At 37.3% G+C, this 72,089-nt stretch overlaps 3 protein-coding genes across 4 annotated transcripts; 2 read left to right on the top strand and 1 right to left on the bottom strand.

Moving 5' to 3' along the window:
* Positions 1-14,415: 14,415 nt before the first annotated feature.
* LOC131148691 (uncharacterized) lies at positions 14,416-16,245 on the top strand. Its single transcript, XM_058098575.1, has 5 exons — positions 14,416-14,683; positions 14,800-15,014; positions 15,154-15,324; positions 15,450-15,688; positions 15,813-16,245. Exons 1-5 carry the CDS (start codon positions 14,614-14,616, stop codon positions 16,060-16,062), a joined length of 945 nt encoding a protein of 314 aa, XP_057954558.1. The 5' UTR covers positions 14,416-14,613; the 3' UTR covers positions 16,063-16,245.
* Positions 16,246-41,553: 25,308 nt separating this feature from the next.
* On the top strand, positions 41,554-43,617 carry LOC131148690 (uncharacterized). The gene is made up of 5 exons (XM_058098574.1): positions 41,554-42,075; positions 42,223-42,437; positions 42,581-42,751; positions 42,833-43,071; positions 43,198-43,617. The coding sequence occupies exons 1-5, from the start codon at positions 42,006-42,008 to the stop codon at positions 43,445-43,447; spliced, it is 945 nt and encodes a 314-aa protein (XP_057954557.1). The 5' UTR covers positions 41,554-42,005; the 3' UTR covers positions 43,448-43,617.
* A 1,258-nt stretch (positions 43,618-44,875) lies between these two features.
* On the bottom strand, positions 44,876-54,930 carry LOC131148688 (lanC-like protein GCL2). Of its 2 annotated transcripts, XM_058098573.1 has the most exons (7): positions 54,797-54,921; positions 54,535-54,731; positions 54,134-54,312; positions 46,643-46,754; positions 46,432-46,548; positions 46,035-46,349; positions 44,876-45,371 (listed from the first exon to the last, which is right to left on the bottom strand). In XM_058098573.1, exons 2-7 carry the CDS (start codon positions 54,709-54,711, stop codon positions 45,033-45,035), a joined length of 1,239 nt encoding a protein of 412 aa, XP_057954556.1. In that variant the 5' UTR covers positions 54,712-54,731; positions 54,797-54,921; the 3' UTR covers positions 44,876-45,032. The 2 variants fall into 2 exon arrangements, with proteins under 2 accessions (XP_057954556.1, XP_057954555.1); XM_058098572.1 differs by having other exon boundaries at positions 54,535-54,930.
* Between the last annotated feature and the right edge of the window lie 17,159 nt (positions 54,931-72,089).

The following is a 72,089-nucleotide window of genomic DNA, read 5'->3' as shown; positions in this document are numbered from 1 at the left end:
CCCAAACCCTTTAGGGACGCGTCGCTATAAATCACAAAATCCCCATCCCCCGAAGGAATGGTCAATACTGGAGCAGTAACCAGCCAGTGCTTCAACTCGAGAAAACACTGCTCGCAATCACGAGTCCAGTCAAACTTCACTCCCTTCTTAGTCAATTGTGTCGGAGGTCTAGACAATTTAGAGAATCCCTTCACGAACCGACGATAGTAACCCGCTAGTCCTAGAAAACTCCGAACCTCCTGTACACTCTTCGGTCTAGCCTAGTCGACCACAACTTCAATTTTACTAGGATCAATAGAGATACCGCCCTCAGACACCACATGGCCTAAGAACACAACCTAATTCAACTAGAACTCACACTTCTTCAGCTTAGCATATAACTTCTTCTCCCGCAGAATCTGTAGCACCAACCTCAAATGGTCCACATGTTCTTCCGACCTCCTAGAGTATACCAGAATGTCATCAATGAACACCACTACGAATTGATCTAGGTACTTATGGAAAACCCTGTTCATCAGATCCATGAACACCGCCAGAGCATTCTTCAACCCAAAAGGCATAGCCAAGAACTTGTAGTGGCCATATCTCGTTCGAAAAGTAGTCTTCGCTACATCCTCCGCTCTAACCCTCACCTGATGATATCCTAACCGTAAGCAATCTTCGAAAAGACCTGTGTTCCCTAAAATTGGTCAAAAAGATCATCTATATGAGGCAAAGGGTAACGGTTCTTCATCGTCGCTTTGTTGATCTCACGGTAATCAATGCACATACTCATCGACTCATCCTTCTTCTTCACAAATAATACTGGAGCTCCCCAAGGTGAAACACTATGTCGAATGAATCCCCTATCCAATAATTCCTGCAACTGCTCCTTCAACTCCCAAAGTTCTGATGGAGCCATCCGATACGGAGCTTTAGAGATCGATGTCTTACCAGGAAGCAACTCAATCGTAAAATCCACCTCACGATCCGGAGGTAAACCGGGTAAGTCGTCTGGAAACACATCCGAAAATTCATTGACCACCCGAATGTCCTCGAGTCTCAACTCATCCCGCGACGGTTCCTTCACACAAGCTAGGTACCCCTGACAACCATCCAAGAGTAACCTCCAAGCCTGTAAAGCTGATAGAATTTGTGGTGTAGGACGCACACACGATCCAGAGAACTCAAACTCCTGCTTCCCAGGAGGTCTGAACACTACCACCTTCTTACGACAATCAATCACCGCATAGCTGGAAAACAACCAATCCATTCCCAGTATGACATCAAAACCTGACATGTCGTATACTATAAGATTCACCGGTAACAGTCTCTCCTAAATCACAACCAGGTAGTTTCCTAACATCTTACTACAAATTGTTATACTCCCAGTCGGCATAGTTACAGCCAAACATTCCTCCAAAAGTTGGGTTTTAACCCCACATAATTTCACAAATCTAGCAGATATGAATGAATGGGTTGCCCTTAAATCAAATAACACAACAACTTTATTTGAAATAAATAGCATGGTACCTGTCACCACGTTCCCAATGTATTCTGCATCTTCTGGAGTAAGTGAATATACTCTCGCCAGAGCCATGGTTGCCTGGTAATTCACCCGAGGCACCTGGCTACTTCCACTGCTTTAACTCGGTGCAAGCATAATCCTCCTCGGTTCTTGATAGCTCTTCGCCATGTGACCTGACTTGCCACAATTGAAGCAAACACCCCAGAATGGCTGACACTCACCCTCATTCCATTTACGGCACTTAGCACACAGTGTTGAGTATGGATCCCCCTGAAAGTTCAGCCGCTCGGTGTTTTGCCGATAACCAGAGCTGTAGTTCTTCTTCTTCTTCCACGGACCCTGCCGAGGACCACTCTGAGGATCATAAGGTACTAGCCTTTTCCCCTGAATCTGCACTACCTCATCTCCCCGAAGGTCGGTCTCAACTATGGTGGCTTTATCCATTAGGACAGAGAACTCACAGATTTACAGCATCCCCATAAGACGGCGGATGTCTTTCCTCAGACCCCTCTCGAACCTTCGAGCCTTCTCATGCTCATTCGGAACCAAGTACGGTGCAAATCGATAAAACTCGATATATCTGGAAGCATACCTCTGCACCGTCAAAGTTCCCTGTGTCAGGCCTGAAAACTCATCGACCTTCGCATCCCGAGTGGAGATCGAAAAGTATCTCTCGAAAAATACCTCCTTGAAATGGCCCCACGTCATAGTAGATGGACCAGCTCTTTGCCTCTCAAGCAGGCTCACTGCCATCCACCATCGCCCTGCCTCCCTAGTCAACTGGAAGGTGGCGTACAATACCTTCTGCTTCTCAGTGCAGTGGAGGACTTCCAAAATCCTCTCAGTCTTCTCAATCCAGTCTTTCGCCACTATTGGATCAGGTCCTCCCGTAAATGTCAGAGGGTGCATGCGTGCGAACCTCTCGATGGTACACCTCGCATTAGTAGGAGAACTCTCACATCTCCAAACACTTTATCCTATATCTTGAATCACCTGTCTCGCCAAAACAAGAGAGACAGAAGGAGACTCATCGCTTGCAGTCTCCTCGGAGCCACTCTCCAAGTTATTATCCTTGGGCTCCATTCTGAAAATAGAATAGGAATCGGTTAGAATTCCTATATCATACACAGTTAACACAATCATAGACCTGCTCATGTCAACTATTACTCTCATAGGTCTAAGCCTGCCCCATCACACCAACACAAATCCATCAATGGTCTGCCCTGCCTTTACTAGAATCGTCATCCCAAGAAAAACACGAAATACCGCCGACAAATCCCGGTCTAGTAACAAAACAACCCTCGACCAACACTACCCATTTCCTACATCCTATACTCTGGTATATACACATTAATACTCCTAACCAAGTCTACAAGACCTAACAACTTGGTTAACTCTGATACCAAGCTGTCACGCCCCGAACCCGCAGGTGGGTCCCAGGTGTGAATTTAAGTAATCTAACCTGTCTCTATATCAATTTAAACATACATGATACAATACATAAAGGGGTTCGACCCCATGGGGTAAATGGATGCCCACATACATACACACAATCATCCATACACATCCATAATACGTAGCGGAATACAGTCTTTTATACAATAACAGTATCATACAAGAGTTTACACAAGCTAGGATATACATTCCCATAATACAAATATACCTTAGGTGTCAACAAAAACCATCCTGACAACCTGGATACCAAAACCCATACCTAAAAGGTACTAGCAGTAGCTACGACACCCCTTGCTTCCCGATGCTAGGATGCTACTTACCACTACCTGAAGGCCTTGAAAATATTGTACGTACATTCAGGGTGAGACACCTCTCATTAAGGAAGAAAACAATTTATATTAGTGTGTGCAATACTAGTGTCATTTTAGATACTTCATAACACTATACATACGATACAGTTTGAAACAATTCGTACAGTTTCATACAATTCCATGCAGTTCCAGTATTTTCAGGAAATCATTCCAGTTCATACGACACCCAACATACATACATACATACGGTCAGCGTCATCACACTAGTTCGCAACTACACCAGGTCACCTTGTCTCACAGCGATTACATTGCTACATACGTAACTACGCTGCGACGATCAAGGCCCAATGGTGAATCCATTGCATCATACGCAACTACACAAGGTCACCTAGTCTAATAGCGATTACATTGTCATATGCAACTACGAAGATCTACGACTTAGGCCCAATAGTGAATCCATTGCTAGATATGCAACTACACAAGGTCACCTAGTATCACCACGATTACATTGTCATATACATAACTACGCTACGACGATCAAGGCCCAATGGTGAATCTATTGCATCATATGCAACTACACAAGGTCACCTGGTCTCACAGTGATTACATTGTCATATGCAACTACGAAGATCTATGACTCAGGCCCAATAGTGAAGCCATTGCTATATACGCAACTACACAAGGTCACCTAATCTCACCACGATTACATTGCCATATACACAACTACGCTGCGACGACCTAGGCCCACTGTGAATCCATTGCAACATACGATGTAGCATATAGCTCACACCACTTCGGTGACCAACCGGAATTAGACTGGTGATATTTCACACCCTCGGATATAGAACTGGTCACGCTTAGCGTACGGTAATTAGTCGCCCCTAACCGATTTCACAAAACTTGGAATCATTTTGGAACTCACGTCCTTATACATTTCAACGTATGGTAATTAGCCGCCACATAGCTGTTTTATAAATATCTGGAACAATTACATACAACCATACATACCACACTTATTTGGTTTACGGCAAATCATATCATTTACAATTTCAACTATACAATTTATACAAATATGGATTTCAGTCACCTCAATAATACAGTTTTAACACAATCAATAGATTTCCAAACAAAATAGAGATGGTACCCAAAATTCCCAATTTTCCTGAAAACTGTAACCCAAAAATCCCGCATTTTTACCCAATAGATTTCCCCAAATAAGTAGCCAAAACATACATATGATCGTAGCCTACAGGCTTACCGATCCTGATTTCAAAAATGGACTGACATAAACAGATTCCCCTTACCTTAACCCGAAATCCAAATACAAACTCTATGGTCCTCAAAACTATGAACCGAGACTTTGAAATCTATAAATCACAGTACAAAACATACTTACAATCTGTACTACTACACATATACTGAATCAGAAATGAAAACCAAGCCTTACCTTGATTTTGGCCCGAAACCCAAAATCGCTCCAAACAAGATTCCGATCCGCTAGAAACGTAGAGAATCCTTCACTGATCCTCATAATAACTTTGGATTTGTGAATCTGCCAAAAAATGATGAAGGAATCGAAGAGAGAGAGAAAGAGAGCTTCGAATCTTAGAGAGAGAATTTTCCAAACTTAGCCAAGAAGCAATCCCCAAAAGATCTTTTCTAAGCCTTTGACCCGGAGGATTTCATTAACGAGTTGGTGTTCTCATCGACGAGGTCTTCAGGGATTTCATCGACGAGGTAGCAATTTCATCGACGAACCCTGATATTTAAATTTCCCTAAACCCCTCGGCTTTTTCTCGTCAACGAGGCTCTGAATTTCGTTGACGAGAAGAACAAAGGCTTCGTCGAGGAAATCCAGCTTCGTCGACGAACTTGCTCCTTTACCAAAAATTTCCCTCTCTTTATATATATTAACCCATTATCATAGTTCAGGTTCTTATAGAAATTTGGATTTTTTGTTTTTGCTAATCAACTTCCTAATTTTCCCAAATAAAGGGGTATATCTAGACACCCCATGATTTTCAACCGTTGGGACCTATTAAGAATTATTGGAAAAATTTAATGACATTTTAAACATTTTAACCCTATTTAAAAGTATTGACTAAGGGTAAACCCTAAGGTCTTTCTACGGTTACTTTTAGTTCGTAATTGGTTTGAGCTTACATAATAAATCATGCATATGTTGTGTGTACTTATTACAAACCAAATATCCTAATTACAATTACAGACCAATTTTACCACTGAATATATATTACAACTGAAAAACATGAATTGGTCTTGAAGCCTTAAGCTTTCATGTGCCATCAATGTATCTGCTAATATAGACCTGCACATGAACTAGATATTCATTAAATACATGAGTATTTGTCATTATCAAAACTGGGCGTGACCTATAAGGTAAACAGTGGATGATATTCTTATTTTTGCAAATGGTGGGAAAAGGTCTATTAGAAATTTGGTTTACACTCTAGAGATGTATTCTATTGGTCGGATGAAAAAGTTAGCAAGACAAAGTCTGTATTATTCTTTTCGAAATACATTATTCCTGCTCGGAAACATGGGTTATTGAGAATCACAGGTTTCATGGAAGGTAAATTCCCAATTACATATTTGGTTGCTCCTTTAGTTTCTTAAAAATTGTCTTCCAGGATCTTGGAGCCTCTTATGAAGAAGATGAGGAAGAAAATTGTAGGGTGAAAATTTAAGTTGCTCTCGCAAGGTGGAAGATTGATTTTATTAAAACATGTGTTGTCTAGCATGCCGATACATTTGATGTTAGTTATCAATTTTTCACAGGTCACATTTTCTCACATCAACTCTCTTCTTGCTAACTTTTTATGGGGAGAGGTGAAAGGTAAAAAGAAAATTCATTGGTGCTTTATGGTAGAAAATTTGTAAACCCACTCTGGAAGGGGGTATGGGCTTAAGAGATCTTAAAGAAGTCCAAAAATTGCTTCTTATGAAATTTGCCTTCAAAGTGCTTGCTTCTAACAATCTATGGTCAGGTTTTTTTAGGGCTAAATATTGTAGAAATGATCATTTATTAATAAGGAAGAGGAGACCAAATGATTCTCATTTCTAGAAATCAGTGATGGCCACCATTCTGAAAGTTATGGATAATGTTAAAATTTTGGTGAGAGGTGGGAATTCTTCTTTTTGGTTTGATAAATGGCTTACATAAGGCCCATTAGCGGTGTGCATTAAGGATATTTCGAACAAAAAGTTGTGTATTAAGGATTGATGGTTGAATAACAACTGGAACTCTGATTTATTAATGGAATTGGTTGGGGTCGATAGAAAAATGGAAATCTTGCATAATGTGCCAGCTGGTAAAAGAGGTCAAGATATATTCATCTCGAAGCTTGCCCTTGACGGCAATTTCTCTACAAAAATGGCATGGGAAGCAGTGAGGAGTAGGAGTGATAATTTTGAGTGGAACGACTGGTTTTGGCATTCTCTATTACCTATAAGAATTTCAATGTGTTTATGGAAAGTTTGGTTTAGATGCTTGGCAATAGATGAAAGAATTCAGGCCAAAGGAATATCGATGGTTTTGGCTTGTGATTGCTACATGCAAAGAAGTCAAAAAAACATTGATCACATTCTTTCTTTAGGCAGAGTGGCTTTAGAGGTTTGGCATTGGGCTAGTGTGGTGTTGGGGATTCCTTTCCAACGATTTCTTCCCTAGAAAAACAAAATTGCAAACTAGTTCCATTATGCTCGAAAATCATCTATTAAAGGTATTTTAATCGGTTTAATTCCGTGTTTGATTATATGGTGTCTCTGGAATAGAAGATGCAAAGCGAGAATGGAAGGAGTTTACCAAAGTACGGATCAGATGTGGAGAAGTGTTCAATAGTGGGTTAGTTCTTTAGCTGAGAGCTCTAAATCTTTTCAAAAATTGAAGATATCGGACATTACGATTTTGAAAGAGTTTCAAATTTAACATCAGAGAGTTTGCGCAAGGCCTAGAAAAATTATCTCGTGAGTCAAACCCCCAACAAGGTGGATAAAATGTAATTGTGATGGGAGTTGTAGGGGCAATTTGGGTACTTCAGAAGGTGGAGGAATCATTCGAGACTGCCATGGCATGGTGAAAGCAACTTTTTCAAGCTATTTTAGCAATGGTACGAACAATAGTGCGGAATTAAAAGTAATCCTGGAAAGAATTCGTTTATGCAAACGACTTCATTATTTTAATGTGATTATTGAAAGTGACTTGAGAAGTGTTGTTGATTGGTTTCGGAAAGGTAGATGCACTTTATGGTATCTTTGGGATTTTAGAGAGGGCCTCATGGCGGAACTAGGAGTGAACTTTATGGTGATCCATCAATATAAGGAAGGCAATAGTGCAACTAATTTTCTCTTTAGAGAAGGAGAAATGGAGAATAATGTCATATGCGAAGAACAACATCTTTTACTATGTTCTCTGAACGGTATCCTTTGGATGGATAGGTTGGGTCTCACTTCCCCCCGTCATTAGTTCATTCTCTCGATTTTTATTTAGTTGGCTTAGATTTTTTTATTTTAGTTTATTTTATTATGTTTTTTTTTTTTTGTTTTGCTTGGCCTGTTTAGATTTGTTTCTTATTTAGCTTTGTTTGGATTTGTAGTCCTATTTTGGTTGGTTGGTTGTTGTTGTTTTTAGGAGGCCTTTAATGTCTATTTTATCTGTAATCTCCTATTGCTTGTCTTATAACCACGGTATTCCTTCGCCAAAAGTAAGGGTATATAAATAAATAATTGGAGGTGTTGCCCTCCTTTAGTTATATATATATGCGCGTCTTGTAACCACGGTATTCTTTCACCAAAAGTAAGGGTATATCAATAAATAATTGGAGGTGCCGCCCTCCTTTAGTTATATATAATGATGCGCATGATTTAATTTCTACATATCATTATCTGCGCAATTGATATATGATTAGAAAGACCCTAGGTTGCATAATACTATTCTCGTCTAGTTTAACCTAGGAGAAATTTTTAAATACCCAATTCCCCCCCCCCCACTCTTGGGAATACACCAAAGTCAACAAAGTTTAATAATGTCATATACTCGTTCTCATGCTACACAATTTTGACTAATAAATCATAATATAATAAACTACCCGGGGAACATATAATTGTTGAAAACAAGGGTAGGGTTTAATTTAACTCAAACTATATATTTTATTGGAAAAAAGAGATGATCAACCCATTCACTTTAATTTTCCCCAAATACATATAATAATCAAAACTATTATTTTCATATGTCTAATTCGTTAAGAAAAACATATATAGCATTCTTGTAATCATATACTTCAATTTAGTCTGTCCATATGTCAAAAATAATTGACATAATCTGATCCCCTTACCTCTTCCTGAGAAATTGCCAACAACTTTGGAAAACGCAACCCTAGCTTTTTAACCAGCTGAGGATGAGGACCAACAAGCTGAGAGGAGAGAGAGAAGACCGGAGAGTACTTCTGAAGAGATCCCAGGGCTAGAGAGAGAGTGAGTGTGAAACCCTATTTTTTACAGAGAGAGAGAGAGTAATGAAAATTATAACATTTCTAAGCTTACTTATCACTTAAGTAAGCTCAACCCAAGGAAAACCATCGATGGTTTTCCTAAAACAGTCAATGGTTTGGTTACTTACCAAACCTATTTTCCTTTTTTTCATTTGTAAAAACTCTCGGTAGTTGAAACCGTCGACTGTTTTCCTGAGCTCCCTGAAACTGTCGATGGTTTGGCACTGTGCCAACCTCTTTCCTTCTTTTATTTTTCTTTCTATTTTTCTTTCCTTTTATTTTTATTTTTTTGGTTTGGGTTTCTATATACAAGATCTCATGCTCTATTTATTTTTAGAGATTTTGATTCATCTTCAATTGCTTCTTTCCAAAACATAGCATCTAGTGGAGTTACATCTTGTTGATATGTAAGTGGATCATATTCACCTAGAAAATTTGTCACAAATTTAGAATCAAAAGTTGTTGCCTTTCTTTTCCTAGGTCTAGGATTTTTACATTGTTGACAACAATTTCTTTTTCATAAGATCTTTTATCTATTGTTTTATCTACTATATCTTCTTTATGTTTTAATGGAAAAATATTTTCAAAAATTATGCATCTTGTGCTTTTATTATTGTATTCGGTTCAAGCACATTGTTATTAGATCTAGTATAAAGAATCTATATTGTAGAGACCCGAAGAATTAAGCAATTAAATAATAAGGGGAAGGAGAAAAGGAAATTGTAAATTTGGAATTCAGCAAGGTCTCGTCGAAGAATGCAGCGCGTTCGTCGATGAACATGCTTGATGGGATCGTCGACGTGGACACGTGTCTCGTTGACGAGAAGTTATCGAGGGGCTATTTTCAGTTCTGAATTTCGTTGATGAGGAATAAGTGTTCATCGACGAACTTCCTTTATGGCCTCATCGACGAGGTGACGTGTCTCATCGATGAGTGCAGGTGTATAAATAGCCTGAACTTGATTTTCACCGTAGAATTCACGCGAAGAAATTCTCTCTCTCTCTCTCTCTCTCTCTCTCTCTCTCTCTCTCTCTCTCTCTTCTTCGGTTCTCCTTCCTTTTCTCTAAGATTTTGGGTCCATTCTTTTCCGAATCGACGATTTGAAATCGTCACACTATTCCTGGGAAATTTTTCTTCAAGTTTGCAGGACTAGATCATTGGTGGGGCTAACTTGGACTCCATTCCAGATTCAAGGTTAGACTTTTTATTGAATATTTGGCATTCCTACAATTGTAGAAAAGGTAGCATTTGAAGAAATACTAAAGTTTTGTTTGGGGCAATGTTGTTTTCAGGGTGTTAAGTGAGGAACCCTGCGAGTGCAGGACTAGTGGTTTTAGGGGCTTTCTAGTAGTCAGGTAAGGAAGTAAACTAAAGCAATAATTTTTCATCAAAATTATTATTAATTAATAGCAGATTAATTTATTCAGTTTTTGTAGTATGAATTTTATTTCACATATATTATATTATGTTAAGTTAGATTTACAGAAAAGACATGTTTATAGTTATTTTCAAGAATAACATGGATAATATGGGAAATTATGGTTTCATAATATACGATAAATAGTACATATGCTTAGTTCAGTATCTATGATATGTTTGGTGCAAGGTAGTGATTGATAGTCGGCGCAAGGCAGCAGTTATATATGTTATTCGGTATAAGGCTGCAGTTATATATGTTCTCTAGCACAAGGCCGTGATTATTTATGTTATGATAGAATTCAGAAAATGCTATCAATCTATTTATGTTAAAATAGTATATGATCATGTACTATATGTTATTAGAACTCGGATGATAGTTTAGGTCAGTTTTCAGGAGCACGGTACCGTAGCTATACAGTTCAATTCAGTTCAGACTTGTGCTAACTATCCCTTCCAGTAGAGGGAGTGGGAGATGGATAGTCGATGTGGCTTTCAGTGTAGAGTCGTTGTAGACATCCACCTAGCAGTCCGGACCAGGGTGTGGTGGGCCCATCGTATTTACAAACATTTTTGACTCAGCAATGGTAGGCCAATCATTATCGGGTCCTGCCTTCGGGTTGCACAACCCATCACGGGGGTTAATACATGACATCAACTTGCTAGTCATCTTGGGTATATTTCAGTACTACTATTTATAGCAGATGATTTTATAAACATTGAGATACAGTATGATTTAGTATAACTATGAAATTGTATGTTTATTCAATTATGATATTATCAGTGTTTTTAGGCAAGTAATATGTACTGTATATCTATTATGGCACGCAAATATTCATGTTATCACAGAACTGTATTTAGTTTATTTTTTTTACTGAGAGGTGTCTCACCCTAACTTTAAACCATTTTAGGGAACCTAGAAAGACAGGCGGACCGAGCTCCGCGCGGTTGAGGTAGTTGTTCTACCCTACTAGAAGGGTGAGTTTTGAACTAGGGTCAGTAGGTTTTTTATGTAAGATCCTAGTTTTATCATTTGGGTGTTTTAAGGATTATATATATACATCTATTGAAATACGGTAGAATGTAAGTAACTCTGGTATTGTATTTTATAGTTAGGTGGATGAAATTTATAGTTACTACTACTTAGGTCTCCACTGTGTATGACAAGTGTGTCTTCGTTACCCACATGTTAGGGTTGACTTCGCTATATCATTAGTTTTTAGTATCAGAGTATTTAATGTGAGTAATTATGTAGTAAATTAAGCATGTCGTTACATATATGCAACACTATTTTGAGCATATCCTATAAATACATTAATGTCACTAGTTTAGGACCAATTTTCCTTTTTTTGCAAACCTACTTTAGCTAAACACCCCCACACTTTCAAATATATTAGATTGGGTTTATAGTCATTCCATAATTCATAAGGTGTTTTGTCAATTTTTTAGGTGGTATTCTATTGAGTATGTGATTAGTAGATAGAATCATCTTCCCGACATATTAGAAGGCAAACTTAAACTTACTAACACTACATTCATCATATATTTCAATGTTCTATTTTTATTTTAGCTATACCATTATGTTCAGGTGTATAAGGAGCTGTTACTTCATGTATTATTCCATTTTGTTCACAAAATTCACTTAAAAATATTGATTCATATTCTCCTCCTCAATTAGTTCCTAGTTTTTTTTTATATATTTTATTTTCCTATCTTCTTTTTTTTTTCCACTTATGTTTTGAACTTAATAAAAACATTTTTAGCTCCACCTTTTGATTTTAATAAATAAACTATTGTATATCTTGAAAAGTCATCAACAAAGGTTATGTAATATTTTTTTCCACCTTTACTCATCTGACTTTTAAAATTTCCTAAATCAATATGGATGAATTCTAATAATTGTGTACTTCTAATTGTCACATATTTAAATGGTTTTCTAGTAAATTTAGCTTCTAATGTACACAATTTTCTCATTTTTCTTTGTTAGAGTTAGCAAAGCTTGCTCTTATACCTAGATTCCTCATTCTTTTAACAAATATGTCCTAACATATCAGGCCAAAGATCCAAATAGTCTACTAAATAAGTAGTATAACTAATATTTTCGATTCATACCATTAATCAATCAACACAAACAGTCCATTATTACAATAACCCTTACCCATGAAGACATCGTTACGCATCAAGATCAATTTGTTTGACTCAAAAACTAGTTTGGTACCAACCTTATTAAGGATGAATTCAAAAAATAAGTTTCTCCTAATATCTTGTACATGATGTACATCAGTTAATCTTAAGATTTTTCCGAAGGTGAGCTTAAGGTTCACAATACACTTTCCTAGCACAAGTGAGGATTGGGCACTACCAATAAATACTATTCCCCATCAACTTTTTCATATATGTTGAAAAGATTACAATCACTACATATATGTTTGGTGGCACCGGTATCCACTACCCAATCATGGAGATTTTTCACAAGATTCACCTCAAATACCATTGTAGCGATCATCTCATCTTCTACTATATTAGCTTAGGGTTTACCACCCTTCTAGCGAAACCTACACTAAGGTGCAATGTTTACCATAAACATAACAATTACCTCGTGTCTTCTTAATGTTGGAAGAGTTTTATGTTAGTTGATGGCTAGAATGGTTGCAATTTTGATCATCTCCTCGATTATTGATTCGATTCTACAGTCAATTGTTAATTTGATTGTTTCCTTTGGCGTTAAACCTTCTATTGTTGTAGCTCCCCTAGTTTGTTTCCCAGTTCTAAAATTCTCCTTATATCTCATCTCGTCATTTTCCATCAAGTTTGCCTTTCCCATTACTTCATTATTCCGAACTGCCTTTTTTTAATTAGCTTCTTCTATTCTCAAGTAGCTAAGTTCATATCCTTCCTCTTATCCCATAAAATTGTTCACTTAATGGACCTGCCATTAACTTTCCAATGACTAGTTAAAGTTTGTGTATTATCATGCAACCCGGTAGTAAGGAAAGTATTTGGCCAGTGACACTAATGCTGCCATCTTGTCACAATAAATAAAGAAATATATAAACACACTAAGTATTAATTAAGCAAACCCAAAATTATTTTCAATCATCAAAATTATTTTCAGTCTGTTCCTGGAGAGGAAGGAACAGATTCTTGTTCAAGCATGGATGCATAAATCCTGCTCTGACTGCAAAGCAAGCTATAATTGACACAAAAAACAAGCTAGTCTCAAGCTTCAACAGTAAGCTATGCTAGATTTCTATTGTACTCCTTCCCTTCATTTCAATTTGTACACTTTTCCTACTTCTTAATTAAATTGCATCTAAAATCTTCCTAAAAAAGAAAAAAATCTTTCTTATTCAATCAATACCCTTCAAATTGTATATGTTTTTAAATAAAAATCAACTCATTAAAATAAGGATAAATATTAATAAGAGCCTGTTTAGTTGTAAAAAACAATTCTTATTTCTATTTTTATTTTTTCAAATAATTACAAAAAAAAAAAGTCATCTAATTCTTTAGTTTTACAACATTTATATAAAAAATAATATATAATAATAAATGTCAACATTATTTGCTTGTGAAAATGGTTTTACTTTTTTTTTTTTTTTTAATTTTTGAAATAACTACAAAATTACTATCTTATTTTCCAAATTTTCTGCTTTATATAGGTAAGTTTGGCAATATCTTTTTTTAATGTTTTGGAAGTATAAAATTGGATCCCGAATTTGAATGTGTATTTAAACAAAATGTAATATAAAATTGTGTGAAATTTCTTCCAAATCCAAGCCTTGAACTCCAAACTCCCAAAATTAATCTCATAAAACTTTTGCACACTAAAAAACAAGTTATTTTTTTTTTTTATTGTTTTGAAACTTAGAAAAAAAAAATGAAACACTAGTTTACACAATTTAAGTAAATTCTTTTTTTTTTCTACATCTTTAATCTGAATTTTTACAAACTAAAAAGTTAATTAAAAATTTTATAATTCTTTAGAAAAAACAAAAACAAAAACAAAAACTACCTTTCGCATCCCAAATTTCTTTCTTTGAGGTTCAATATTTTTAATTGTAAATTTGAATTGATAATCCAATTTTATATTTGAAGTCTTTAAAATATCCCCACACTATTGATCAAACTCGGATTTGATCTGCAGCTTGATCCAAATTTTACAACGCCGGTGCCATTCCGCTTCGATTATATAATGTGTACATGCACAGCCAAAAAAGACCATTTGACCAGCACCACAGCACTCCGCTGCTGCACTACTTTTCTACTTCATCAATAAGTCACTATTATTATTGACTTGGTGGGAAGGGGCCTGTGATCCCTCTCTATGTACATGTAACTTGACCCACAGCGCTCTGCACCATTTGTTACTTCTCTCTCTCTCTCTCTCTCTCTCTCTCTCTCATTTTGGTAATAATGGAGGAGATCCAGCACACTCATGTGGAAGTAAGAGGGCTAAAGCTTCATGTGGCCGAGATCGGAACGGGTAGGATTCACCACCTGCTCTCCCTACAATATACTTGTTCTAGAGCTATCTATTTTGCCTCTTTTTCCTTTTTCTCTTTCATGATTCTTAATTCTAAGGGTGGGCGGGTGGTGCAGGTGCCAAGGTAGTGGTGTTCTTGCATGGATTCCCAGAGATTTGGTACTCGTGGAGGCACCAAATGGTTGCCGTTGCTAAAGCCGGCTATCGCGCAATCGCCATCGACTTCAGGGGATACGGTCTCTCCGATCAGCCCGCCCAACCCGAGAAATCTAATTTCAACGATCTGGTTCTCGATCTTATTGCCCTCTTTGATTCCTATGACATCCCCAAGGTTAATTATTTTTACTCTTGTTCTTGATTCAACTCACTTTTTTACGTTTTTTTTTTAATTCCCATTCCTGATCCCTCCCTGCGAAATATATGTATGATTCAAGCTATATTAGGTTGAAAGTGGAATATTGTGGATACAGGCTTTTCTGGTTGGGAAGGACTTCGGAGCTGTACCAGCGTTTCAGGTAGCTGTGGAACACCCAGACAGGGTGTGTGGCGTGGTAACTCTAGGCATCCCTTTCATGCTACCAGGTTCCTCTGTCATCCAAGGCCATCTCTTTCCCAAAGGCTTCTACATGTTGAGGTGGCTGGTACGCATATGTATCATACCCATTCCCACCTTCCTTAATTTTCTCTTCATCCTCCATTGTCTTCTTCAATCTTCTCCCTCATAATATAATGTAGCAATGAATGGGCAAAACTAAACTAAAAACAGGAGCCAGGACGCGCTGAAGCTGATTTTGGCCGCTTCGATGTGAAGACGGTGGTAAGACGAATTTACACTCTCTTCTCCGGCAGCGAACTTCCGGTGGCCAGCAGCGATGATCAGGAAATATTGGACCTGGCGAACCCGTCCACTCCTCTGCCCCCATGGTTCACCGAGAAAGACCTTGATGTTTATGCTACGTTATACGAGAAGTCCCGATTTCGGACTGCACTGCAAGTTCCCTACAGGTAATTACCCCAAAACTTCCCAAAGCAGCGAGAACAAAACCCTCTCCCTCTCCCATTTCAAAATTTATGATGTAAATTTGCATCATTAGAACCCAATTTCATTGGTCATATGCTTGGATGGCAGGACTCTGCATGCAGATTGTGGTATAACTGACCCTAAAATTACAGCTCCGGCACTGCTAATAATGGGAGAGAAGGACTATGCCCTAAAATTGCCAGGGATGGAGGAGTACGTGCGAAGTGGGAAAGTAAAGGACTTCGTGCCCAATCTGGAAGTCATTTTCCTGGAAGAAGGAAGCCATTTTGTGCAGGAACAACTTCCAGAGCAGGTGAACAACCTACTCATCTCCTTCCTCAACAAACATAGTGTCTAATGGGGAGAGGATTACGGCAGCACCACTTATGGGATGCCATACAAATTAAGTGAATCCGCCCTAAGAATAAAGTGTAATCTATCGTAAACTCTCAAACATTGCTGATGATCAGTTCTGTATAAGACCTCTGCATTTCTGCCTGGTTCGGAAATTTTATATTCATGAAGTTAAATTTTCAATCAATACTGTATTTGTGTTCCACGGTTTTATCAATCTATAGAGTAAATGTCCAAGGCTAATTCTGTGACATCCCAATCAATTAACCTGAAATATACGTACTTAAAAACTTGCTTGATACGCTTGTGTATTTCATCAACCACCCAAGGTATAATTGAGACAGGAGCATCTGTTAGAGATGGAGCCAGAAGCACAGCTGGAGACGCGTTGAGCTGAGTCAGAAAACGTGTGAATTTATTCTCCATTTATCTCTTGATTATAAACTTCCAATTTGTCATTAATTTATATTGATTCGCATTTAATTATAATGTAAAATCCAAGCCTATATAAAGAGGTTGTGGAAAGTGATAAAACAACAATAGCACAACACAGTGCAGGGAGAGCTAAGAGGAAAAGGGAGGAAGAGAGAGAGAGAGAGAGAGAGAGAGAGAGAGAGAGAGAGAGAGAGAGAGAGAATTGTAACATTTTTTCGGCGAGTTATTGAATAGTTGGTGTGTGCTCCGTGGACGTAGGTCGTTCTTGACCGAACCATGTAAATTTCTTGGTGTCACTTTCTTCTGGATGCTCACACGGTCCTAACAAATGGTATCAGAGCCCGGTTGGAGCAGAAAATCCAGATCAGAAGTGATCCTGAAATTCAAAGCTCTATCTAATAGATCGAAAGTCTGTTTTGAGGCCACCATCGTATTCACCTCGCCGAGATGAAGAGAAGCATGTCCGCTAGAGCTCAAACGAAGTTCAGACAAGCCCGCACGCGCCCCCACGCGTCTTGCCACAGCAAGACGCCTCTCCACGCGCCGGCAACGCGTAGCACGCGTCTTCCTTGCCCGACCGCCTCGACCCGACCTAGTTATCTACTCGACCCGAAAACTCTTATCCCCGGGTGAACCCGAGATCCGATCCACGAACCAGATCCGACCTACGCCTCAGAATCGGCCACGTCGGGCAGAGCCGCCACGTCAGCAGGCCACTGCCACGTTAGCAAGTGGACCCCACTACCACGTCAGCAGGTGGACCCACCACCACGTCAGCAGCACGTCGCAGTGCCACGTCAACAGATGCCACGTTAGCACCACGTCATCAGTTTGACAAGGTTTGACTAAAAACTTTGATTGAGCTTTTTGGGGTCGTTTTGGGTATGTTTTTCGAGCGACTCGAACCATTTCTAGGGTTTTCAATCATTCCGAATCCATCTGTGCTATCCATTAATTCCATCTCTAGATTAGCAAATCGAGATGTCGAATGAAAAGAGCTCAAAAATCGAAATGTTCAACAGGAACAATTTCAGTTTCTGGAAAATGCAGATAGAAGACTATTTGTTTGGGAAGAAATTGCACTTATCGTTGAAGGGTAAGCCAACATCCATGAACGAGGACGAGTGGGAGTTGCTTGATCGAAAAGCCCTCGGAGCCATTAGAATGACGTTGTCGAAATCTGTAGCGTTCAATATCAAACATATAACGTCCACCAAGTCTCTGATGGATGCTCTCTCAAATATGTACGAGCAGTCTTCAGTCGCAAACAATGTACATCTCATGAAAAGACTATTTACAATGAACATGTCTGCAGGTGAGAGTTTCAGTAGGCATCTGAATAACTTCAATGAGTTGTCTGATCAACTCGCCTCAGTCGGGATAACGTTTGATGATGAGATTCGGACTCTACTGATTCTCATTCAGCTGCCTGAAAATTGGAATGGTGTCGTCACTGCCATCAGTAGCTTCGCAGGAAAATCGAAACTTGTATACGATGAGGTCGTCAGCATGATTTTGACGAAGGAAATAAGAATGTAGCCGAACCATAGCTCCAATTCGAGTTCAGCCTTGAACATAGAGAATCGAGGCAGAGGAAACAGGCATGGACAATCAAACAACCGCGGCAGATCTAGGCCCAGGCGGTCTCAATCCGGAAATCCCAGAGGTACTCAGGACACAAGTTCCCAGAGCACTAAAGTTATTGAGTGCTAGAACTGTGGAAAGACTGGTCATTACAGGAACCAGTGTAGGAGTCAAAAGAAAGAATTCGAGATGAGGGCAAAGACAGAAGCAAATATTGCTTTCGAGAATGATGAGATGTTAATCTGCTCTTTGGAGAGCAAGCAGGGGTCTTGGGTTATAGACTCTGGAGCCTCATTTCATGTCACATGCTGCAGAGATTGCCTGGAGGGATATACATCAGGTAATTTCGGTAAAGTTTATCTGGGCAATTATCAACCTTGCGACTTAACTGGCAAGGGAGTTGTGAAGATCAATATAAACGGGTCATTATGGAAGCTAAAGGATGTCAGGTATATTCCAGACCCGAGGAAGAATTTGATCTCAGTCGGTCAATTGGAAGATGAAGGCTATAACACATCTTTCATGGGTGATAAATGGAAGATTTCGAAGGGTGCATTGACAATTGCTCGAGGTAAGAAAAGTGGTACTCTTTATATAACTCCTGATACATGTTTGTCTATTACAGTTGCTATAGAAAATGATGATAGCAACTTATGGCATCAACGACTCGGACACCTGAGTGAGAAGGGACTCAAGGTAATGCACTCAATGGGTAAGTTAAGTGATTTACAGTCGGTGCAGATTGACACATGTGAGGATTGCATATTTGGGAAACAAAAGAGAGTTAGTTTCTAGACAAATATCAGTACCCCAAAGAAAAAAAGACTTGAGCTAGTCCATTCAAATGTATGGGGACCAACAACCATTTCGTCTATAGGAGGAAAGCATTACTTCGTCACGTTTATTGATGATCATTCATGTAAGGTATGAGTTTACTTCCTGAAGTATAAATCTGATATTTTTAAAGCTTTTAGAATTTGGCAAGCGATGGTAGAAAATGAAACTGGTTTGAAAATCAAAAAACTGAGAACAGATAACGGTGGAGAGTATGTTGACACCGAGTTCAAGAAATTCTGCTATGAGCATGGTATCAGAATGGAAAGAACTGTGTTAGGTACGCCTCAACACAACGGCGTAGCAGAGCAGATGAACAGAACGTTGATAGAGAAAGCCAGAAGCATGCGTATGTAGTCAGGCCTGCCAAAAATGTTTTGGGTAGAACTAGTCAACACAGCAGCTTATTTGATCAATAGAAGTCCTTCAGTACCATTGGACTACAATCTACCTGAAGAAGTTTGGAGTAACAAAGAGGTAAGACTTTCATATTTGAAAGTTTTTGGTTGTGTCGTATATGTACATGAACATGTCAGGACTAAGCTGGATCCGAAATCTCAAAAATGCACTTTCATCGGTTATGGTGGAGATGAATTTGGATATCGCATTGGGATGATGAAAACAAAAAGGTGATTAGAAGTAGAGATGTGATTTTTGATGAAAAGATGATGTACAAGGATAGACACAAAATTGAGTCTACAGAGTCTGAAACAACCTTTGTAGATGTGGATGACGTTTTAGAAGGTGTAAGGACACATCAGCAGAATACCGAGAATCCTCAGGTGGAGGAACCAGTGGAGTAGATTGTCGCACCACCATCTCCTACTCCAGCTCCAGAGTTTAGGAGATCTACTTGGTCTTATATACCAGACAGAAGGTATATTGATTACTTACTTCCTATAGATGGAGGAGAGCCCGAATGCAATGATGAAGCATGTCAAGTGGCAGATACGAGTAAGTGGGAGCTTGTGATGAAGGATGAGATGAAGTCCCTCACCTCCAACAGAATGTGGAAGTTGCCCAAATGCCTTCATAACAAGTGGGTGAACAAAATCGAAGAGGAGCATGACGGCTCCAGAAGGTACAAGTCTCAGTTGATAGTCAAAGGCTTTAAGTAGAAGAAAGGGATTGACTACACTGGCTTTTTTACACCAGTTGTGAAGATGACAGTCATCAGATTAGTCTGCAGAAATCAAGCAGACAGGAAGGTGGCGACTACAGAGAAGCTGAAGTTGTGTTCAACTTCAATTGGTCTTCATGCTTGAAGACACATGTTATGAGCACATCATTTATTCATGATACTATGGTTGAGGAGGTGTCTCTGTCTTCAAGTGGGAGATTATTAGAGATGGAGCCAGAAACACAGTTGGAGACGCATTGAGCTGAGTCAGAAAACGTGTGAATTTATTCTCCATTTATCTCTTGATTATAAACTTCCAATATGTGATTAATTTGTATTAATTCGCATTTAATTATAATGTAAAATCCAAGCCTATATAAAGAGGCTGTGGAAAGTGATAAAACAACAATAGCACAACAGCACAGCATAGTGCAGAGAGAGCACATAGAGTGCAGAGAGAGCTGAGGGGAAGAAGGGAGGAAGAGAGAGAGAGAGAGAGAGAGAGAGAAAATTGTAACATTTTTTCGGAGAGTTATTGAATATGGTGTGTGCTCCGTGGACGTAGGTCGTTCTTGACCGAACCACGTAAATTTCTTGGTGTCACTTTCTTCTAGATGCTCATAGGGTCCTAACAGCATCACAGTCACAGATCTGTTGAACTCAACTCAAGTTGACAATGGAGAACACCCTAAACTAAAGTGAGAACGAATATGATACTAACAAATATTGTAGTGAGCTAGGTATAGAAGATACAAATCAAAGTTACTGTGTAAGATTCTATAAAGATGATCAGAGTGTTGGGTTATCCCACATAGGTTGTGGAAGGGCTTGGTGGTCAATTATTAAGTGTGAGTGAAAGTTTTGCTCATTAAGCTAACTTTTGGGGTTGATAAGATCCTAAACCACCCATCACTGGTATAAGAGTTTTGGTTCAACATTCTCCCTTATATGCCTTATCGGGAGAGACCTCGATGCTTTGTCGGGAGAGATTCCGATGTTTGAGGGGGAGATTGTTGGGTTATCCTACATCAGTTGTAGAAGGAGTTGGTGGTCAGTTATTAAATGTGAGGGAAAGTCTCACCCCTTGAGCTTGCTTTTGGGGTTGAGAAGGCCTTAGACCACCCATCACTTTGTAGGGAGAAATAACAATACTCAAACTCCCTCTTTGTGCGAATCTGCAAGAAACTATAAAATAGAACATTATATATATGTGGAAAATATATATCCAAACCCCACAAATACAAGACACGCTATTTTTATATGGAAAACCTTCTCGGTGTGAGAAGGAAAAACCACGGGACCGTAGTCCACAAACAATTCCACTATCAACAATTACGGGAATACCTGAGTCTTCTCTAGTTTTGACTAGCGGCATACAATCAGTAATTATTTTCAAGAAATAGAATTCCTTGGCATAAATCAACTTCTGTTCACGGGCTGAAAAAATAACAAAGAATGCTCTGAATCCAATCTCCACCGTTCACAATGAAGATTCATATGTCATGAACATCCTGATAAAATTTCAGCTCAATGAAACTACAAATGCTCTTTGATCGTAGCAGTTGATCAAGACTAGACAACTCTCTCTTTTTGTGATGGCATGAAATTGAGGCTACTTTTCACGAGTTGAAAGCTGACACTGAATTCTCAAAATTTGATCTCCACCGTTCATAATGAAGATTAACGTGTCATGAACATATCTATAAATTTCAGCTCAATCGGACCACAATAGCTCGTTTATCAAAGCAATTGATCAAGACTAAACATATCTCTCTTTGTGTGGCGGCCACGTCTCTCTCTTCTTTTTCTTTCTTATTTTTTGACAGTTCTCCACACTTTTGCTGTAGCAAAGGATAGGGTTTAACCCTATTATCCTAAATGGGTCTCTCCACACATGGGCCCGTATTGGGCAAGTTTGCGTCATCCTCACTTAGGAGGAAAACCCAACCCAACAAATCTCCCTTTTTTTTTTATCTAGGTGGAGGGATTCGCGATCCCGGCGATCGAGTGACAAATCTCAAGCTTCTCCCTTGTTAGAGCCTTCGTTAATATATATCAGAGTCATTATCATCAGTGTGAATTTTCTCAAGTGCTATCAACTTGTCATTAAGAGTATCTCTTATCCAATGGTACCTTACATCAATGTGTTTCGATCTCGAATGAAATGAAGAATTCTTAGTAAGGTGAATAGCACTCTGATTATCACAAAACAACACAAATTGTTGTTACACAAAACCAAGCTCTTGTAAAAATGTTTTCATCCGTAGCAACTCTTTACCATCTTTTGTTGCTGCAATCAACTCTACTTTGGTTATAGAAGTGTAATACATTTTTGCAACCTTGACTGCCAAGAAACAACCCCTCTTGAGAAAGTGATCAAATAACCTGAAGTAGACTTGTGGGTATCCATATCTCCAGCCATATCAGAATTTTTATAGCCAACCAACATTGGTTTGCCACTCCCAAAGCTAAGACTCAACTTGGAAGTGCCTCGCAGATATCTCATAATCCACTTTACCACATTCCAATGTTCCCTTCCCTGATTTGAGAGAAACCGACTAATTAACAATACCAACTACATACGCTATGTTTTGCCTCGTACAAACCATTACATGCATCAAGCTTCCTACTGCTGAGGCATATGGAATTCTTTTCATAATGTTGACCTTATAGGTCACGCCCGGTTTTGATAATGACAAATATTCATTGTATTTAATGCATGTTTGACGTTATGTGCAGGAACTCGAATTAGAAGATCATAATGATTGCACAAAAAAGAGATTGAAGTTGAAGACCCAATATATATATATATATATATATATATATATATATTGTATTTTACTTCATTTTTCATTCAAAGGGTTTGTAATAGTAATTAGGTTTTATGGCTTGTAATAATTGCATGCATCACCTGCATGATTTAATACGTAAGCTCAAAATGAAAATGACCTTAGACAGACCTTAGGGAACACCCTTCGATCGACCGACACCAGATTTTTTCGGTGCCCTAAAAAGGACCTAGAAATGACCCTAGGACACTCACTCATGCATACACATGTTTGATTATTTGGAATAAGGTGTTTATTGCATGAAACATGCTCGAAATGTACAAAATGTGAACCTTTGGTCGACCGGCACCTCACGTGTATTTTTCCCTCGGTCGACCAAACTTGGTCCAGGTCAACAAGTTGACCACAGCCCAGTCAACCAACCTATGTAGTTCATTTTGGCACCAGTCGACTGAACCCGGTCTGGGTCAGCCGGTTCAACAGCCCGGTCGACCGTGCCATGAAAGGTCATTTGGCCCTAGTCGATCGAACCTCTTAGGAGTCAACTTTTTGACCATGTGGTTGACCGAGCCTAAAATATACTTCAACGATTTGGTCGACCGAGGGTCCTCGGGAGATGTCCCAACGCTATGGTCGATCGAACTATCCAATTCAAATATTCTTGGTTGACCAAATTGCGCTAATTTGGAAAAATCGCCTCGGACATACTTGTCCGGTCGATTGAACCTGTAGTTCATTTTTGGCTCGGTCGACCGAATCCGTCCTAATCGACCAGTGCTCGCGGGTTGGTCCGAATTTTTACCATGGTTAACTATTTTAAACGAGGTTAATTAGGGTTAAAATGATTTTTAAAAAAATTAATAATACCCTACATGTCCTAACGACTAAAATTCTTCCAACTTTTATAAATAGCCCATCATTTGCAAAGATTAAGGGGGATTAGCCATTTTGATTAGGAGAGATTCTTTGAAATTCCTAAAATCTATAATCCTCATTTCTAAGCCCCAACTACTCATACTTACATTCTCTTATTGCCAAAAGTATTTTGTAAGTTGATTGAGTGATTATTCTTAAAGGTTTGTTCTCCTTATTTGTTTGATTGAAACAATTTTCTTGAGAGCTAAACTTAAGCGTCCTTAGGGGGCTGTGCTAATAAGTCTATCCTAAGAAGACTTACATTTAGCTTCTGAGTATTGCATTCATGTTGCAATATCTTAGAAATCTTGTATTTGTTTTTGGGTTGCAAAAACATTTTCAAAAACATTCTCAAATATCTTGTGTAATTTATATTGACATATTTTGAAAAGATATTTGTGTTTGTGATAGTGATCTTTGTTGTAATATTCATTGACTTACATATCTTTTTGTTGAATACAAAGATTAAATATCCTTTGCAAACCAAACATATACAGTACTTGAGCATCATACGATTGAGAAAATCTGCTGATTGAAATATATATATGTTGTTTAGCTGATATCTTTATTTGAGCACTTAGATTGAATACATCTTGTGATACAAAGACCATATAGATTTGCACTCTCACACACTCATTACATAGATAGTAAATATATTTGAGAGTTGAAATATTAGACCACACTGAGCTTACATATTAAATCACTTGTGGTGTATGTGACTGAGCGTATATAGGTACGCATCTGTTTTACTTGAAAGCATAATCACTATAACATTTTATTGATTGAGCAAAATTGTTGTATTCCAGGTATAGGCCTGAAGAGGGAGACTATCTCTGTGAAATAGTCCTAGATTAGCTTAGACCCGGTTAGGAAAGTTAGGTGCGCCATCCTATTAAGGCGTGTTGGTTAAAGTCAACCCCTTGAATTGACCTAGTTGTAAAGGTTGAGGTTAGCCCTATGGTAATTGACCTGGTTGTAATTGGTGCCGCTCCATCCGTTAAATGAGCTATTAGTGGAATCCTCCGGCTTGCGAGCTAAAGGCGGGGACGTAGGCACAATTGGCCAAACCCTGATAACATATCGTGATTTTATTTATATTTCCGCACTTTATGTTTACCGCATGTATATATTTTGGTGTGAATGATGCGCATAATTTAAATTTTCATATATTATATTAATCAGCGCATTAGAGATTGCTTAGAAAGACCCTAGGTTGTAATATCTTGCTAACATCTAGTTTTATCTAGGAGAAAAGTTTAAAAATTCCAATTCACCCTCCTTCTTGGGAATACACCAATTTTAACATCTTCCTTCTCTTCATCTGTTGAAGGGCTTTGCTTTGTGCTCAACTTAAAGTGTGTAGCAAGAGGAGAGTTAACCACTTTAGTCTTGCTTATGTTGAACCTCTTGAGCACTTTCTCAATGTATTGCACTTGTGATATAAACAAGCTTCTTCTCTTTTTTGCATCTATGAATGCAAACCCCAAGAATCTGCTTTGCTAGCCCCAAGTCCTTATTGCAAATGTCTGACTTCACTGCCTCTTCAACTTGTCCATTCTAGAAGAATTCATGCCAACGATCAACATATCATCAACGTAAAGCAATAGAATAATAAAATCGCCATCAGAAAAGTTTTGCACCAAAAAAAAAAAAAAATGGTCAGAAGTAGTCTTCCTGTAGCCTTGCTCATCCATAACAGACTCAAACTTCTTATACCATTGTTTGAGTATCTGCTTCAAACCATAAAGACTTTTCTTAAGCCAACACACATAGTCCTCTTTTCCTTTCACCCTGAAACCCTCTCGTTGTTCCATATATATCTCCTCCCCTAAATCATTATGTAGGAAGACAATTTTCATATATATATATATATATCCATCTGTTCAATCTCTAAGTCTAGGCTAGCGGTTAAAGCAAGAACCACACGAATGGATGACATCTTCACAAAAAGGGAAAAAATCTCATCGAAGTCAATACTTTTTCTCTATATGAATCCCTTGACAACCAGTCTAGTTTTGTATCGTGGTTGTGAAGTGTGTTCTTGTCGTTTCACCTTGTAAATCCACCTGTTTGTCAAAGCTCTCTTGCCCTTGGGAAAATTCATCAACTCAAAAGTGTGATTTTCGTGCAATGACCACATCTCATCCTACATAACATCAACCCACTTTGACTTATGTTCATCTTCCATGGCTTCTACATAACACTTGGGCTCTCCCCCGTTAGTTAGTAACACGAACTCAACTACAAAATACCGAGTGGAAGGATGTCGGTCTTTGGTAGACCTCTCGAGTGGAACATCTGATGGTATTGGCACCTGATCATAAGTCTCATCCTGTAAGGGAACATCAGTATCACTTGGACCTTGCTTGTCATTGTGAGCATCATGTTCAACTTGTGCTGGCAACTCTGTTAAAGGAGCCAGATCCAAGTCAATGAAACCATCACTGTATTAAGGCACTACTTTTTCAGTCTTCTCAATATCATGTATGATTTGATCTTCCATAAACACAACATCTCGGCTTCTCACAAGTTTCTTCTCAACTAGATCATACAACCTGTAGCCAAACTTATCTAGGCCATAGCCTAGGAAGATACATTGTCGAGTCTTCACATCTAGCTTATAACTCTCATCTTTGGGAATATGCACAAATGTATTACATCCAAAAACACGCAAATGATCATAATAAATATCTTTGCCAGTCCAAACCATGTTTGGTACATCAAACTGAAGAGGAACACATGGTGTGAGATAAGAACATGTACTGATGTACTCAAAGCCTCCCCCCAAAAGGAGTTTGGCAATTATTATTATGAAAGCAAACACCTTACTTTTTCAACTAGTGCTATGTTCATCCTTTCAGTTAAACCATTCAACTTAGGAGTCTTCAGAGGTGTCCTTTGATGCCAAATACCTTGTTGCTTGCAATATTCATCAAAAGGACCCAAATACTCTCCCCTATTATATGTTCTGATGCACGTTTGTCTCTTAATTGAAGCCTAAAACTGCTTAAACACATCCAATACCTGATCTTTTATTTTCAAGGTATATACCCATAACTTTCTTGAATGATCATCTATGAAGGTCACAAAGTAAAGGCAGCCACCAAGTGTTCTAGTCTTTATAGGCTCACGCACATCTGAATGTACAAGATCAAGTATACCTAACTTTCTTGTGGAAGGGGAACTCTTGAAGGAGACCCTATTTTGCTTCCTTGCCACACAATGTGTGCACTTTTTCAAAGGTGCACTATTCATCCCAAATAAAAGATTCTTCTTGGACAATATTGCCAAGCCTTTCTCACTCATGTGGGCGAGTCTCTTATGCCATAACTCTATTGAAATCTCATCATCCATTGCATTAATAATGTTTTGGGAGAGTTTTTCCTGCACCATGTACAAAGTTGAAAACTTATGTACTCGAGCAACAACCATAGCACCTATAGTGAGCTTCCACTAACTATTGCAAAAGGTGTTGCAGTACCCATCATCATCAAGTTTACCTACATAAATTAAGTTCAAACGGATGTCAGGAATATGCTTCACATTTCTAAGAACTAACTTCATGCCATTACTCATCTCCAAGCACACATCTCCAATACCAACAATTTTGGCCAAGCCACCATTGCCCATCTTCACTGTCCCAAAGTCACCTGCTTTATAGTACGTAAAGAAATCACGTAAAAATGTAACATGAGTTGAGGCACCACTATCAATCACTCAGTTGGTCTCATGGCATGCAAAATTAATGGCATCATCATTATAAACAGCGAAGAAGCCTCCGGAAGTAGTGATGGTAACTCGATCATCATTCTTGCCATCACCATTCTTCGTATCCTTCCCTTTCTCTTTGTTCTCTTTCTTCAACTATCTGCAATATTTCCTTATGTGGGCCGCAATGAAGACACTTAACATTAGAAAACATGTTAGACTTGTTTTTTCTTTTATCTCTATTCTTCGTAGCTTTGCTCTTACTCCTCGCCTTTTTTTCTGTTACCAAAACTTTTTACTATGAAGAGGATCCCTGTGATTTTATTCTTATCTCTTCATTCAATACACTGCTTTTAGTCATATCCATATTGATTACACCATTTGGAGCTGATTTAAATAATGACATTCTAAATGTCTCCCAAGAGTTCGACAATGTACCAAGTAAACACAAACCCAGAACCTCATCATCAAACTTAATACCCATCATAGCTAGTTGATTAACAATTCCTTTGAAAGTGTTCAAGTGATCTCTTAAGGGAGTTCCATCTTGGTATCTCAAATACATCAACTCCTTCGTCAGAAACATTTTATTATTTTCAATCTTGTGAGCATACAACGCCTCAAGTTTTTGCCAAAGTGTGCATGCATGTGTCACAATATCAATATGATTCAAAACATTATCATCTACCCACAGCCTAAGATATCGCCACAAACTTTTCTGTGCAACAAAGTCCATTTTTCATCAAATTTATTTTCTGGCTTCTCAGAACAAACACAGGTAAATGAAATTGTTTCACATAAAGTAGGTCTTCCATTTTTCCTTTCCATGTATGATAATTTGAACCATTCAAAGACACCATTCTACTTAGATCAGCCTTCATAATTCAACACAAGATATTTAACAGAATAATAACCACTTAAGAGCGCTCGATCAAACCTTACTCTGATACCGCTTTGTAGGGAGAAACAAAAATACTCAAACTCCCTCTTTGTGTGAATCTGTAGAAAACTATAAAAAAGAGCAATATATATGTAGAAAATATATATATATATATATATATATATATGTATATCCAAACACCACAAGCACAAGACACTATTTTTACGTGGAAAAAGTTCTCGGTGTGAGAAGGAAAAACCATGGGACCGTAGTCCACTCAAACAATTCCATTATCAACAATTACAGAAATACATGAGTCTTCTCTAGTTTCAACTAGAGGCATACAATCAGCAACTATCTTCAAGAAATAGAATTCCTTGGCATAAATCAAACTTCTACAAGAATTTAAAAAACATCACACCAAAACAGAGGCTGCTATTCACGGGCTGAAAAAATAACAAAAGAATGTTAAAAATCCAATCTCCACCGTTCACAATGAAGATTCACGTGTCATGAACATCCCTATAAAATTTCAGCTCAATCGAACCACAAATGCTTATTGATCGGTGTAGTTGATCAAGACTGGATTGCTCTCTCTCTCTCTCTCTCTCTCTCTCTCTCTCTCTCTCTCTCTCTCTCTCTCTCTCTCTCTCTGTGGTGATAAAAAATCGAGGCTACTGTTCATGGGCTGAAAACTGACACCAAATGCTCAGAATCCGATCTCCACCATTCACAATGAAGATTCACGTGTCATGAACATCTCTGTAAATTTTAAACTCAATCGGACCACAAATGCTCATTGATCATTATAGTTGATCAAGACTGGACAACTTTCTCTCTATGTGGCAGCCACCACTCTCTCTTCTTTTTCTTTCTTAATTTTAGATTGTTCTCCACACTTTGTAACAGCAAAAGATAGGGTTTAACTCTACTCTCCCAAATGGATCTCTCCACATATAGGCTCATATTGGGCAAGTTTGGGCCATCTTCACTTAGGAGGAAAACCCAACCAACACAGAGAAGTGGAAAAAGGTGCAAGAGAAAAAGAAGGAAAAGATAAAATTCTTGCTTTTGTTTCCGCACATTTTTCTGCTACTTTTTTGGAGTGATGGATTTTGAAATCAATCCTTACCAAAACAAATGGAAGTGAAAAAGAAAATATCTCCTTTCGTCTTTTGTTTTTTTTTCAACCTTCCTTTTATTTTTACCCAACCGAGTGTGTCAAAGAGGTTTGGCCCACTCCATCATGAGGTTGACCCTGCTGGGCCTGAATACTTCCTGCTGGGGCTCATCATTCTGTTAAAGAGGGATGCTAGCATCATGTGAGAAGGCATTCGGCCATGCCTTTACAGCATGATGGACACTCTAGTACCCGAATTTATATTTGGTTCATAGGAATGTTTGATACCAAAGAATATTACAAAACAAAAGTTGGGCAATTTTTATTTCATTCCAGTATTCCACTTTTTACTTAATTTATTTCAGGAATTCAAACCTTACATAAAAAACAAAAATAAGACTTATTCTGTCTCAATGTTTCAAACCTTACATAAAAGAGAAACATAACAAAGATTAAAAAATATGGCCTCATTTGGCTTGTCATATACCTGCAATATTTCCTCCCTTTCAAAACTAAAGTATTTACTGATTATGCTCCCTTCCAATGCTGCTTCTTCTTCATTGAGGAAGAAAAAAAAAGCGGAAATATCAGCTTCTCTATACAAATAGAAAGTATATTCACCTACAACCTTTTCCCCTCTAGAACTGACTTTTGTGGCATTATGGGGAAGTATCCAAATGACTCATGACATATGATTAATTTGTTAAGCCATAGTCAGTGACCATCAAAATCAATGAAGGCTAAAAGAACCAAATGACCTCTGATTCCTCCGAAGAATTTATGAGTCGGCAAAGATTGAAGGGAATAAAGCCATGCTGGCAGCCCCAAAATATCAAGGGATTCCAATCGACTGAAAAAACATTTTTGCAATAAAGTTGGTGACCATAATAATTTTACCTCAGCTGCTTTGACTAGTGTAAGTACTACTCCCATGACGCCAATGCACAAGAACGTCCCTTTTATCATCTTCACTCGTGGGGAAATTTCCACTAGGGAATCGGTTTGCTATCATGCATCTAAGACTGCCCTTGACGTCCTCAACCACATGTGGCTTCAATTCCATGTCCCTCAAAACATGCATGATACCAGCCAGTCCATGGACAGCACCCCACTACTTCTCACCATACCGTTCAAACATCAATGGGCATCTTCCCTTGTTCCCAGCTTTTGACCATTCTTGATAATTTCACGTGGATCCTATGACCAAGGTGCACCTCCTAGTGCCTCAACTACCTCCAAATAGCCCCCATAACCAAAGTGCACCTCTTTGAACCTTAACTATCTTCATGTGGACTCCAACCATGTTAAACTTAGTGAGCCAATCAGTAATGCTGGGGTGTTAAGCTTAGTAAAAAGAAAAACAGTGATTCAAGAACAAAGCATGGAAGAAGAAGATCTGCTGCCTGTGATATATTTTTTATAACCACTTGTAGCTTTAATAAAATATCTGTAACAGTTTTTTTTTTTAACAAGAAATTGTTTTATTTGTTTTTCTCTTTTCGTTAGCCAGCACTTGTATATAAAGCTGGCTGGGCATATGTAAAATTAATTACAGATTGTAACTTCATCTTGATAATCTAAAAAAAGATGTTCAGGTTCTTGATAGATGTTTAGTTTCTTTATATGGTATTAGAGCACTGCTAGCTGAAAAGCTCTTCCATTTCTTGATTTTTCTTCTTCCTCCTTATTTCCAATTGTTTTCTTCAATTGAATTCTCGAAGGTCATTCATGGCATCTCCTGAATCGAGTAATCCAAATGTTGAAACCAATTATTCAAATCTTACAAATCCATAATTTCTCAATTCGAATGAAAATCCAAGCAACATCTTGGTTACACAACCATTGCTTGGAATGAAGAATTATCATTCTTGGTCCAGGGCTATGATCTTAGCTCTCACTCCTAAGAAGAAGATAGGCTTCATTAATGGAAAAATTGTTGAGCCAGATTCAGAATCTCCCTTCTATGAAGATTGGTTAAGCTATAACATGATGGTGATTTCATGGATGATAAATTCCATGCACGTTGATGTATCTAGCAGCATGATGTATTGTCAAACTGCCAGAGAAATGTGGCTTGAATTGCAGAAACTTTTCTCACAAGGTAGTGGTCCCAAACTCTACAATCTTCAGAAAAAGATCTCTAATATATCACAAAACCAGATGACGATTACAGAATACTTCACAAGATTCAAGAAATTATGGGATCAATTGCTGAATCAGGAGCCATTACCACAGTGTACTTGTGGAGCAATCAAAACCTTAAATGCTTCTCATGACAAGACTTATGCTATGAGATTTTTGATGGGTTTGAATGAGAATTTTGAGACTATAAGAACTCAAATTCTGATGCAGGAGCCTTTTCCTTCAATTAGCAAGATTTATGCTCTGGTTCTTCAAGAAGAGTCTCACAAGAATGTAAAACATGGAGGATATTACATTGCCAAGTCAGATTCAGTAGCAATGTATGCCAATTCAAAGGGAAGTAATTCTGGAAATTCTTGGAATAAAGGAAATAACAAAAGGGAGAGATTGTTATGCACTCACTGCAACATGCTTGGACATACAATTGATAAATGTTACAAGTTACATGGTTATCCACCGGGATATAAATCAAAAGGAAGACCAAGTGTTAATCAAGTTACTTGCAGCCCAGGAGCAGCAACTGAAAATGTGTCAATTCAATGTCCTATTTCTAAAGTACAATGTGAGCAATTGCTAACTTTTCTTAATACTGGAAATAATTCTGGTAAGAATTATCATGCAGCCAATATAAGTACTGGTAATGGACTGCAAAATTTGGTTTCTGGAGCTGTTGATGTGTGTTCATCTGCTAATGATCTTTCTGTTGCTGGTGTGACAGCTAATAAACCACATTCTCAAGCTAATAATTACCTTGAAACTATGTCAAGTGTTGTTTCTAATCCCATCTTAAATCCAAATTTAACACATTCCATTTTTTTAGCCAAACTAGTTAATCCAACTTGTTTCAAGACCACTGATTGGGTCATAGACACAGGAGCTACTGATCATATGGTACATTTTGTGTCTTGTTTCACCACTGTAATAGCCACAATAAATACTCATGTAAATTTGCCAAATGGTGAATTAGCTTTAGTCACACATATTGGAAATGTCAAAATCAATGAAAATCTCATCTTATATGATGTTCTTTGTGTTCCATCTTTTAATTTCAATCTTATATCAGTTAGCAAACTTACCAAATCTGATTCTTGTTGCCTTATGTTCTTTGGTAATTTGTGTTTCATCCAGGACCTTGCTCATTGGAACACACTTGGTTAGGGTAAAGAGTGCAATGGCCTATACCTGCTGGAAGATAGCAATTTTGTTTCTTCTTTTATTTCATCAGTTTCCTCTGTTAATAAAACTCAGCCACATATATGGCATTTGAGGTTGGGACATCCTTCCAATACCAAGTTGTCTTTACTCAAGTCAAATAATGTATAGATTTGTGATTCAAGTGAAGATTTTTTTTGTGATGTTTGTCCTCTTGCCAAACAAAAATGATTGCCTTTCAATAAAAAGTTTACATACTTCCCAGAATTGTTTTGACTTGATTCATTGTGATTTGTGGGGTCCATTTTCTGTATCTACTATTGATTCTTGCAAATATTTCCTCACTATAGTGGATGATTATTCTAGATGTACATGGGTTTACTTATTAAAACACAAATCACAAACTCAATCCATATTAGAACAATTTTGTACCATGGTTGAAACTCAATTTTCTAGAAGAGTGAAGATAATTCGAACTGATAATGGAACTGAATTTATTATGAGTGATTTTTTTTTGCTAAAAGAGGCATTTTGCATCATTTAAGCTGTGTTGAGACTCCTCAACAAAATGCAATTGTAGAAAGGAAACATCAACATATCTTAAATGTAGCTAGGTCACTTATGTTCCATTCACATTTACCTTTACATCTTTGGGGGCATTGTGTTTTAACTGTTGTATATCTGATCAATAGGATTCCCAGTACACCTTTATCACATAAAACTCCTTATGAGGTTCTTTATGGCAGTCCTCCTTCTTATGATCATCTAAGAATTTTTGGTTGTCTTTGTTATGCTTCTACATTAGCACATAACAGATCTAAATTTGCAGCAAGAGCAAGGAGATGTATCTTTCTAGGCTATCCTTTTGGCATAAAAGGTTACAAAGTCTTAGACTTGTCCACAAATTCAATTTTCATATCCAGAGATGTGTTTTTCATGAAAACATATTTCCTTACATTGAAGGTAAAGCTTCAATTTCAGATCCTTTTGATTCAGTTACTAAAATTAATAATCTTGCATCTTCCAGCTCAGGAAATGAATTTTTTGTCACTCCTATTCCTATCCAAGATGAGTCTATTAATTGTTCAAATTCTACTCCTAATTCTGCATCAGTTCAGGATTCTGAAGTATCTACTGCAGTTCCTTCTTTGCATATGCCTACAGTTTCTATTCCTATCACTTCAATACCTGTTTCTACACCAGCTCATGAATCACCATCAGCACCTATGAGAAGATCATCTCGACAATCTATTAAACCAACATATTTACAGGATTATGCTTGTGCTGCAACTCATGTTTCTGGAGCAGCTTATGATGTGGCTGATGGACTCACTTATTCCCATTTAGAATCTTCCTATCATTCATATCTACTGGCAGTTAATTCTTTACCTCAAGAGCCACAATTTTTCTTTCAAGCTGTTAAAAATCCTTTATGGAGATTAGTAATGGACAAAGAAATTCAAGCTCTTGAACAGAATCAAACTTGGGAACTTACCACATTACCTCCTGGAAAAACTCCTATTGGGTGTAAGTGGGTATCTAAGATTAAATTGAATTCTGATGGGATAGTGGAAAGGTACAAGGCTAGACTTGTGGCTAAAGGGTATACACAACAGGAAGGCATTGATTTTTTTGAAACATTTTCTCTAGTTGCTAAGACAGTAACTATTCGAGTACTTCTTGCTTTAGCAGCTGCCAGGTGTTGGCCTCTTCGCCAATTAGATATTAACAATGCTTTTTTACATGGGGATTTACATGAAGAGGTATATATGTCATTGCCTCCTGGTTTTCACAGTAAGGGGGGGCCTTCAATTGCTGCTTCTTCTTCACAATCATCTAATACTGTTGTCTGCAGGTTGCTTAAATCTCTTTATGGTATGAGACAAGCTTCAAGACAATGGTATACGAAACTGTCATCTGTTATTCAGCAACTTGGTTTTATTCAATCGACTGCTGATAATTCTCTTTTTGTTCATGCCAAAGGTTCCTCATTCACAGCTTTATTGGTTTATGTGGATGACGTGATCATAACAGGAAATGATCCCATTTGTGTAGCAAATTTAAAGACAGTTATGGATGCTAAATTTGGAATTAAAGATCTTGGATCACTTAAGTTCTTCTTAGGACTTGAAATTGCTAGAGGAAGAAAGGGAATAAGCTTAAATCAAAGAAAGTTTGCTTTAGAAATTTTAAAGGAGACAGGAATGATGGGTTGTAAACCTGCTAAGTCTCCAATGGAACAACAATTAAAATTGTCAAAGGACAATGGTGAACTTCTATCAGATTCAAGCAAGTATAGAAGGCTTATAGGAAAATTGATGTATTTAACACTTAGCAGACCAGATATTACATATGCTGTGAACAGGATGAGTCAGTTTTTGGCCAAACCAAGAGTTCCTCATATGCAAGCTGCAACAAGAATTCTGCAATACATCAAGGGGACACCTAGGCAAGGAATTTTATTTCCTAGTAGTTCAGATTTATAATTGAAGGCATATTGTGATGCTGATTGGGTTGGATGCCCAGATACAAGGAAGTCTCTTACTGGATATTGTGTTTTTCTTGGAAATGCTTTGATTTCTTGGAGATCAAAGAAGCAATCAGTGGTATCAAGATCTTTAGCTAAGACTGAATATAGATCAATGGCAAGCACTACTTGTGAAATTACTTGGATTTTATTTTTACTAAGAGATTTACAAGTTAAGCATGAAAAATCAGTTTTACTTTACTGTGACAACCAGGCAGCTTTGCATATAGCTGCAAATCCAGTATTCCATGAACGATCAAAACATATAGAAGATTGTCATATTGTTAGAAACAGAGTTCTAGATGGTATGATCAAAACTTTTCATGTTGCATCTAAAAATCAGTTGGCTGACATTTTTACTAAGGCACTTGGTGTAGACAATCATATTAGAATGATCAAGAAGTTGGGTTTAATTAATATCTTTGCTCATTGTAAACACCCCATTTTTACCCAGACCCAATATATGTATTACTATTATTATTATTATTGTTATTTTATTATTATTATTATTATTATTATTATTATTTTATTTATTCTTATTATTATTATTATTATTATTATTATTAATTTTCACTAATCTTATTATTATTATTATTATTATTATTATTATTATTATTATTATTATTATTATTATTATTTTTCATTAGTATTATTAATATTACTTTTATTTTTATTTTTTACGTCTATTTTATTGTTATTATTATTTATTATTTTCATTATTATTTTTATTATTTTTATTATCATTATTATTAGTATTTTTATTACTATTATTACTATTATCTTATTTTTTATTTTTATTATTATTATTATTATTTTTTTTTTTCATTAGTATTATTATTATTACTTTTATTTTTATTTCTATTGTTTATTATTATTATTATTATTATTTATTATTTTCATTATTATTGACATTATTTTTAATTATTATTATTATTAGTATTTTTACCTTTATTATTACTATTATTATTATTATTTTATTTATTTATCTTTGTTATTATTATTTTTACCTTATTATTATTATTATTATTATTATTATTATTATTATTATTATTATTATTATTTCCTTATAACCATAATAGTAGTATATATTATTTCCAAAAAAAGAAAAATACCAAAAACCAAAAAAGGAAATGTTTTTAGGGTTTTTTTTCAAAAATTATTTTTATAAGAGGGGGCGCTGCACACGGGCGCAGGGCAGAGGCAGAGACCAAAAAAAAAAACCCGAACCATCTTCTTCTTCCTCCGTCATCTCTCTGTCTCTCTTGTCACTCACCATCCAACCTAGCCCAGCCTCTGCAGAATTTATCTATAGCCACAACTCCGGCAGCCCTCTCCATCATCACAACCATCACGGCCATCCCCTCCACTCCATCGAGCACAACCCGAGCCACCTCTGAACCAGCAGATCCGACCTCTGCTCCACAATACAGCTGCAGCCCGTAGCACCCGTAGCCGGAAGCCCCGACCTCACACCAAACCGGCACTGCACCAGCGACGGGACTTCACAATGCCGTCGCCCTCCGCCACACACAGCAACTCGCAGACAGCACTCCTCTGCTCCAGCAAACTCCGGCCACTCATAGTCGCTGCCGCTTTCCCACGAGCCTCCGGCAACCATCGCTGTCTCCGGCACCCTCTCAGTTCTGCCGCGCCCCCCACTGTAAGCTATCCTATACACACACACCACACGCACACGCACACGCACACGGAACTCATGCATGCTGTTTCTCACACACACAATGCATATATATATATATTTATATATTTATTAGTGTTAATATATATATATATAGGTATATATTGGTTTTGTTGGGAGTTTTAATACTTAAAGTTTAAATGTTTATATATTTGCATCTATATGTATATACTATATTGACCATATTAGTATTATTATTTGTATATTATTGATAGTAAAATCATTATTATTTATATATTATGTTATTATGTTGTTTTGTATGTTATTATTAATAATGTTGTTAGATTGTTCGTATATTACCATTAATAATATTATTGTATGATTTGTATAATATTTCTAATATTGTTATCACATCATAGGTGTATTGTTATTATTAGTATTATATGATTTATATATCATTATTAGTAATATTATTACTTAGTTGGTTTATTAATATTAGCATTGTTATTATATTAATTATATTAGTATTAGTATTACGTAAGTTTGTATATTATTATTAATTACATGATCGCGTTATTCTTATGTTACTGGTTTGTATATTACTATTAGTAAAATTACGGTATAGTTTGGATGTTATTATTATATTAATTATTATATTGATTTTATTAGTATTAATATTCTATTGTTTGCATATGGTTGGTATTATTATTATGTGGATTGTTTTATTATTGTTATATGCTATTATTGGGTTTATTATGTAGATTGTTTCATTATTATGTTTAGGTTTATATAGTTGATTTGCATATTTTATATTTTGGTTACGGTTGGCATGTTGATATATCTAGTAATATTGTGTTTAGTATTTTAGTGTATTTAGCATGTTAGTTTTAAGGTATGTTCAATATTATAATGGATATTACATATTATATATTTATTACTATCATATTTGTAGTATTTTAATGTACACAATATCATTTATCTTGGTAACCTTAGTATTTTGAGATTATGTTATTATTGTATATTAGGGTACATTTAAAATTGCTGCCTTACTACTATATATTCTTAATATTGTATTCTCGTATTTTGATTTATTGTATCTTGATGTACTTTTAGGGTTGAAATTGCTTCCATATAAATTATGTACTTAGGGTTTTTGGTCATTATTGTACTCTCCTTGTATTTAATATTTGTATAGTTAAGGTTGCGTGTTAATTTTGGTTGCCATATTAAATAGGTAATTATTAATTTTAGAATTAACTTGTTTCCATAAATTCAATTATTTTCTTGCCCGTTTTAGTAGTTTACATATTTTAAATTCGATTTGTTTTCCTTAATTAATTGTTAGCATATGTATGTCTTGTGCATATCTTTGACAGCGTGTTAATATTAAGATAAATGTCATATTATTTAAATATGTATATTGTTAGTTAATGATATTTAGTATTGTTACTGTTAATATTATTATTGTTACCATTATTGTCATTTATTATTATTATTATTATTATTATTATCATATCTATTACTACTATTAATATTAGTATTGTTATTAGTATTAGTATTATTTATTAACGTTATCATTCTTATCATTATTAATAATATTATCACTATTTTTAGTATTTTCTTTATTCAATCTTATACGTACTATGGTATATATTTTGATAAAATATTTTCTTGATTTTTAAATCCCTATGATTTTATTGCGAGAGTATGAGCCTTCGGGCATCACGTACCCTAAGCTCTGAGGGAATATATATATATATATATTATCTTTATTTATTTATTATTTATTTATTTATTTTTTTTACATGTACTTATAAATTCATAAAAAGGAGTAATTTAAAGAATTATTAGATTAACTTAGGGATAATTTTAAATTAATTAGGTACCGTTCGTAAGAACGGGCGCGTAGGGGGTGCTCGTACCTTCCCCTCGCGTAACCGAACTCCCGAGCCTAACTCTGGTAATGTAGACCGATTCTATTCCTAACGGGGTAGTAATCATGTGTTCTAACCGCACTAAAGGTTAGTGGCGACTCCGACATTCCATGTTTTTCTATGAAAATATTAAATAGATTTTAATTTCGCCGCCCGGGACACACGCGCTCCCGGGACGTCGCGACACTCATCAAGTTGAATATCCGGATTGTACTCTGAAAGATCAAGCAGTAAGAGCTTTGCTCTTAAGGGAGGGTGTTAAACTTAGTGAGCCAATCAGTAATGCTGGGATGTTAAGCTCAATAAAAAGAAAAACAGTGATTCAAGAACAGAGCATGGAAGAAGAAGATCTGCTGTCTGTGATATATTTTTTATAACCATTGGTAGCTTTAATAAAATATCTATAACAATTTTTTTTTTTAACAATAAATTGTTTAATTTGTTTTTCTCTTTTCGTTAGCCGGCACTTGTATATAAAGTTGGCTGGGCATGTGTAAAATTAATTACATATTGTAACTTCATCTTGATAATTTGAAAGATGATGTTCAGGTTCTTGATAGATGTTCAGTTTCTTTATAAACCAGGATGCATATCTTTGAGCCTTAACTACCTCCACATGGCTCCCACGCCCAAGGTGCACCTCTTGGAGCCTTTACCACCTCCACATGGGCCCCATGACTGAGGTGCTCCTCTTGGAGCCTTAGTTACCTCCACATGGGCCTCACGATCGAGGTGTACCTCTTGGAGCCTTTACCACCTTCATGTGGACCCCACCATCGAGGTTCCACTCTCCCGGGGAGGGGGGCCCCATTAAAGGGGAGGTAAGTTAACTTAGAAAGGGAGATTCATTCTTTCCCAGTCCTTCTTACTCTCAGATATGCACTTGAAGTGACATAATTAGTAACTAATTTGGGCATTGCAGGGATCCCCCAGAGGCCACCGAGACCTCCTAAGAGCCCACTTCTGATTTTACATATTTGAAGTGAGACGAATACTTCATCAACTCTTAACTTAATCGACCTCTAAAGCTACTTCCTACCACCAAGAAGCAATAATTGACATCAAAATTTACAAGGACTCCTATCATATAAGTAGGGAAAATGTCACTACACTTGTTTGGGGTCTCAATCTTGCCTACTATTTCTTGTCTCTTGAACCCATTTATCTTGCATCCATCATATTAGTAGTCTAGGATTTATGTTTTAGTGTGAGTGGCATTTGGTTTATAAGTAGAGTATGACTTTTTTCTTTGTGTTAGAGACAGAATGGCCTAAAAACTGAAAGATCAATGTTCATTAATATTGGAGAACTTTTTCAATATGTATTGTGTTCATTTATGCATAGCCTAAAGCTTACTTGTCTTGCTCACTAAACACATTACACCCTCAAATATATAATAAAATCAACCAAATCATTTTTCCCTCTACCATATAATTCACTTTTTTAATTCATGCATAGTGCTTGTAGCTTCTTTCCTACTCTCTGCTTATAAAATTGTTCCTGTAATGGACTGCCATTAATTTTCGAATGACTAGTTAAAGTTTGTGTATTATAATGCAACCCGGTATTAAGGAAAGTATTTGGCCAGTGACACTAATGCTGCCATCTTGTCACAATAAATAAAGAAGTATATAAACACACTAAGTATTAATTAAGCAAACCCAAAATTATTTTCAGTCTGTTCCAGGAGAGGAAGGAACAGATTCTTGTTCAAGCATGGATGCATAAATCCTGCTCTGACTGCAAAGCAAGCTATAATTGACACAAAAAACAAGCTAGTCTCAAGCTTCAACAGTAAGCTATGCTAGATTTCTATTGTACTCCTTCCCTTCATTTCAATTTGTACACTTTTCCTACTTCTTAATTAAATTGCATCTAAAATCTTCCTAAAAAAGAAAAAAATCTTTCTTATTCAATCAATACCCTTCAAATTGTATATGTTTTTAAATAAAAATCAACTCATTAAAATAAGGATAAATATTAATAAGAGCCTGTTTAGTTGTAAAAAACAATTCTTATTTCTATTTTTATTTTTTCAAATAATTACAAAAAAAAAAAAGAGTCATCTAATTCCTTAGTTTTACAACATTTATATAAAAAATAATATATAATAATAAATGTCAACATTATTTGCTTGTGAAAATGGTTTTACTTTTTTTTTTTTTTTTTTTTAATTTTTGAAATAACTACAAAATTACTATCTTATTTTCCAAATTTTCTGCTTTATATAGGTAAGTTTGACAATATCTTTTTATTATTTTCTAGATTTCTAACTTTTTATCGTGCATTTGGAAGTATGAAATTGGATCTCGAATTAGAATGTATATCTAAACAAAATATAATATAAAATTATATGGAATTTCTCCCAAATCCACCAAAATTTATCTCATAAAACGTTTGGAAATTAAAAGACAAGTTGTTTCTTTTTTAATTGTTTTGAAACTTAGAAATTAAAAGAAAAATGAAAGGCTAGTTTACACAATTAAATAAATTCTTTATTTTCACATCTTTAATCTTAATTTTTAAAAACTAAAAAATTAATTAAAAAATTTATAATTCTTTAAAAAATAAAAAAAACAAAAACTATGGTTGGCATCCCAAATTTCTTATTTTGAGGTTAAATATTTTTAATTGTAAATTAGAATTGATAAACCAATTTTATTTTTTAAATCTTAAAATATCTCGACGCTATATGTGAGGCAGTGCGTGTGATGGAAACAAGGCAACCACTACAGCGTAGTTGACTGAACTTTGGAGCAGTTGTAACTTGCAACACAGCAGCTTTCTTAAAAAAATTTTGCTCCCCTTCTCTTCATCAAACTCGGATTTGATCTGTAGCTTGGATTTTGCAACGCCTCCGCCTCGATTATATAATTTGCACAAGCACAGCCAACGAAAACCACTTGACCACTGCCACAGCACTCTACTGCTGTACTACTTTTCTGCTGCATCAATAATGTTATAGAATAGTATAGGAATAAATAAAATTATTATTATTATTTAGCGGCAATCCCAGCACGCCCCTTATTATTATTATTGACTTAGTGGGAAGGGGCCTGTGATCCCTCTCTATGTACATGTAACTTGACCCACAGCGCTCTGCACCATTTGTTACTTCTCTGAGCTCTCTCTCTCTCCCCATCTCTCTCACACACACACAATTTGGTAATAATGGAGGAGATCCAGCACACTCGAGTGGAAGTAAGAGGGCTAAAGCTTCATGTGGCTGAGATCGGAACGGGTAGGATTCACCACCGGTTCTCCCCCCAACATACTTGTTCTAGCTAGCTATCTATTTTGCCTCTTTTTCCTTTTTCCTTTTTCTCTTTCATGATTCTTAATTCTAAGGGTGGGGAGTGTGTGTGCGCGTGGTGGGCGGGTGGTGCAGGTGCCAAGGTAGTGGTGTTCTTGCATGGATTCCCGGAGATTTGGTACTCGTGGAGGCACCAAATGGTTGCCGTTGCTAAAGCCGGCTATCGCGCAATCGCCATCGACTTCAGGGGATACGGTCTCTCCGATCAGCCCGCCCAACCCGAGGAAGCTAATTTCAACGATCTGGTTCTCGATCTTATTGCCCTCTTTGATTCCTATGACATCCCCAAGGTTAATTTTTTTTACTCTCTGTTCTTGATTCAGCTCACTTTTTTAACTCATAAAAAAAATTCCCATCCCCGACCCCTCCCCTGCGAAATATATGTATGATTCAAGCTATATATTAGGTTGAAAGTGGACTATTGTGGATACAGGCTTTTCTGGTTGGGAAGGACTTCGGAGCTGTACCAGCGTTTCAGGTAGCTGTGGAACACCCAGGCAGGGTGTGTGGCGTGGTAACTCTAGGCGTCCCTTTCATGCTACCAGGTTCCTCTGTCATCCAAGGCCATCTCTTTCCCAAAGGCTTCTACATGTTGAGGTGGCTGGTACGCATATGTATCATACCCATTCTTACCTGCCTTAATTGTCTCTTCATCCTCCATTGTCTGAAGTGAAACTAAAAACAGGAGCCAGGACGCGCTGAAGCTGATTTCGGCCGCTTCGAAGTGAAGACGGTGGTAAGACGAATTTACACTCTCTTCTCCGGCAGCGAACTTCCGGTGGCCAGCAGCGATGATCAGGAAATATTGGACCTGGCTGACCCGTCCACTCCTCTGCCCCCATGGTTCACCGAGAAAGACCTTGATGTTTATGCTACCTTATACGAGAAGTCCCGATTTCGGACTGCACTGCAAGTTCCCTACAGGTAATTACCCCAAAACTTCCCAATGCAGCGAGAACAAAACCCTCTCCCTCTCTCTCATTTCAAAATTTATGATAAAAATTTGCGTCATTAGAACCCAACTTCATTGGGCGTATGCTTGGATGGCAGGACTCTGAATGCAGATTGTGGTATAACTGACCCTAAAACTACAGCTCCGGCACTGCTAATAATGGGAGAGAAGGACTATGTCATAAAATTCCCAGGGATGGAGGAGTACGTGCGAAGTGGGAAAGTGAAGGAGTTCGTGCCCAATCTGGAAGTCATTTTCTTGGAAGAAGGAAGCCATTTTGTGCAGGAACAACTGCCAGAGCAGGTGAACAACCTTCTCATCTCCTTCCTCGACAAACATAATGTCTAATGGGGAGAGGAGTAGGGTTGCACCACTTATGGGATGCCATACAAATTAAGTGAATCCGCTCTAGGAATAAAGTGTAACCTATGGCAAGCTCTCAAATATTGCTGTATAAGACCTCTGCATCTCTACCTGGTTTGGAAATTTTATATTCATGAAGTTAAATTTTCAATCAATACTGCATTTGTGTTCCACGGTTTTATCAATCCATAGACTCAAGGTCCAATGCTAATTCTGTGACATCCCAATCAATTAACCTGAAAATGTATATATATATATATATATATATATATATATATATCTATATACTTAAAAACTTGCTTGATACGCCTGTCTAAGTTTTAAGAGCTATATGAATATTTCATCAACCACCAAGGTATAATTGAGACAGAAGCATCAGAGTCACAGATCTGTTGAACTCAACTCAACTTCACAATAGAGAACACTCTAAACTAGAGTGAGAACGAATATGATATCAACAAATATGGAATATGATATTAACAAATATCGTAGTGAGCTGTGTACAGAAGACACAAATCAAAGTTACTGTGTAAGATTGAGTAAAGGTGATCAGAGAAGTGAAAAAAAGTGCAAGAGAAAAAGAAGCAAAAGACAGAATTCTTGCTTTTGTTTCCGCACATTTTTCTCCTACTTTTTTGGAGTGGTGGATTTTGAAATCAATCCTTACCAAAATTAACGGAAGTAAAAAAGAAACAAATCTTCCTTTTCTCTTTGTTTTTAACCTTCCTTCTATTTTAACCCAACAGAGTGTCAAAGAGGTTTGGCCTACTCCATCATGAGGTTGACCCTGCTGGGCCTGAATACTTCCTGTTGGGGCTCAAATTTATAGTAGGTTCATCAGGCAGCTAGTATGTGAATCCCCCCAGACGTACAGCCCATCATTCTGTTAAAGAGGGGTGCTAGCATCATGTGAGAAGGCATTGGGCCATGCCTTCACAGCATGATGGACACTGCCCGAATTTATATTTGGTTCATGGGAAAAGAATGAACAATTTAATGTTTGATACCAAAGAATATAACAAAACAGATGTTGGGCAATTTTTATTTCATTCCAGTATTCCACTTTTTACTTAATTCTATTTGAGGAACTCAAACCTTACATAAAAGCAAAATAAAAATTATTCTGGCTCAAAGTTTCAAACCTTACATAAAAGCCAAACATAATATAAATTCTAAAATGAACATGCAGAAATTAACTAAGCAATTTCATTCCATTTCTTTCCGTCCATACACAACAAACATTGCATCACAATGTTCCTATTCTTCGATTCCTCCATGGTGTGAATATATAATTGTGCAGCACCTTCCAACATAAGGTCATTCTAAGCCTCGTCTTTACAGCTAGAATTTCTTGTGGTACGCCTTTCCCAGTTTGTAGGATTTAAAAAACAAACAAACAAACAACAACAACAATAATGATGAAAGTCCTCTACATTTTGATGCAGTTGCGCAAATCCCCTTCTATGAATATGTACAAAATTGATAACTGATAAAAAGTTCAAGCAACTGCAACATTTACTAGTCATTTTCATGTACATAATTTAATGTCCCTTTTCCATTACATATAATCTCAGAGTTCATAAGCTGGGAACCTAGCCTCCATGGGATTGACCATGTCTAAAAATAGATAAGCCATACCTCCAATGCCTTCAAAGATGGAGTAGGGAGTATCACCTCCATGCATCTCCCCCTTTGATATAAGCTCATGAGCCCTCTCAATTAAAAAGCATGCAAAAGCTTTAGCCCTGTATAAGAATTCCACATTCCGTGTCAGTCGGTAAAGCGAAAGGAATACGTAAGCATTTCCGCTGATGCCATGGCAAATCCCAACTCGCTTGAGCAATCCACGGTTCCAAACTGTCCGTGCTGCATCTACAGCTGCTTCCAGAAACTCTCTCTCTCCAAAAACCTGAGCATTTAATATTATCTTATGTCAAAGTCAATTAACAGCCACAAACTCGCAAACTAAAGAAACAAGGTGGCCTTTTTTTGTGGGAGAGATCAGGTACAAGAACAAAACAAACAAAAAAAAGGCTCATTTGGCTTGTTACATAACTAAAATATTTCCTCCCTTTCAAAACTAAAGTATGTACCGATTATGCTCCCTTCAAATGTCACTAAGTAGCAGATTAAAGAAAACCGAAAGGAAGAATGACTTTTCTTCTTCTTCTTCTTCTTCGTCATTGAGGAAGAAAAAACGGAAATATCAGCTTCGCTATACAAATAGAAAGTATATTCACCTACAACCTTTTCCCCTCTAGAACTGACTTTTGGGGCTTTGGGGGAAGTATCCAAAAGACTAGGGATTGAGGACATTCCAGTCTCAGTACTGTGATCATAATAATTTAAAACGGTACTCATGACATATGATTAATTTATTAAGCCATAGTCAGTGAACATCAAAATCAATGAAGGCTAAAAGAACTAAATGATCTCTGATTCCTCCGAAGAATTTCTGAGTCAGCAAAAATTGAAGGGAATAAAGCTATGCTGGCACCCCCAAAATATAGAGGGATTCCAATAGACTGAAAAAACATTTTTGCAATAAAGTTGGTGACCATAATAATTTTACCTCAGCTGCTTTGACTAGTGTAAGTGCTACTCCAGGAGCCCCATGACACCAATGCACAAGAACGTCCCTTTTATCATCTTCACTCGTGGGGAAATTTCCACTGCAGAATCGATTCGTTATCATGTATCTAAGAGTGCCCTTGACGTCCTCAGCCACATCTGGCTTCAATTCCATGTCCATCAAAACATGCATGATACCAGCCAGTCCATGGGCAGCACCCCAGTACTTCTCACCATACCATTCAAACATCAATGGGCATCTTCCATTGTTACCCAGCTTTCGACCATTCTTGATAATTTCACTAACAATTGCTTCCTGCATATATTACCAAAATATCTGAACTCTTATTCTCCTGTTCAACAAATAATATAATTATGCAAATCCATGGAAGACTTACCATGTAAGGAGGAGGAATTGTTCCCTCACCAATATGTTTGTTCAAGAAAGAACATGCCCACAAGTATCCGACTCGCCCATATAACAATTCATCAGGGAGATTCCTTGACAGTTTAATCTGTTTTCACCAGCCATTGCTCAAAACCAATAACGTAATAACATTAAACTCACGCAGCCATTGTCAGCTTGGTTTAACAAACTCATCAAAGTACCTCTTTAAATTGTGCAATATAATAATTCAGCAACTTTTCATCACCAGTGAGTTTGGACACAACCGCACCGAGAGCACAAATACCAGCTCGCCCACATATAAATGTCACATCCCTATGATCAAAGTATGACGAAGAACAAACAAAAAATTCCAATTTGTGAACTTCTTGTCACTTTGAGAAATTCAAAGCTAGCTGTTAGTTGTGTTTAAGAAAGAAGACATAAAAGAAAGATGATGAAGTTAATTTAGTTGGTTGTTTAATAAAAACCAAGCAAAGGCTTAAACTTAGATTAAATAAATGAGGAAAAGACTAAAAATATGATCGCAAAATTAGAGTAAAAAAACTTAAGCTTGCATTAAAAAAAATGAAAAGTGGAAAAGCTATAAGATTGTACGGCATCTGAATTGAAGTTTGAAAATACCTAGGTGATAACAGAATTATATAGCCAACTAACTTATATAACACAATTATAAAAAACTAAGAAAATGATTGACGAATGGAGGAAAAGCACTGCCAAACCTATATACAAAAATAAAAGAGAAATTCAAAATTGTAATCACTATCATGGTTATAAGTCATAAATGAAACAATGGATAGGGTAGTTGAACAAAGATTATTAAGATTGGAAATGAGGGTCTCAAAAAATCAATTTAGTTTTATGTCTAAAAGATCTGCCACAGAAGCTACATATTCTAAGAAAACTAATGGAAAAGTTTAGGGAAAAGAAAAAGGACTTGCATATAGTTTTTATTGACTTAGACAAAATGTATGATAAGGTACCAGTTACCTACTACATAGTTTTTATTGACTTAGACAAAATGTATGATAAGGTACCTAAGGAAGGTCTATAGAGGGCTTTAGAAAAATGGTATATGTAGTAGGTAATTGATGTAATTAAAGATATATATGATAGAATAATAACTAGCGTTAGAACTACAAGTGGAGAGGCTAAGAAAATTCCAATCACAATAGGTGTACAATAAGGATCTACTTTGAGTCCTTATCTTTTTACTTTAGTGATGGAGGAACTTACTAGGAGTATCTAAAATGAGGTTCCATGGTGCATATTGTTTGCAGATGATATTGTCTTGATTGATGAAACTAGGGATGGAGTAAAATCTAAGTTAGAATTATGGATATAAGCTTTAGATCCTAGAAGATTTAGGATAAGTAGAAATGCAACAAAACATATGAAGTTTTCCAATCATAGTAGGGCAAATAGTGGACAAAAGATTTAACTTAATGGTAATAAATAAATAATAAATAACACTAGTAAATTTCGATGCCTTAGATCTATTATGCAAGTTGAAGAAAAAATTTAAGATGTAATGCATAGAGTTAAAGCTGGTTAGATAAAATGGAAAAGTGCTTTGAACATGTTGTGCAACCATAAAATGTCCTTAAAATTAAAAGGGAAGTTCTATAGGATGACTCTAAGATTAGCTACGCTATATGGATTAGAATGTTGAGTGACTAAGAAACAACATATCCAAAAAATAAAAGTTGCCAAGATGAGAATGCTAAAATGGATGAATGGTACAACGTTAAAAGATAAATTAAGGAATGACCATATTCATGGTAAGTTAGGTACAACTCTTTTAGAATATAAGATAAGGGAGGTAAGACTCAGATGCCTTGGCATCTGCAATGTAGGTCAAATAGTGTGTCAATGAGCGGGAGTGATCTAGTTACTATGAAGGGCAATAGGAAGGAAAAAAAATAGACCTAAAATAATTTATGATGAGATAGTGAATAAGGATTTGACAAACCTAAATTTGTATCATGTAAATTAACAAAAAAGGATTCATCTAGCCGACCTCACCTAGTGGGATTTAGGGCTTGATTTGTTATTGTTAGTCATTTTATATAGGAAATAATCAAATATGCATAATAACGATTATTGGGAGTAAGAACAGACATATTAAGAACCCAAGGGCAAACACGAAACAAGTTATGTTCCACAATCATGGAGTCCCACTTAATTTATCAAAATTCAGAAGTACCTTGGAACCATTCCTAATATTATCATAGCTATTCCTAAATCCTAATACAAGTTAAAGGAACATACGGATAAATTAAGACTTTGTATGTGTTGATTTAGTTAGTGTTAGCGAAACCTGTAAGATAACAGAGGAAAGAGACGAGAGAGCTCATCGAGCGTGAGGCATGGAATTCTAGAAAGTTCTATATTGAATTAATTGAATTACTGTGCACGATACAAGCAGCTATCTTATACACATATTTCCTAACAAACTAACTAATTTACATACCAACAAAAAAACAGAAGGCATCTTAATATGGAAATATGTACAAATAATAATGAAAAGAATAATCAACAAATAAAAGGAATATAGTTGGTCATCCTTCTTCAGATTTCAACACTTATTCTAAACGACATGTAGCTGTTATGGGTGGATGACGACTTGCAGCTTGGTGTTGACTCTCATTATGTAATTGCCCACCCGCAAGATGGAGAATAGAGATTCACTATTCTCATCTTGGATAAATGCCTTTGGAGAAGGTAAGAAGGCAATGCCTTTGTAAAAATGTTGACTAGCTAGTATTGGGATGCAATATGAGCTGTGGTGACAGCTCCTTGAATTTTATCTCTTATTAGGTGACAATCCAACTCAATATGCTTAGTTCGTTCATGGAAAACTGGATTGGCAGCTATGTGAAGAGCAACTTGGTTGTCACAATAAAGTACTGCAGCTTGTGGATGTGGAATTCTGAGATCAGAAAGCAAGTAGCGCAACCAAGTGAGTTCGGAACAAGTTGAGGCCATGGAACAGTGTTTGGCTTTAGCCGATGAATGAGATACCACAGTTTGCTTTTTTGTTTTCCAAGAAACAAGTGAATCACCAACAAGGATACAATATCCTGTAATAGATCGACAAGTGTCGGGGCATGAAGCCCAATCTGAGTCGCAATAAGCTTTGAGTTGAAGTTGAGAGGTAGAGGGCAGCAAAATACCTTACCCCCGGGGCAGCTTTGATGTATCTCAGCACTTTGTGAGCAATGGATAAATGTTGAGTCCTCGGGTTGTCCATAAATTGACTAAGGAGCTGGACAACGTAGCACAAATCAGGCCGAGTGAGGGTTAGATACAATAAGTGACCAATGAGCCTCCTATAAGAGCTTGGATCTTAAATGGGGTCACCAGAATCCTTGCTCAATTTAAAATTCTGGTCAATAGGCAGCTTGGTGGGTTTGCTGCCAAAGGTTCCTGAGTCAGCCAAAATATCCAATGCATACTTGCATTGGCATATGTGAATTCCTTTAGAAGATCGGGCAACTTCCAAGCCAAGAAAATAGCATAAGGAACCAAGATCCTTGATCTTAAATTGGCTACTAAGGAAAGACTTGAGAGTTGTGATGGTTGTGGGACAATTTCCAGCCACAATAATATCGTCTACATAGACTAATAAGGCAGTAAAGACAGTACTATCAAGCTTGGTAAAAATTCTATAGTCGGCTCTAGATTGCTGAAAACCAAAAGCAATAAGAGAGGAGGAGAATTTTGAATACCATTGTCTTGAGGCATGCTTAAGGCCATAAAGGCTCTTAAGCAACTTGCATACTTGTTGAGGTCCTCCTCTGTTGTATTCCGGGGGTTTGCGCATGTAAATCTCCTCTTCTAAGTCGCCATGGAGAAAAGTGTTAACATCAAAGTGATGAAGAAACCATCCTTGAATGGTTGCCACCAAGAGCAAAACCCGCACTGTCACAAGTTTAGCTATGGGGGAAAAAGTCTCCATGTAATTTATGCCCTCTTCTTGTGTAAAACCTTTGGCAACAAGTATGGCTTTCAATCTCTCAACTGGCCCATCAGAATTAAACTTGGTTTTGTAGACATACTTGCAGTCAATGGCATCTTTTCCAGGAGGTAAATCAGTGATAATCCAAGTGCGGTTCTGTTTTAAAGCTTCCAGCTCGATATTCATGGGCTGACACCAGCCAGGGTGTTCCACTGCTTGCTTGTAGGTTTGAGGTTCAAACACAGTGGAAATAGAGGTGGAAAAAGCACTAAAGGTAGGTGAAAATTTCTGGTAAGACATAAAGTTTGATAGTCAACAGGGATTACCAGTAGGAGGTGCAGAACCTTGGACAACGATTTGTCTGAAGCTGAAAATGAGGCCTGGTCACAGTGGAATTCCGGCAAGTACTGGGGAGCTCTCCTTGGTCTAGTTGACCTGCGAAGTGGTGGAGTATTTGAAGGGCTAGGGAGTGATGGAGATGTATGAGAATTGATAAGAGATGTGCGAGAGTTGAAAGGAGATGTATGAGAAGATGTAGTGGGCAGAGATGGTGCTATGGTTTCTGGGAGGTCAGTGGGATTGGAGGGTGGAGTTGAGGTGGGAAAATCAATATTATTAGGTAAAGGTTAAGAGAAAATAAAGCTAGGATTAGAGGACGCGGTGGAAGTAGGGATGGGCAAGGATTGAAAAGGAAATATTGACTCGTGGAATATTACATCCTGAGAAATGAAAATGGTTTTGGACTCAATGTCAAGTAGTTTATACCCTTTGGTACCAAAGGGGTAACCAAGAAAAATGCACATGCGACCCCGGGGATCAATTTTTTCCCTACCATGGGAAAGGGTAGAAGCAAAACAGAGGGAACCGAAAATTTTTAGGTGAGAATAGGCGGGTGGAGTGTTGAATAAAAGTTCAAATGGAGTTTTATTTATGAGAAGTGGACTAGGGGTTTTATTTATCAAGTAGATTGCTGTCAACAAACAATCATTCCAATATTCAAGTGAGAGACCAACTTGGAGTTTTAAAGCATGAGCCACATTAAGTATGTGTTGTTGCTTCCTCACAACAATTCCATTTTGTTGAGGAGTGGCAACACAAGTGGTGTGATGCATACCTTTGGAGTTAAAAAAAATCTGTCATGAGAAATTCACTGCCATTGTCAGTTCTCAATATTTTGATTTCTAGTTCAAATTGAGCCTCAACCAGATTAGAGAAAGCTTCAATGGTTTTTCTTGTTTCTAATTTGCTTTTGAGAAGGTATAGCCATGTGCTTCTAATGAAATCATCCATTAAGGTGAGAAAAAATTTAGAACCATCATAAGCAGGATTTGAACATGGTCCCCATAGATCACAGTGCACTATTTGAAAAGGTGTTGAGGTTTTGTGGATGCTGTGAGAGAATGGAAACCGATGTAACTTAGCCAATGGACAAATGCAACAAGGCTTTTCATTAGAAGTAATATTTTGCTTTACGATAGGATCTGAAATTAAATGCAAAACAGAAAATGAAAGATGACCTAGGCGACGATGCTATAGGTCAGTGACACTAACAGGACTCAAAACTGATGCAGAAATTGAAGATTTGGCAGGGGAAAAATGTGAGAGAGTGGTAGCTAGAGTCGAAGGAGAGGCTGTAGTTCTGAGCAGGTAGTAGAGACCACTCCTCACTTCACCCTTCCCAATCGTTGTCCAAGATAAAAGGTCTTGGATAAGACAAAAATTAGAGAAGAAAACTAGGCAACATGTGAGTGCAGTAGCCAATTTCTTGGCTGAAATGAGATTAAATTGAAACGAAGGGACACATAAAACATCTGTGAGATATATTGAGGGTGTGAGTTGGGCACTACCTGTGTGAGTGACAGGGGCTTCAATCCCATTTGGTAGTTTGACAGAATAAGAAACCTGTGCAGTGATCTTTGTGAGGGAGGAGGTGCAGCAGACCATGTGGTCTGTTGCACCAGGGTCTATAATCCAAGGAGTGTCTCGGGTGTGCAATGAGTTGTGTGTGAATATGGATAAGCAAAAAGAGAAACCAAAAAGCTTAGAAGTCGAAGCTGGATGAATGTTGGACTGAATCTGATTAGCTGAGGGCTGAGCAGCAGTGGAAGACTCCCTTGGCTGAAGTAGGGTCATCAATTGTTGATACTGGGACTTAGTCAGACCAACTCGATCATCCATGAGATCATCAAGGTCAGAGACAGGACTTGGAGTAGTCTGAGTGGCAAACACAGCAGAGTTTGGGGTTTTATTATAGAATTTGTGGCCTAATGGGTACCCATTCAACATGTAACATTTCTTCATTTTGTGTCTAGATAAATGACAGTGAGAACACACAGGAGGCTCAGCATTTCCAGCTTTGAAACAATTATCAACAGAATGTCCAGTAATTTTGCAATGTGTGCAGTAAGTATGCTCCTTTCGGTTTGGTTTGGATTGGGGTGATGGTTTAGGGGTAAATTGGAAAGGTCTTTTGATGGCAAAAGCCATGGAATCAGGGGAAGGGTTTGAAGCTGGGAGAAGTTGGTGTTGGCATTCCTGCTGCTGGATAAGTGAGAAAACTTTTGTGATGGGAGGCAATGGGTCCAAGAGCATGATCTGATCCTGAACAGGGGAATAGGTGTCATTCAATCCCATGAGAAATTGAAATACACAGTCTCGTTGGTAACGGTCAATTAGGGATTTCAGAGAGTCACAAGTGCAAATGGGAAGGGGATCGTAAATTGACAGTTCATCCCAAAGCATTTTGAGTTTACCATAATAGATACTTACAGAATCATTCTCTTGGAGGAGGCGAGCTAGGGTTTGCTTGAGCTGGTAAATGTGAGGCCCATCTTGGTGAGAAAATCAATCCTGGAGATCTAGCCAGATGTCGTGAGCATCATCAACAAACACCACGCTGGACTTGACGGATGGGCTGATGGAGTTTTGAAGCCACGAAACTACCATGTCATTGCAATGTTCCCAGAGCTCAAGAAGAGGATCCTCTAGTTTGGTGGGTCGAGGGATAGTGCCAGTGATAAATCCCAATTTATTCTTGGCACGAAGGGAACGCTGCATAGCACGCGACCAGGTAGCATAGTTATCGGAGGTAAGCAAATCGGTGACCAAAATTGCCGCAGGATTGTCTTCGTTGTCCAATCGAAATGGGTTACTAGGGTCATTTAGGTTTAGGTGTTTGGTCGAATGGGTTGAATGGACAGAGTGGTTCGCAGAATGGTTTGAAGAAGAATCGGCTGAGCTTTATAGGGGATCTTCCATGAATGGTGCTCTCAGGCTCTGATACCATGTAAGATAACAGAGGAAAAAGACGAGAGAGCTCAGAGAGCGTGAGGAAAGTGCTATATTGAATTAATTGGATTACTATGCACGATACAAGCAGCTATCTTATACACATATTTCCTAACAAACTAACTGATTTACATACCAAAAAAAATAGAAGGCATCTTAATATGGAAATATGTACAAATAATAACGAAAAGAATAATCAACAAATAAAAGGAATATAGCTGGTCATCCTTCTTCAGATTTCAGCACTTCTTCTAAAGGACATGTAGCTGTTATGGGTGGATGACATACTGCAGCTTGGTGTTGATTCTCATTATGTAATAAAACCTAGGAAATGGTTTAATAATTATGTTTAACTGCATATAATTAAGCACTCTTTTTTGCGTAAATTGCCTTCGAGAATTGAAGGAAAAAAATCATGTGTCTGCGTTTGAGAGAGAGAGAGTACCGTGAACCAAAAGATGCAGAGTCACACGCCTTAACAATCTCAGCACACAGATTGAGGTCGCTGGTGTTTCTGGAGACTTGATAAGCTTTGAAGAGCAAGTAAGCGGTCCCAAGGGTACCACAGTAAAGAGTGAAGTCTTGCATTCTTTGCCCAGTCAGTCCCCATGTCTTTATGACAACCTAAAACAAAAACACAAACAGATGTTCTGCACTCCAATCTGAGAGACAGACGCATACGAATAAAATTCGAAAACCCTTCCGTGGGATACAGCCACTGCTTCATAAACCCAACAAGCAATCCCAAAGATGAAAATTAAATATGAGAGAGAGAGAGAGAGAGAGAGAGAGAGAGAGAGAGAGAGAGAGAGAGAGAGAGAGAGAGAGAGAGAGGATCAGAGGAACCGTTTCTTTAAGGTCCAGAGCAGCTCGTTTGAATCGCTCGGAGAGTGCTGGGTAGGGCATGCCCAGAAGCTTCATGAGCGGGTCTCCAACTCCAACACCTTCTACTTCTTCCATGGCGGTGATTGTTGATTCTGGAACAAAATCTGGCATTTCGTTGGGAAAGAAACGATCCGCCATTTTCTGCCACTGGGTTTATCCTGAGAGCAAGCTCAATTTCTCAACATTTTTACAGGAGAGAGATTTCGCAAATGTAATAACGTACAGGCTCGAAATTGGCTCCCGCAAGGCAGTCAACGAGTTGAAGAAACTCAAGCCTCTTACACCTGGAACTGCATATCAACGTGGCGAAAATGTGATGCCTGTTAAAGTTATGCGACACATTAGGGGTTTCACGATACAATAAATTCATTTTCATCCTGATTATCTTATAATGGGACATCATCTCTCATTTGTACACACACGTTACATGCTTAAACATACATTACAAGGATAAGAATAGAAGGGAGATAAAAATAAGAGAGATATTTTTTTATAAGGGATAAAAAAGAAGAGTGATATTTTGTACAAAAACGGTTATAAATCATCTTATAATTTCTTTTGAGATAGTGAAGTTTTTTTTTATTTAAGTCTGTTTAGACTTGTTTCTTAGTTGGCATTGTATGGATTTGTTGTTTTGGTTTTGGTTGGTTATTGGTGTTGTTTTGGAGAAGGTTTTATTTTCATTATCTATAATCTCTCAATTGTTTGTCTTGTAACCACTGTATTCCGCCGCTAAAAGTGATGGCATATCAATAAAGTTTTTCAATTTTGTTAAAAAAAAAAAAAAAAAACATATCCGAACTATGTAAAATCACTATCTCATCACTATTTTATTTTTCTGCATATTTTATAATACATTATTGGCACGAAACTCTAACAATTTGAGATATTTCTTTAAATCATATTTAATTTATTTTTTATAAGTTTTACTCTATAAGAACATAATATTCTTCAAAAGAGAATATGTCTTTTAATGTTTAAAGAGTATCAATCTCCAAAAGAGATGATAAGATAGTACTCATGAAGAAGTTACATTTAAATTTTTCATCTATATATTTAATCTCCCGAATAGATAGACCTCCTGAAAATGCTATGTATATAATCTCTAGAAGAGATGGTAAATATTTTCCTCCTGAAAATGGTATATTTTTGTTGACCTTATTGGTCATATCCGGTTTTGATTATGACAATTACTCAGGTATTTAATGTCTATCATGTTTGTGTGCAGGTTCATATTTGTAAGATCACTTGATGGCATGAGAAGACTTAAAGACTAAAGACCGAGAAGATTTATTCTTGTTGTAATTTATTTTATGCTCATTCAGGTCTGTAATAGTAATATAGGAAAAGGTCTATAATAATCACTGCATATCATACATGTAGATGCAATAAGCTCAAAAGACTTTAGAAAGGCCTTAGGTCCTTACACATACACATAAGATGTCCCCAAAAACACATATTGTAATGACCCGAAAAAATAATGGAATTAAAATAATAGAGAGAGGGAAATGGAATCAGTAACAAATGGAGGCGGTAGACTTCGTCGACGACATCGCACTTGGGAAGTAAATAATTTCAAGGAATTTCCAGGCCTCGTTGATGAATACAGGGGTTCGTCGACGAGGTCCCGTCTCGTCGACGAGGTCCCGTCTCGTCGACGAGAAAATACCGAGAGAAGAATTTGGGCTACTTTGAATTTCGTTGACGAAGGGTAAGGTTCGTCGAAAAAATTACTTAAGGACTCGTCAACGAAATGATGTGGCTCATCGACGAATCCTGCAGTATAAATAGTCCTAAATTGATTTTAATCGCAGAAATTCGCCATAGTCTCTCTCTCTCTCTCTACCTCTACGGCTCCTCCCTCTTCTTCCTTCGATTTCGGCCCCGTCAGTCGCCGGATCGACAATCCGAGGCCACCACGACATTCCTGGCGGAATTCTTTTCAAGTCTGCCGGAGCGGATCGTTGGTGAAACGAAGTTGGAATTCATCCCAAATCCAGAGTAAGGTCTTTTATTTAGTTTTTGTCCTTCTGACAGTTGTAGGAAATGATGTAGGCCAAGAAATATTGATGTTTTGTTCTGAAATTTATGGTTTTCAGGGTGTTGAGTGGAGAACCCTGCGGGTGTTGAACCCGTTATAGTAGGGGATTTTTAGTAGGAAACAGGTAAGGGAAATATGCTATGCTAAGTTATTTGAATATGTTTTCAATATTAAATTATAAATGTTCCATCAGAGTATTGTTTACAACAGAGATTTATATAGTTTATCAAATATAATTAATATGTTTTAAAATTATTTTGTGGCTTGAGAATATGGATATAGTACAGATACATGCTTTACATTTTTTTTTTTAGATATATTTTACAGAATATACAAACAGTAAATATATTTTACAGCAATTACAAAAATACCATGATTATATAGTTTTATAGTACCATGACATACAGATTTATAGTTAGCTACAAAAACACAGTTGATATAGATACAGTTTGTTATAGCGTCATGATTTATACAGTTATTATAGAATCATGGTAAAACAGATAGTTGTATATAGAGATGTATTATATAGTATCAGACCCTGTTGGACCATACAGTTTACAGAGCACAGTACCGTAACTACATATAGTATATAGAGTGCAACCACCTATTCAGATAATACATGGTATAAAGGTCGATCGCATACAGCCCACAAGTGGACAGGCTCCCCATCATATATGGGTTGAGGAGGGCTGATCAGACTATGGAGTATAATGATTTACTCCTGGTTGGCCAGCCAGGGTAAATCCCGTCTGTGGGCAGCACAATCCTGTCATGAGGGGTTAAATCATGACACACAGTTATCCACAGGGAAGTTTACAGTTATTCTTATGTTTATACAGGTTTATAGAAACATAAAAAATATATATACATATTAGCAGTATTTTGAGTATAAACCTAAAGTATAGAAATGTTAAGCAACAGGTAAGAGATGAAGATTTATATTACTGGTATTGTGCTTTACAGATTTAGTGATTCATGACAATATAGTAATAGATTTTCACAGTATTGTAACTCATTTGCAACACACTAGCAATAGCATATTTCGTTTTACTGAACGTTGGCTCATCCCAATTACTTTAACATTTTTCAGGTGATCCAGGTAGGCGAGCTGATCAAGCTCGCAGATAGAGGGGCCTCAGTATTACCCTGACAGTAGTGTGAGTATTTTTGGGAGTATTTTTGTATAGCCCTAGCCAGTTGAGGGTATTCTGGAAAACAGACATATATGTATATTTTGGGAAACACTTTAGCACTCTAGTATTGTATATAATTATGTATGGTTATGTTTATTTGATTTCTGCTTCTTGCTGCTTAGGTTGCTGATTTGGTTTAATTCAGTATGGTATCAGGGCATGTTAAATATTATGGTATAAAAAAAAAATCCCAAGTTAAATGGCAGGTCGTTACAATTTGGTATCAGAGCTTAGGTTGTTAGGTTCTGTAGACTTTAGAGTGTAGTAGAAGCAATACCCGAGTATAGGAAAAGGATTTGAGGTTTGTTCGGTTGTCTAGATACAGGATTTCTGTGGTGGTTTTTGTGTTTTTCCTAGAGTGACGATTTCAGGAAAACCACAGTAAACTATTGTCGGGTCGTGTGTCTAAGTGACAAAACTGGATATTAGGTAAAGTCAGGGAAGGTAAATAATTTTGAATTGGTATAGGATAGGTCCGTATAGGAGATAAAGTGTTTAAGTGTGTTTCTTGTTTTCAGGATGGACCAAGAAAGCAGTGGCACGAATGCTGGGGAGGATAGGCCAGGACCTTCCAGCATAAGTGGAGGAGATACAGATGTTGTACTGCGTACCGTCACTCATTAGGTGATGGCTGAGATGACTAGGAGCTCTAGGGAGCGTAACTGTTCGATCAAGTTGTTTACGCGGACGAAGCCCCCATCCTTTGCTGGAGGGGATGACCCGATTTTAGCTAAGAATTGGGTCCAAGATATCAAAGAGACATTGGCGGTGCTTCCATGTACGGATGAGCAGAAGGTAGCATTTGCAACATTTAAGTTGACAATGGAGGCGAAGCGCTGGTGGAAAGCAACGTGACTGATAGAGGAGTGGAGACTGGTTCCAGTGCCAATGACTTGGGATCGATTCAAGGAGCTGTTCTTCAAGCGATACTTTCCTTCTGTCGTTCAGAGTGCGAAGGCAGCAGAGTTTCTGTATCTAGTACAGGGGCAGATGACCGTATCCCAGTATTTGCCTCGCATTTAGTTGCTGTGAAGGCAGCAGAGTTTTTGCCTCGCATTTAGTACCTGATGAAGAGAAAAAGGCAGGGAAGTTTGAGGAGGGACTAAGGCAGAATTTGTTTGAGCAGGTGATTGGCTTCAGAGCTCAAACATTTACAAAGGTTGTAAATAGAGCTGCAGTCATTGAGAGTGGTATACAGAGGGGTGTAGCAGCTTAGAGTCAGAGGAAGAGGCCTGCGCCTTAGGGTTTTCAGGCTGGCTCTAGTAGGGGCCCATGGAGAGGAGGTTGTGATAGGGGAGATCAAAGGTAAATGGTTGGACCTCAGGGAAATCAAGGTGCTCCGATCGTCCCGGTATGTCAGACATGCGGGAGACGTCATTCGGGGAAGTGTCGGGTAGGGAGCGATGAATGCTATCGATGTGGGAGACCCGGCCAAATGGCACGTGCATGCCCAGGTCCGCCAGACCAGGTCCTAACTCCCAGCCCTATCGGGGAGGATATCAGGAAGCTCGAGGAGGATATCAGGCGCCTCGTGGTGGCCAGCAGAGGAATGTGGCCCCAACGAGAGTATACGCTCTAACGCCAGGTGATGCTGAGGTTGCTACGAATGTGGTGACAGGTGTATTTACAGTTTTATCATATCCAGTCATTGTTCTTTTTGACTCAGGTGCTACTCATTCTTTCATCTCTGCATCTTATGTTAAATTATCTAAGAGTGAGACCCAGTTATTAGATATAGCGTTGTCAGTAGCTACACCATCAGGGTCAGTGATCAAATGTCAGAGGGTACTTAGGGGCTATCTGATAGAAATTCAGGGGAAAGTGTTACCAGCGGACCTGATTGTGTTTGAGATGTGCAGTTTGATATAATACTAGGTATGGATTGGTTGGCTACCAATCACGCCAGCATTGATTGTCGTCGGAAGGAGGAAATTTTCAGACCCCCTGGTATGTAGGAATTCAGATTCGTTGGTTCATGGGTAGTTGCTCCAACGCAGTTGGTGTCAGCCGTGTAGGCGAGCAGATTACTCCTGGACGGAGGTCAGGGATTTATTGCGTTTGTGAAAGAAGTATTTGAAAATGAATTGAAGATTGACAGCACCCTAGTGGTACGAGAATTTTCAGATGTTTTTCCAGAGGAATTACCTGGGTTGCCTCCTATGCGCGAGGTAGATTTTCCTATAGATTTACCTCCAGGGACCGCGCTGATTTCTAAGGTTCCTTACCGTCCGGCTCTAGCTGAATTGGGAGAATTAAAGGAATAGTTGCAAGGCTTGTTGGACATGGGGTTTATACGACCCAGTGTGTCGTCGTGGGGAGCTCCGGTGTTGTTCATAAAGAAGAAATACGTGTCTATGAGGATGTGTATCGATTACAGAGAAATCAACAAGGTTACTATTAAGAATAAATATCCTCTACCCCGTATAGACGATTTGTTTGATCAGCTCCAGGGTACACGGGTATATTCCAAGATCGACCTCAGATCCGGGTATCATTAAGTGAGAATAAAAGCAGAGGTCGTCGCGAAGACAACCTTCAGGACCAAGTATGGGCACTACGAGTTCCTCGTTATGCCGTTTGGTCTGACGAATGCCCCAGCCGTGTTCATGGACTTGATGAACAAAGTTTTCCACCAGTATCTAGATCAGTTTGTAGTAGTTTTCATTGATGATATACTAGTGTACTCGAGGAGTTTTGAGGATCATGAGGTGCATTTGAGGTAGGTGCTGCAGACACTCAGAGAGGAGAAACTCTATGCCAAGTTTAGCAAGTATGAGTTCTGGCTTAAGAAGGTAGCATTTTTAGGCCACGTGATCTCAGGGGACAGTATTTTAGTGGATCCCAGCAAGATCGATACCGTGGTAAGTTAGGCCAGGCCGAGGAATGTGCAGGAAGTTAGGAGTTTCTTAGGACTGGCAGGTTATTACCGTTGTTTTGTTGAGGGGTTTTCGGCTTTGTTAGGACCACTCACGCAGTTGACTAGGAAAAATGCCAGATTTGCATGAGATGAAGAGTGTGAGCAGAGTTTCTAGGAATTAAAGCAGCGGCTCGTCACTACACCATTTTTGACAATTCCATCGATAGGTAATGGTTACGTTATCTACAGTGACGCGTCTTTGAAAGGGCTCGGTTGTGTACTGATTTTGCATGGTAGAGTGGTAGCATATGCGTCCAGGCAGTTGAAAGAATATGAAAAGAACTATCCTACTCACGATTAGGAATTGGCTGCGGTTGTACATGCACTAAAGATCTAGAGACATTACTTATATGGTGAGAGGTGTGAGATATTCTCTAATCATAAGAGCCTAAAGTATTTCTTCACACAAAAAGAGTTGAACATGCGACAAAGGAGGTAGTTGGAACTTATAAAGGATTACGACTATACAATCAGTTACCACCCAGGTAAAGAAAATGTGGTGGCTGATGCTTTGAGCCGTAAATCAGGAGATATAGCACAGTTAGTAGTTGTAGTTCAGCACCCAATTTGGATGGACTTGGAAAGACTCGGTGTGGAATTAGTGGAAGATTATCCTCAGGTGCTTATTGCCAATTTTTCATACAACCTACACTTTATAAGAAAATTAAAGCCGCTCAGAGGGATGATCCAGAATTGGCAGAAGTGATAGCCAGAATACAAGATGGTCAGGGGGAAGAATTCAACATTTCTGACGATGGGACTCTGAGATTTCACACCAGACTATGTGTGCCTATAGATGATAGTATCAGGATGACGATTTTAGAAGAGGCACACAGATCTCTATACATTGTCCATCCTGGCAGCACAAAAATGTATAGGGATTTGAGGGAGTATTTTTGGTGGAGTGGCATGAAAAGGGAGATAGCATAATTTGTGCAACAGTGTTTGACGTGTCACTAGGTTAAGGCTAAGCACAAGAGGTCGGTAGGGCAATTGCAGCCACTTTTCATTCCTGAATGAAAGTGGGACCACATATCCATGGATTTTGTTAATGGGCTACCGTCGGCGCCGCATGGTCAAAATACCATCTGGGTAATTGTTGATAGGTTAACGAAGACAACGCACTTTCTGCCCATTAAGATTAGCTACCCTATGAACAGGTTAGCAGAGATTTACATACAAAAGATTGTTCGACCTCATGGAGTGCTAGTATCCATAGTCTCGGACCGTGATCCACATTTTACATCATGGTTTAGGAGGAGCTTATAGGAGGCATTGGGGACTCAATTAGCATTCAGCACTACTTTCCACCCTCAGACCGATGGTCAGGCTGAGAGAACAATCCAGGTATTAGAAGATATGCTTCGTGCCTGTGTGCTAGACTTTGGAGGTAGCTGAATTTAGTTTTTGCCCCTAGTTAAATTTTCTTATAATAACAGTTATCAGACTAGCATCGGCATGGCACCCTACGAGGCATTATATGGTATGAGATGCCAATCTCCTCTTTTCTAGGATGAAGTAGGTGAAAGGCAAGTGTTGGGTCTAGAGATAATTCAGCAAGCATGTAATAAAGTCCGACTTATTCGAGATAGGATTAGTGTAGCGCAGAGTCGGTAGAAAAGCTACGCGGAGACTCGCCGCTGAGAACTGAAATTTGAAGTGGGTGATCATGTATTTCTGAGAATAACTTCATTGAAGGGGATCTTAAGATTTGGAAAGAAGGGTAAGTTGAGCCCTAGATTTATTGGCCCATTTGAGATACTTGAGAAGATTGGGTTAGTAGCCTGTCGACTAGCTTTACCGCCATCTCTATTTCGAGTTCATGACGTATTTCATGTTTCTATACTAAGGAAATACGTCCCAAATCCTTCCCATATCATCAATCATGCGGAACTAGAAGTCAATGACGCTTTAGCATATGAAGAAGCTCCAGTACAGATCCTAGATAGGAAAGAACAAGAATTGCGTAGCAAGAAGATACCACTAGTAAAAGTTCTATGAAGAAACCACACGATTGAAGAAGCCTCATGGGAGCTCGAAAATTAAATCAGATGGAAATATTCCCATTTGTTCGATGAAATATAGTATTGATGTATATGCTAAGATGATAATTTTATTTTGTTGAGTCCAGTGTAATTGTAATGTAGAGCATAGGTTAGGTAGTATTTTGGTTTTGGGGGAAATTTTCTTTCATGGTTGTAATCTCCCACACTACCCATGTAACAACGGTATTCCTCCGCCATAAGCGAGGGCAGGTAATAAAATAAGTAGACCATTTTCCTTTAGTGGATGATGGAGTGTATAGATAGTAAATTTCGAGGACGAATTTTTATAAGGGGGGGAGAATGTAATGACCCAAAAAATAATGGTATTTAAATAATTGAGAGAGGGAAATGGAATCAATAACAAAAGGAGGCAGTAGACTTCGTCGACGAATACGGAGCGTTCGTTGACAAAATTGCACTTGGGACATAAAAATAATTTCAAGGAATTTCTAGGTCTCGTCGACGAATACAAGGGTTCACCGAAAAGGGTTCTTTAGGACCTCGTCGACGAAATGACATGGCTCGTCAACGAATCCCACAGTATAAATAGCCCTAAATTGATTTTAATCGCAGAAATTTTCCGCAGTCTCTCTCTCTCTACCCCTACGGCTCCTCTCTCTTGTTAATTCGATTTCAGCCCTGTCAGTCGCCGGATCGACGATTTGAGGTCACCACGACGTTCTTAGCGGAGTTCTCTTTAAGTTTTCCGGAGTGGATCGTTGGTGAAACGAAGTTGGAATTCATCCCAAATCTAGGGTAAGGTTTTTTATTCAGTTTTTGGCCTTCTGGCAGTTGTAGGAAATGATGTAGGCCAAGAAACATTGATGTTTTGTTATGAGATTTATGGTTTTCAGGGTGTTGAGTGGAGAACCCTGCGGGTGTTGGACCCATTATAGTAGGGGATTTTTAGCAGGAAACAGGTAAGGGAAACATGCTATGGTAGGTTATTTGAATATGTTTTCAGTATAAAATTATAAATGTTCAACCAGAGTATTGTTTATAGCCGAGATTTATACAGTTTATCATGTATGATTAATATGTTTTAAAATTATTGTGTGGCTTGAGAATATAGATATAGTACAGATACATGCTTTACAGTATTTTTCAGAGATATGTTTTACAGAATATACATACAGTAAATATATTTTACAGCAAAACAGAAATACCATGATTATACAGTTTTATAGTACCATGACATACAGATTTATAGTTAGCTATAGAAACACAGTTGATATAGATACAGTTTGCTATAGCATCATGGTTTATACAGTTATTACAGAATCATGGTAAAACAGATAGTTGTATATAGAGATGTATTATATAGTATCAGACCCTCTTGGATCATACAGTTTACAGAGCATGGTATCGTAGCTACATACAGTATATAGAGTGCAACCACCTATTCAGATAATACGTGGTATAAAGGTCGATCGCATAGAGCCCACTAGTGGATAGGCTCCCCGTCAGATATGGGTTGAGGAGGGCTGATCAGACTATGGAGTATAGTGATTTATTCCTAGTTGGCCAGCTAGGGTAAATCCCGCATGCGGGCCACACAACCCTGTCATGAGGGGTTAAATCATGACACACAGTTATCCACAGAGAAGTTTACAGTTATTCTTATGTTTATACAGGTTTACAAAAATAGAAAAAATATATATACATATTAGCAGTATTTTGAGTATAAACCTAAAGTACAGAAATGTTAAGTAATAGGTAAGAGATGAAGATTTATATTACTGGTATTGTACTTTATAGATTCAATGATTCATGACTATATAATAATAGATTTTCACAGTATTGTAACTCATTTGTCACACACTAGTAATAGGACATTTCATTTTACTGAGCGTTGGCTCATCCCAATTACTTTAACATTTTTCAAGTGATCCAGGTAGGCGAGCAGATCAGGCTCGTAGATAGAGGGGCCTTGGTATTGCCCTGACAGTAGTGTGAGTATTTTTGGGAGTATTTTTGTACAGCCCTACCTAGTTGAGGGTATTTTGGAAAACCGACATATATGTATATTTTGGGAAACACTTTAGCACTCTGGTATTGTATATAATTACGTATGGTTATGTTTATTTGATTTCTGCTTCTTACTGCTTAGGTTGATGATTAGGTTTAATTCAGTATGGTATCAGGGCATGTTAAATATTACAATATAAAAAAAATTCCAAAGTTAAATGGAAGGTCGTTACACATATATTATCATAGAAATTAATTAAAGTAAAACTGAACTTATAGGGTAAAATCAATTAGGCTTCGGGCCGAATAGTTGTGTTCAAAACACTTTGGGTGACCGAACCATTAACCAGTCAAAGTATTGACTTAGTTTCAGGCGACCGAACCAAAAGGAACGTAGCATCCCCGGTCAATCAAACCACAATTCTGAATTTTCCTACCAACTCGGTAGCCCGAACTTCAGGTTCAAAAATGCCTCGGGCTACCGAACACATGAGTTCGGCAAACCAAACTCTGGACTAGGCGACTAAACCTCGGACATAATAGAAATCACCTTCGGTCAGCAAACCGAACCCACACTTAAGCACCCGAACTTCAAAAATCAAAATTTTCTATTGTGTCTGTTCGGGCGACCGAACCATAGGTTAGGCGCCCGAAACCCTTGAATTGTTTTAATTTTTACCGTGGTCATTTTAAGTTAAATAGGGTTAATTTTATTAAATGGTTTTAAAACAAATTTAATAATGCCCTACATATTCCCAATGGTTATAATTTTAACATATTCTATATGTAGGGGTTCATTTGCTTAGATTAGGAGGTGATTAGCCATTTGATTAGCAAAAAACTCTTTGAAAACTTTCAAATCCTATTTTCTCATACAAAGTCCATACACTCATAAACTCCCATTCCTTTGAGATATCTAGCATTGTGAGTGTTTTACTCATTGTTCTATATTGCTAGAAACCCTTATTTGTGTAGTGTTCACTTGATTTTTAGATTGAGGGTTTAGCTTGATTTTTCCCCTTGATTTTATTTAATAAATCTTTGATTGGGAAAAATCGTATAGATTTGTGGGTCTTTGCATTATTATTGCAAGACTCATTAGGGCTTGTAGTTTGGTGTGCAAAAATATTTTTACAAGTTCAAATATGAATATCTCCTTGTGCTTTCATTATGAGAAAACTATTTTTGAGATATTCTAAATTTCTATTGATTTGAATCTTTGAAACCCTAAACTGAGATTGAGATTTTATAATTACTTAATTTCAAAGATTTGCTTGTAGATACACTCTTGTGCTTGGTTTGAGATAATCACTATTCTGAGTGTTAGTTTCACATATACACCATTGAGCTTATTGTTCTTACATTATTGGTGTGTTTTTATTATTACTGGCGCAAATCTGCTTGATTAAGAAGCATTATATTTTGTACGTATCTTGTATTGAAATACTATTGTATTCTAGGTGTGGCCTGAGGGGGCGGTAATCTAGCCCGGAAGGATTGGTTGTGAAGGTTGAGGTCAGCCATGTACTAATTGACCTGGTTGTATTTAGGTGTCGCTCCACCTTTTAAATGAGCCCATAGTATAATCCTTGTGCTAGTGAACCAAGGCGGGGACGTAGGCAGTTTACCGAACCTTGATAACATTTCTGGTGTTGTCTCTCTTTACTGTTTTCCCTTGCATGCTTAATTAAATTACTTGTGTAGTTTAATTTCCACCGAATATATATTGATTTATTTTATCCGCACTAGATTGACCTTTTCTTGTGTAATACTGTTGCTAGTGATTTGACTTAGGGGATTAATTTTTAAAATACCAATTCACCCCCCCCCCCTTTTGGGATTACAATAAATCCAACAATTGGTATCAGAGCCTAGTAGCTTAAACTTAATAGTTATTTTGAAAAAGATCTAGATGGCTCATAATACTATAACCCCTTTCCCTGAAGGACCCTCTTCCACACGTCCTCCAGTTTTCAGTGGTGTCAATTACACCTTCTAGAAACAAAGGTTGTGCATCTATCTTCTGAATATTGACTGGAAGGTGTGGAGAGTTGTCTCAAAGAGAAACTATGCTCCTATGAAAACTGAAGGTACAACTAGAATTCCTAAGACTGAAGAGGAATATACTAATGATAATATGAAAGCAGTTATTTTAAATGCCTACTGCCATGAATAACATGTACTGTGGTCTTGATGTTAATGAATTTAATAGAGTTATGACATGTTCATCTGCTAAGGAGATATGGGATAAGTTAGAGGTCACATATGAGGGTACTAGAGATGTAAAAGATAGTAGGATTGATATGTTGACTAGTGAGTATGAAGCGTTTAGGATGAACACTGGTGAGTCCATTCAGAGCATGTACACTAGATTCACACACATAATTAATTCACTGCATGCATTAGGTAAAACCTATTTTACGTATGAAATGATTAGGAAAGTCCTTAGGGGTTTGCCTCCTATTTGGGAAGTAAAGGCTATGACCATATTTGAGGGTAGAGACCTTAAAGCTATGTCATTAGATGAATTGATAGCTTCACTTATCACCTATGAGTTATCTATTAATGAGACACTGAATGAGCACAATAGGATGAAAAAGGTGACTGCATTAAAAACGTCTACTAATAATTCTAGTGAGTACAGTGAACCTGAATCTAGAGATGACATAGCTATGCTTACTAGGAAATTTAGCAGGTTCTTCAGGAAGAACAGTAGGCATACAGAAAGTCTAGGGATTCTATATCTGAGAAGGGAGAGCCAAGTAGAAGAAAATAAAAATCAAATGCTCCCATGTGCTATAATTGCAACAAAGTTGGGCATGTCAAACCTGATTGCCTGTTGCTGAAAAAGGAGTCTAGGAAAAAGAAGAAAGCCATGAAAGTAGGTACCTCATGAGATAGACAAAACAATAAAAATTCAGATTCAGATTGTAGCGACTCTGAGATTGCAAACTTGTGCTTGATGGCACGGGATGATGAGGTGTTATCTTATTGTTCCTTATTCTCGTATTATTCTGATGATGATTGTGATTCTGATAGCATGCCTACTTTTAAAAGACTGCAATATGAATATATTTGTGTATCTAAATTGTTGAACAAAATGACTAAGGAAAATGATGTCTTGAAAAAGAAGTGTGAAAATTGGCCAAAACTGTTTGAAATTGCAAAGAATTCTCATGCATCGATTCTTAAAGAAAAAGATTTGAAAATTGCCGAGCTTGAAAGAAAATTAAAGGATGTTGATTTAGGTGTAATCCCAAGAGGAGGGTGAATTGGGTATTTTAAAATTCTTTGAAACTATTTATTACTTAATCCCTATTTGTATATTTAACAAGTCAATTGCAGGGATTTAAGACTGAATTAAATTTATTTTATCAATGAGTTCTTTTTACCCAATTAAGTGCGTGTAGAGTTATTCAACATACACATACACTACGATTAATGAAATATAGTGTGGAAAGTAAAGAGATAAGGCAAGAGAGAATGCAAACGTGATTTTACAAGTTTTAGCCAACCCGACCTACGTTCTCAACTTCCCTTAGATCCGCTTCTTATAAGAGGTACAACTTCTTCGTAATTTGCTGCTTACAAGAGATACAACTCTCTCCTCAAACCCAGTTCACAACCCGAACCATGATTACAATGAAATATGTAAAACACTTAAAGTTGCTTCTAACAAAGCTAGTGAGTACAGTTGAAATTCCTAATACATAATCATATGATGAAACTTGAAGTTCAGAATGAATGTAACGATAAAATCGTTATATGCAAAAATATGATTCACTAATTATTCCTTTTATCAAATCTCCGAAAAATATTTATATAAATCAATGCTTTGGAGAAATTAGGTTAAATCTTTGAATACAAAAAAAAAAAAAAAACTTTGAAGATTGCAATGATTTGAAATACACTTTGTCACAATAATATTTCTCTCAAGTTTTCAACCACAATATGATCTTTGTAATATGCAACTTAATATATATATATATATATATATATATATATATATATATATATATATATATATGATATGTATTCCAAAGATCAAAACACTGAATATAAAGTTTTCCAAAAAATATCCCTCAATACAATATATATATATATATATATATATATATATATATAGTTATGAGCTTCTAAGGATATTTAATCAAATGGTTTTGAAGTATTCAAAATATCGAGTCTTTAACTAGGGACACACTTGAATGATAACTATTTAATCAATGGCAAAAGAAAAAAACTTTCTCAAGTAATGAACTTGTCAAAAACACTCTCTATATGTATATGAAAACTGAAGATTGGTCTCTCTAAGGATATTCAATAACAGATGATGAGATGAGAAAATCTTGAAAATAATAAATCGATTTACCAAACCCAATACCAAGTTGAAATCAAGAAGTGTAAATGAAATCCCTTTCGTTTTTTTGAGTTGATTTTCCCAAGCTTGGTGAGTATATGTTGGAGTGCAGGCAACCGTATAACAATATGATTAAGTCTCTCAATTCTATGTCAAAAAATGTTCTCTTCTCTTCACGTTGCTCTTAGCTAACACACTAGGGTTTAGATGTTCAATATATAGGTATCTTGCCCTTAGAATAGATCTCAACCGTTAGATCAAAAAATATCTCGCAAGTTCTCTTATTAAAAATTAGATTTTTAAGTTTTCCCGCAAGTTCAGACGACTGAGGTTAAAGGCCTAGATGACTAAAGTTCCTTAGAGTTTCGAAAAAATAACCTAGACACAGGGTCAGATGACTGAGGTTAAAGGCCCAGACGACTGAAGTGTTGGGTTTAGACGATTGAAGTCTGAGTTCTGTCTTCTAAGGTGCTTCTACCAAATTCTGTGTTTCACCATAAATTATTCAGGCGACTGAACTTAATCTTTGGTCTTTTGAAGAAATTTCTTCAGACGACTGAGGCTAACTTCAGCCTTTTGAAGTTGTAACTTCAGGCGACTGACCGTTGACTTCAGTCTACTGAAGTTCCTTTTTCCTGAATTTTTTCTTTATATTTTGAAAAATTGCTTTACTTTCTTTCTTGTCCCTTTTATAAAAATATTTTCTAGGGTTTTAAATATATTTCTAAGTCCATGAATGTCCCCTAATGATGTTCATGAAATGCATGAGTCCTAAAGTCAGTCTAGGGTATATGTTGAGCCTCAAATTAAATCATATAAAGATGTAAATACATTAGCTCTAAGTACCCATTCCCATGACGTTTTTGAACTTGTTGCTTGCATCTTCATTCTTGTACTCTTTGAGTTCCATGAATTTTCCAAGTTGTGTATGCTTTACTCTTCATGGCTTCCATGACTTATTATCCTTTCGTGCATGCTTAATATAGTTCATGTTCACAATCTCAATGCGCAGATTAAATACCAAGTGATTTGTCATTATCAAAACAGGATTGGACTCAAAGAGTCAACAATCTCCCCCTTTTTTATGATGACGAATACACGAGTAAAAATATAGAATAAAGTGGGTTATGCCTAACAAGGCTCCCCCTCAAATAATGCATCAAATATTCAGTAAGTGAAATATGCTTATGCCAAATGAAATATGCTCATGTTCATACACACGTTGTTTAGCCTGATTCCAAATGAAATATGCTTATGTTCATACACAAGTTGTTGTTTAGCCTAATTCTTCTCATATAGTGTGATCCTTATAACCTGATTCTTCTCCCTCTTTACATGATTAGTGTTGTCAACCATTTTTGCCCATTTTTTCCTAAAGCCTGATTCCTCTCCTCCTTTTGACATCAATAAAAAGGTGTATAATATTAATACATGAGTGGACATAGTCTTATATTTTTCTCCCCTTTTAAGTCTTAAAGTTTTGAACTTATTCAACCATCAGATTTGACCCAAAAAAAAAAAATTTACTTCTCCCCCTTTTGACATCAACCATCCCCTTTGCTATTGCATAAATCTGTGTTGTGGACTGTAAATTGCATTGTGAAAATACACAGTGTGCCAAATGTCAAAGATTATGTGAGGATACCAATGTTGATTAATGTGATATCAAATGAGAACAAATGAGTCGAATTTGAAATTTTTAACAAATTGCAAATATCAAGTGATGTTGCTCCCCCTAAATTATGTCATCTATTATAATTCTAGGCAACCTCTCGACTATGCATCAAGCCTAATTCATGCCTAATTTGGATAAACCTATCCTCCGCAAGTGGTTTCATGAATATGCTTGCCCATTGTTCATTCGTGTATACAAACTCAAGTGTCACATCTCTTTTTTGTACATGATCACGAAGAAAGTGATGTCGTATTTCTATATGCTTAGTTCGTGAATGTAATATGGGATTCTTTGAGATGTTTATTGCACTCGTATTGTCGTATCTTATAGGAATTGTTTCATAGCTTAATCCAAAATTCGTCAATTGTCACTTCATGTATAGCGTTTAAGCACAACATCTACCTGCCGCTATGTATTCAACCTCAGCTATGGAAAGAGTAACTAAATTCTGCTTCTTGGAAAACCAAGAGACTAACGAATGTCCTAAGAAAGGACAAGTACCACTCGTGCTCTTCTTATCCACTTTGCTACCAGAAAAATCAGCATCTGAATAGCTGATAAACTCAAAAGATGTATAATTAGGATACCATACCCAAGTTCAACGGTTCTTATCAGGTATCTAAGTATTCGTTTGACAGCTAACAAATGTGACTCTTTTGGTGCTGCCTGAAATCTTGTGCACAAACATACACTAAACATTATATTAGGTCTACTGGCAGTCAGATATAATCAACTACCAATCATTCCACGACAAAACTTGACATCTACCGGTATACCTTGTTCATCTTTATCTAATTTCAAAGAAGTGCTCATAGGTGTACCTAGTATTTTTTCATCTTCCATATTAAACTTTTTGAATGTACTTCGATTGATTTATAAATATTCCATGTTTCGCTTGTTTGATCTGAAGTCCTAGGAAGAAATTTAGTTCATCCATCATGCTCATTTCAAATTCATTTTGCATAGTATTAGAAAATTCATTACACAATTCTTTATATGTAGCTCCAAATATGATATCATCTACATATACTTGAACTAGGAGAATGTCATCTTTCTTAGACTTTATTAACAGAGTTGTATCTATCTTTCCTCTGATAAATCAATTTTCTAATAGAAACCCGCTTAGCCTTTCATACCAAGTTCTAGGAGCTTGCTTTAAACCGCACAGGGCTTTTGTTAGTCTATACACGTGATGTGGATTCTTATAGTTTTCAAAACCTGGGGGTTATTCTACATATACTTCTTCATTTATGTAGCCATATAAAAATGCGCTTTTGACATCCTTTTGATATAGCTTGAAATCCTTAAAAGCTGCATAGG

Source organism: Malania oleifera, chromosome 2 (assembly GCF_029873635.1).
Source record: "Malania oleifera isolate guangnan ecotype guangnan chromosome 2, ASM2987363v1, whole genome shotgun sequence".
In the NCBI taxonomy this organism is placed as follows: Eukaryota; Viridiplantae; Streptophyta; class Magnoliopsida; order Santalales; family Ximeniaceae; genus Malania; species Malania oleifera.
Note: the sequence above shows the minus strand (reverse complement) of the source record. Positions and strands in the feature narration are given on the sequence as shown.

Coding starts and splice junctions, on each gene's coding strand:
- LOC131148691 (XM_058098575.1), top strand. CDS start 14,614: ATGGAGGAGATCCAGCACACTCATGTGGAAGTAAGAGGGCTAAAGCTT. Junction 14,684..14,799: donor TGTGGCCGAGATCGGAACGG/GTAGGATTCACC, acceptor CGGGTGGTGCAG/GTGCCAAGGTAGTGGTGTTC. Junction 15,689..15,812: donor GCACTGCAAGTTCCCTACAG/GTAATTACCCCA, acceptor CTTGGATGGCAG/GACTCTGCATGCAGATTGTG.
- LOC131148690 (XM_058098574.1), top strand. CDS start 42,006: ATGGAGGAGATCCAGCACACTCGAGTGGAAGTAAGAGGGCTAAAGCTT. Junction 42,076..42,222: donor TGTGGCTGAGATCGGAACGG/GTAGGATTCACC, acceptor CGGGTGGTGCAG/GTGCCAAGGTAGTGGTGTTC. Junction 42,438..42,580: donor ATTCCTATGACATCCCCAAG/GTTAATTTTTTT, acceptor TTGTGGATACAG/GCTTTTCTGGTTGGGAAGGA.
- LOC131148688 (XM_058098572.1), bottom strand. CDS start 54,711: ATGGCGGATCGTTTCTTTCCCAACGAAATGCCAGATTTTGTTCCAGAA. Junction 46,755..54,133: donor TCTGCATCTTTTGGTTCACG/GTACTCTCTCTC, acceptor CTTTGATCATAG/GGATGTGACATTTATATGTG. Junction 46,549..46,642: donor ATATTGCACAATTTAAAGAG/GTACTTTGATGA, acceptor TGGTGAAAACAG/ATTAAACTGTCAAGGAATCT.